This window comes from Paroedura picta, chromosome 16 (assembly GCF_049243985.1).
Source record: "Paroedura picta isolate Pp20150507F chromosome 16, Ppicta_v3.0, whole genome shotgun sequence".
NCBI lineage: Eukaryota > Metazoa > Chordata > Lepidosauria > Squamata > Gekkonidae > Paroedura > Paroedura picta.
This window is the reverse complement of record NC_135384.1, coordinates 13,771,514-13,842,899: the sequence shown is the minus strand read 5'-3', so window position 1 is coordinate 13,842,899 and position 71,386 is coordinate 13,771,514. Positions and strand designations below refer to the sequence as shown.

Below are 71,386 nucleotides of genomic sequence, written 5' to 3'. Positions count from 1 at the left end.
TCCGTTTTACAAAACCAGCACACCAGAGAGTAGTCCTAATTTACAAGTTTTAACATAAGCTGCTGAGATACAAAGGACTCCAGGGAGCATGTTTGAAATACATTAATAAGGACAAAAATGGAACAAGCTCTTCTTCATCTCCATTTCTTCTTCCTTCAAGGAATATCTCTTCAGTCCAAAGGGAAAGCAATGGGGAATCTTACATTGCATCTTCTCAGGTCACAGATGTGTTTTGTTTGCAAATGTATAGCAAGATTTCAAGATGGAGAATGATGATTGAATAACACAGGCATTGGTGAGTACAGAACAACGGTAGAATCGGTAATTGTATTAAGTATTATTAACATTTTATTGTGTATAAATAATGGTATCATCGACTTAACATAGTGGGGATGTTATCAAAAAGTCAACAAATTTACAAAGGGAACCTGAATAGTTTGAAATTAGAATTGGAGCATAAGTGTGTATAACAATACACACCCTTGAATTGTAGTACCAGGAGACTGAAAGTGTTAGACAATGGCTGTTCACCATGAAAGGAAATTACAGTATACATCTTAATACCAGAATTCTAAATAATAGGGAGAGATAATTTTGTATAATCTCTTTCTGGTAATCTATCAGGCCTTTGGTAGGAACAGTATAATTGATAACACAATAAGGTGCTCTCCAATGTTCTTTTGGTGCAGCATTTTTTCAAAGAATGGCCTAGAAGACTACTTTTTGTGAAAATAACCTGGAATCTAAGGAGAGTTGGCCCTGACTAGAATTTGAATGGCAGACCAGCAAGGTAGGCTGGGGGTGCGGTGCAGAGGCAAGCAATGGCTTTGAAAACCCCAAGGGGGTCACCATCAATTGGCTGAGATTTGGTGGCACTTTCTACCACTCTCAACAATTAATTTTAGACTGTAGTCTTAATGGTCCAGAAACTTCACATGTGAATGCTAGAGCCTGCTTCTAGAGTCCCCTTGTTTTGTATGCAATCCAAGTTTCAAGGCTCTCACCCAGAAGTCCAGCCATGATGCCACTTCTAACAGCAAGCTTTTCTTTCATCTCAACTATTTCCCAATGACACATTTTCTTTTCTTCTATACAGGTTCATTTCAGTGCAGAAATGGGAAATCAGACCACTGTGACAGAATTCTTCCTTTTGGGATTCTCTGGTCTCCCCGAACTCCAGATTTTACATTTTGTGGTATTTTTTCTCATTTACTCAGCTGCCTTGGTGGGGAACTTCCTTCTTGTCCTGACTGTAGTCCAGAATCAGTCCCTCCATAGTCCCATGTACTTCTTCCTTGTCAACCTGTCATTATCAGATGTTTGTTTAATCACAGCCACGGTCCCCAAATCCATGGCGATAGCATGGACAAACAGCAGACTGATTTCTTTCTCTGGATGTGTCATGCAGGTGTTCTTAGTGGTGACAGGTGCAGGTGCTGAGCTGACCATTCTCACTGTCATGGCTTATGACCGCTATGTCGCAATTTGTCATCCTCTACAATACACCCTCATCATGAACTGGAACACCTGTCTCCAAATGGCAGCAGCTTCTTGGATCAGCATAATAATCAATGCTGTTTTCCACACTGCAAACACTTTTAGGTTACCTTTTTGCACCAGTAGCATAAAACAATTTTTCTGTGACATCCCCCAGTTGCTAACAATGTCTTGTACTGATGCAGCAGCTAATGTGGTGGGTCTTCTTGTGGAAGCCATTGTGATTTGCTCATTTTGCTTTTTTTTAATTTTAACTTCTTATGGCTTCATCTTCTTTACCGTTTCTAAAATTCAGTCTGTCAAGGCCAGGTCCAAAGCCTTTTCCACCTGCACCCCACATTTGACAGTGTTTTGCTTATTTCTTTCTACTGCTATCTTTTCCTACATGAGACCAAAATCCATATCTTCTGTTGCAATCGACCTGCTGGCTGCTGCATTGTACAGTGTTTTGCCACCACTTCTGAATCCCATGATTTACAGCCTGAGAAACAAAGAGATTCAAATGGCCATGCAGAAGATGTGGAAGAAGCTCTTTGAATTTTGTTTGATAAAGTTTCCGATGAAGAGAATCCAATGGATACGAATATGACTAGCTGAGTTCTGTTCTGACTACTGATGTATACATATTGTTAGGTTATTTCTTCCATGTATAATTTAATGGCAACAATTTTTGTCAATGTAAATGTTGGTTACAAACTGATACACCTATATAAATGTTGATTTTCTGTGCAGCTTGGGGAAATTTAGCATGTTCAGGAATATTATTCTCACCTAAAGCTAAAATGAATGAACTGGGAGGGGTGGGTCCCATTGAAGAGACAAATATCGAATAGTACAGACACCACAAGCTAAGTTTAGGTACAGTATGACCTTATGCTCTGTCAAGAGCTTTCTTAATAAGTTGAAGTTGGTCCTTAAATATAAAAACCGTCCCTTGAAAAAGCTGTAGGCGAAACGTGTCGGGACTTGTATGAAATACGAATTAAAGAATACCTGAAACTGAAGAGAGACGACTCTGTATAAGTCCAATTTGGATATTTTTTATTGCCTTATTGGTTTCCCAGTGTGTCTGTACTAGTATAATCTAAAGCAGACATGTTGGTGCTTGATGTAAAGGCCTGTGTGAATACATAGTCCATCACCTGCTATTTAAATTGTTGCATTCTAGGTAATATGCCATCGGCAAAAATAAGAACACACGCATACAAATCAATAAAGATTAATTTACTGGCAGCAGATGCCTTGTACATTTTTTGGTAGAGGAATTGTCAAAATAAACTGAAAGTAGCCTTGTACATTTTTGGTAGAGGAATCCGTCTCCATTGTTGTTCCTCTATATATTTATGAAACAGACTAGGGGGTGGGACATGTCTGACTGTCCAAGTTAAAATAGGGTCAATCAGCGTGCAGTCAGATTTGCCCTGATTGGCCATGCCCCTGCAGCTCCTGCCCTCCGTCCCTGGACTCTAGCCTCTTTGCTCTCAGACGCCTCAATGCCCGGAGCCAGCAGCAGGTAACAGGAGAGGGCCTGGGAAAAGGGTCGTGGTTGAGGCCTTGCTAATGAGAGCCTCTTGGCCTGCTAGGCTGGCCCTGCTGATGTGGGCCTCCCGGCCTGCTGACTGCCTGCTAGTGAGCTCTGTCCTGGCCCTGCTAACGAGCTGGCCAGTCCACACCCGCCCCACTTAATCCCGCTGTGAGCTGCAGCCCAAAGCCAATTTAAGCTGCCTGGCCAGGAGCCAGGGGAGGGGGTTCTTTCAAGGCCCGTTTTTAGGAACGGGCTTTGAAGCTAGTTGTCAATATAATCCGAAATTGTAGAATACAGAAATGAAATGTATTGCTGTTACAGAGCTTAGCCACAGAGTGTGCTGCTTTTGTAATTGCTCTTTAAGGTTTTGTACTCTGCTTCACTAAGGAGACTTAAACAAGTGAATAAGATATATATATATATATATATATTCATAAATAATCTTTCCTGGTCAGATTAGTCTCTTTTAAACTGCAAAGCACTGTGGAACTGTAACTCATCCATGAAGGTAACTAATAACTGCATACTTCCAAAATGCTCTGTTACTCTGCAGCTCTAATTGTTGCTTCTGGAAGATGGCAGGCAAAAATGAGAGTGGAGCCCCTACACTGGAAGCACAGAATACAAATGGAATTTAGGGAGACTGCAAAAGTCTTAACAAAATATATGCTTGCTGGTTAAATTAGAAGTATCAAACTATTGGCAGTGGAGGCATCTTGCCTTATGAGGATTTGAGGCACCGGATTTAAAGCAAGTGTTCACAGAAGAGTCTCCAGAGCATAATGCCAGAAGCAGGCAGCAATTTTTAAAAAGAGATGTGCAAGGTATAATAACGCTGTTAAATACATTGTTGAAGAATGAATGTACAATTTTTAAAGATTGCTCCAGCTCATGAAAGATATGGTAAAAAATGGAAAGGTGTTTTGGGACCCGTTCTTATGGAAATGTAATTTGCTTTTAAAGAACCTGTTTACAATGAAGTTTTCTGAAGATGGAAGCATGAGGAAGCAAGTGAGAGAGCTGATGGACATTGTCTTTTGACTCTGAAGAGTACTGGACAAGTTTTTAGTGATGGTCATAATCTCTGCCATTCTGCTATCTTTGCCAAATACGAATCAAGCTCAGGTCACAGCCTTGGTAAACTGTGTAAGATTGCAGTTTTGAATTTGTGCTGGCTTTCTTTGAGTATCTGCATCTGTTTTAGAGGTGAAGCAGAAAGAGGGAGAGGGAGAGGGAGAGGGAGAGTGTTTTTCCTGTGGTGGAACAGACCTGTTTTGGGGGACTGTAAAAGTCAAGCCCAAGAAGTTACCAAGAGGCAATTTCAAATAATGAGCATCTGAGTATAGAGTCAATCCCATAACCAAAGGAAATAAGAAAGAAGAGTTTAGGACTTGCATATCTTTTGTTAAGATGAATGCAGAAAAGTCTGATAGACTAATCCTGGATTCAGGATCTGAACTGTATATTTTCAAGAGAGCAGAGTGGTTTGAGGAATTGTATCCATGTAATTAGCTCTGCCAAGCTAATGGGGATGCCTTGAGTATTCAAGGAAGAGGCACAGTTTACCTCAGGCTGAAGGATAGAAATTGAGAGAATTTTGGAATGTATTTAAAAGATGCCCTGCTTGTTCCTGGGTTCCAGGGTAATTTAGCTTCATGTAAGAGAATTGTAAATGTTGGGGTGACTGTAATAATAAAAAAGAATTCCTGCTCCATTTTTATTGATGACTGCAAAACTAAAATTCCTCAAGAGGCCTAGGGCAACTTTTTGGTGTTTAAGAAAATGTAGGCAAGCAGGTGTTTGCAGTAAAGGGAAGTCTGAAACATGGATATTCTCAAGCTGCCCCAAAACAAGGAAAATATTGCAGCCATGAAAAATGCCTGCATAGATGGCATACTGCTCTAGCACACAAGTCATATGATGCTGTGAAGAGGCTTCTGAAAATCTGTGATATGCCTATCATCATCATCATCATCATCACCACACTTATTGTCCACCAATCTCGACCTGGCCAGCTTGTGGCGGTTTACATAAAAATGTTGTTAGTTGTGAAGTCGTGTCCAACCCATCACGATCCCATGGGCAATGATCCTCCAGGCCTTCCTGTCCTCTACCATTCCCCAGAGTCCATTAAAACATTAAAAGTCCATTAAAACATTAAAACCACCTAAAAACTCAGTACATAGACCAATATTAGCAGCAAAACAATCTACCACAACATTGAATGCAAGGGAACAGGCGAGCCACTGAATTCGGAACTGGGTTCTGGTTCTGGTTGCTATGGACTATGGACCCTTCTCTTTGGAGCTCTGCAAGTTCTAATTACTATTATACATCAATGCTGCTTGACCATATAGCTCTTTGACTTAGCTGTCAGGTTTCTGCTTTTATAGCTTAGCTTTGTTAATCCTCCATGGCTGTTTTGCTGTTGCTGCTGTTTTGCCAATGGGGCAAAAAAAACGCTGATGTTCTCCCTCAGAGGAGACAGGGGAAAAATTAGAGAAACAGCTGGGAATGGAATCATTTTTAGAAAATAAAACTCCTAAGTTGAATTTAAGCATTCCCCCCCAGTTGCAAACAAGTATGCAGTTTTGGAACTGGAGCAAGATTGGCAAGTTTGTGAGGAAAAAATTTCATGGAGGGAGGCAGAGGAGAGAGAAACAAGATTTCAGGGCTCTCTAGAGTCACTCCCACTGCCAAGCAGAGCTTTGGATCATCAGTTTATTTCCAATTTAGGGAAAGAGATCAATAAATTGGAACTGCTAGCCAAACAACCAACCTTGATCACAGAGATAGTCATTAATTTGTATATGAAGATTGATCAAGTAAATATAAAACTAGAATCTCTAATAACAACAGTGAAAAGGTTATCAAACAATCAAAAGGTTATCTGTGTGAAAAAATGGAGACGACTAGATCAATATTGATCTCAAAGCAACAGTGAATTGAAAAACATCAGATCCCCTAAATGAAGGTATTTTGCTGAAGAATTCGATTTAAGGGCAAACGCTCTTGTGAGCACGTCTACACCCAACCAAATCACCTGCTGCCTTCAGCAGAGAAAGCTGACTATTATGATAGGAAAAGGCAAAATTAACCAGATAACAGAAGGTCAGTAGAATTTCAGGCAGATTTAAGAATGTAAATATGCTGATTTGGGGATAGAACACAATTCTGGCTCCCAAGTAACAATTTCCTTAAGAGACTGATGATCACTTTTACCTCAGTTAATTTACTTTCTTTACTCCTGAGAAGACGCGAACTCCTGAGGACCTTTCAGATTTATGAGAGTTTTTGCTGATAGTATATGTGTGCCATGAGGGGGCTGGATGGAGTCACTGAAGCAGTAGGTGCAAACTTAAATGGACTCCGGGGAATGGTAGAGGACAGGAAGGCCTGGAGGATCATTGTCCATGGGGGTCGGACACGACTTCGCACCTAACAACAACAACAACATATGTGTGCCATTGTGTAACAAAAGGAATTAGCAAATTATATCTCATATATATGGTAGGCTGCTATTATATCTTGGTGGAGGGGCGAGGTTTTTAGATTGTTATTTGCCAACATTGTTTTATGATACTGTCTGTATTTTATGTGGGTTTTAACCTTGTTGTACACCACCATGAGCCAGCTGGGTCCGGGAGAACTGCTTTCAGAAGAGATATCCCGAATTATCAACATGGAAGACATTTTAAGCTCCTCACTGTTGGGTCCCACACGGCCCGATCTAGACTGTGATACTGTACCCCCATTGTTGAGAGATGCCTTTTGACACTCATTCTCTGAAGATTTCAATGATCATCAGAGCTCTCCTCCAGGATGATTCCAGTGTTAGGGAGACCTTTTCCTTTCCTATTGTTCCAATTGCTGCAAGTAGCATCATGCCTGCCATGGCTGAGCCCTACCATGGCTTGACTAGCCCCTATAGTAATTCCCCCAAGACAGACCTGAATCCCCCATCCAGATAATCTCTTGGAACATTGCGAATTACCCATGCTGTGGCTTACCCATGCTATCTATTCCTCACTCAGACCACCTCCAAGCAATGTGATCTACACACAACAGCTGGCAAAATGTGTCAGCAGGAAGGGAATGAGGATTGTGAAGGGTTGGCCATACCAATTTGTTCTAGCTGAATCCAAGAGGAGAACAACAGAACAGTGAAGACTAACAAAATGCATCCCACAAAATGAGCCTTCATGAATCATACCCAACCGCTGACATGCAAAGAGGATGGGAAGTCTTAATGGGATTTCACAGAAGGTGGAAGAGGTGATGAGGAAGAAGAGGCATGACATGTAGGGATGGGGTAGAAGGGAGTGGAAACAAGCCTTAACCACCCAGCATCAAACCAACAGGGACATAGCTTCTGAACACCCAGATTTATTGAACAGAAACCAAGAAATGGGACCAAGGTCCAATCAGTAGGGTTGTGAATTTCCACCATCCACAGCAACACTCGTGCCTTTGCAAGCTTCTCTGGGGAGACATGGGAGAAATGGCAACCCATCTCTCTCATGGCATGCTTATGGAAATACGCCATGAGATGGCTGCGCATAATGGTGCATGAAACAGGCTTGAATCTGTGAGACAAAAGCCCAATGCAGAGTAGCATGATCCTTCATCATCCAGAGTAACCTGACCATTACAGAGTTTGGAACTAATCAGGATTGACCATGGTTAATACTTGGATGGGAGCCCAACAAGGCGGCCAAGGGTTGCTGTGCAGAGGAAAGCAATGTCAGACTACCTCTTGCTTTGGAGACTGCATCTTGATGCTTATCACTTGATGCTTGCTCTTGATGTTCATCACTGGTCTCATGTCAGTTATGGTTTTGCATCCTCAGTCATATTCCTAGTCATTCCCAACACCAATACTGCCTTTTTGTTGACTTAGGACAACAAAGTTGCTATGAAGGCCTTCGATTACTTTCTTATTTTTCTGAATAAATATATATTTGGTCTAATCAAGATAACCCTCAGCATAGTCCTTAAGAATTACAGTATTCTATAGGAACCATTCTTTTACAGTATCCTTCATAAATTATTGTAATAACTGAAAGGATTTCCTGGTTCCTTGATCCTCTTAAAGACGTTCCTTTTTTCCTGCTTCTTAATATGCTTGTTAAAAGAATTGCTTGTATTTATCATACAAGAATGTGCAGAATAACAGCCAGTACAGATGGGGAAAAATCTTATATAATTCAAGTACAAACATTACAATAAAATATACATGCATAATATCAGGATGGAAAATTAACACAATAATGAAAGCAGGATTCTTGGATCAAAATTATTATCTATAGCATACCATGAAATTATAAATACAACTACAGAAAATGAAAAAAAAAACTTTTCTTTCTTGCTTTTAACATCCCAGGAAGTATCACTGCCCATTCCTTTTATAATGAGATGAATGGGAACTTATTTGTCATGTGAATACTTTATCTCAGCAAGTGAAAGAGCTTAATTGACTCAGATATTTTCTAAAGGCCCTGTTCACTTCTTTATTTCTTAGTGTGTAGATAAGGGGATTGAATAATGGCGTCAGAAAAGTATAGAAGATTGAGACAACTTTGTTCAAGTCCTTGTCAGAAGGAACCAAGTACACAGCTAGGATACCTCCATAAAACATAGTAACAACTATGAGGTGGGAGGAACAGGTGGAAAAGGCCTTATGTTTCCCTGTATTGCTTGGAATCCTTAGGATGGTGTCAATGATACAAATGTAAGAGGTCAGAGTTAAGGCAGTGGGGAACACCGATATAATGCTGGTAACCACAGACAGTGAGTGCTATTTCTGCCAGACTCGTGTCGCTGCAAGCCAGTTTGATCAGGGGTGGAAAATCACAAAAGAAATGATCAATTTCATTGGATTTACAAAATGACAATTTGGATGTTAATGCAATGATTACACTGCAGCCTAGGAGGCCACTCCCCCAGGAATAGCTAGCTAGCTGGATAGAAATCCTGGTATTCATAAAAGCAGAATAATGAAGTGGTTTGCATATTGCGATGTATCGATCATACGACATCACAGCTAATAGATAACATTCAGTGCCTGCCAAGGTACCAAAGCTGTACAACTGAGCCAGGCATCCTAACAGCGAAATGGTTTTGTCTCCAGTCAGAAAGCTGACCAACATCCTTGGAATAATGGTAGATGTGTAACAGATCTCCAGCCATGACAAGTTTCCCAGGAAGAAGTACATGGGAGTATGGAGGTGATGATCAGCCACAAGCAGCAGAACAATGAGGATATTTCCTGTCATGGTCATGAGGTAGATGGCCAGAAAAACTAGGAAGAGGAGAAGCTGTTGTTGGGGAAGTTCCCTGAATCCCAGCAGGATGAACATATTGACAACAGTTTGGTTTCTCCACTGTCCACTTGCCAAGGGTTGCATCTGTGGAGAAACACAGACAGCATGAAAGGTTTGCTTGTTGTCCATGTCACAAATTTGAGTGCAGAACTCTGCTTATGGGCTCATTAAACTCACTCTACCAGCAACTGCTTACATTCATACTCAGAAGTACATCTAAAATTCATGTAGACTGCAAGCATAGCATAACAGAGACACACCTGAATACAGATGCACATTCATTCCACAACCATTCCATTAACTACAGTCAATGGCACATTCCTGCCCACAACTTGCTACTTTGGAGGCACCTCTCGGGGATGAAATAAATCTCTATGTCTTCAGAAGAGAGAACTATATCTTTTTAATATACAATCCACAAAGGCATACAAATATTTCTGCTCCCTTCTTTCCATGGAAACTCACCATGATTGCCAAAACCTGCACATTGTATGTATACGTCCAAAGAATACATTAGCTTTAAAGCTGTAATGCTGAATGCTTCAAGATTCTCCGTCAACCTCTTCCTCCTTGGCTGCTTAGTAAGGAAATATGACTTTAGCAAATGAACTGCAGCTGATGGTTTGAGGCAAGCATTATTTATTGTCTTACCGTGGTTGAGGGAGTGAATCCCCTTTGGATATGTGAGGATGAATGTCCTATGCTCCACACTTGATTAAAATGTCTTGTATGAGTTATACCATCTCACTGAAAACCACCAAGGGAATTGAATCTCCATTCTCCTGGCTAATTATGAAATGTAACATTTTCATTTCTTGCATGGAAGGAAAGCAAATCTTCAAAATAAGCCAGAATTTTTTTTATTGAAATTGACTTACTTCATGACATTCATTTTTTAAAAAAAGATTATGATTTGGTTTCTATTTTCAGTAACTTTCATCATAATCCCTTATAACTGATGTGTGTAAAAAATAGCTCAATCTTTTTACATTTTTTTTTTACCCTGAAACATTTTTTACCCTGAAACATTGATGCTATGGTGCAGAATATGATTGGGAAGCATAGCTTTGTACAAGCCCTACTGGGATCCCCCCCTTCCCACCCCCTCCAGGCCCATAACTGGTCATTTTGGGAGGTGGGAATGGATCAACATGTCCATATATGGGCATATCACCCAAAAATGTTTAACAGTTTTTTAAAAAAATACAATAAAATAAATGTCATTAACTCCCACCCATTTGGGAAACCCTTCCAGGGCCATCAAGAAGTCCTAGGGTTTCACAAAACCATGATTAAGAAAGCTTGGTGTAGAGCAACATTTCTGTCCAATGGAACCTTTAAGATCAAATTTTAAGCTTTCATATGCACTTCAAAGTGCACACAATGAAATGGGAATTAAAAGTCCACAGCCAGAAGGTGGGACATGAATTAATAATTACTCTCAGACCTCTTCCACACAAGTTATCTTCCTTGGCTCACCCTATCTTTGTTCATGGGGTTTATTCTGGCTTCTGGATGATGTCGCCTGCCTCCTGTGTCTTTCCTAGGGTGGATGTGACTCTGCCTGCCAGTTGCCCCACATTAAGGGGATGCGTATAAATCCACAGTTCTTTTTATTATTATTATTGTGTTAGACAATGAGCAGAAATTTGCATCAGGGAAGTCTATAGTCAGAGCCATAGCTTCTCTCTTCCTCCCTTTCCCCTCATTAAGGAAACCCCTCTGTCCCCAGTGTGGCTGCTCCTGCAGCAATTCTACTTTGCTAGAGCCCTGCAGATGCTTAAATTAGCTCTGGTGCTATGGGGTTCTCATATCCTTAAACCACCGCTTTCCTATGAACATTCAGTGGGCTGAGAAGGTAACAGCAGAGGCTCTTTCATCAGGCAGAGACCCACAGAGAGCAGTCCAAATGTGACAGAGCCACTGACATCTCTCTGAGCAATCCAAAGAGGTGCAGCCAACCAATGCCTACTAGTGTGACCACAGCTCCTCAGTTCTATGAGTTTCCCACTCACAGATCACGTAGAAATGTGTTTCAGTCATAGTTTGGTCAAGAAGGTCATGCAACATAACTCAGAGACTGGGCTTGTCTTCCATCGAATGGAAGACAAGTGCCCTAAACAATGGGCCAAGCAGACACTCGCAAAGATCTGACCGCCCCCCCCCCATGGAGAGATGAAAAAAAGTAGGATTAATTACCTGAAGAACATTCAGGTAATCCAATATGGATGGATTTAGATGTGCAGTTTGGGCTTATGATATCTCTCACATGACAGGTCACCTGTTTGCTCTGCACACTGATAGGGAAGCAGGATAGCAGGCTTATGGCAAAATTCCAGAGGTTAGCCCATGTGATAGCCTTGTGTGTCCAGTACTGCAAGGCAGGGGTAGTCAACCTGTGGTCCTCCAGATGTTCATGCACTACAATTCCCATGAGCCCCTACCAGCATTTATTAATCCAAGAAAAACCACACTTACAAGGACTAATATATAAACTTTTATTGAAATATGAAACTGAGATGGAACAGATAAAACCATGCATGATCAAATGGATGCAAAATTTTGAGACCCAAGTGACCTTAGAACAATGGGAATATATATGGACTAGAATCCCAAAGCTTACCAACAGTCAAATTCTTAGAGAAAACTGGTATAAAATGTTCTATAGGTAGTATGTAACACCAAAAGTGATTACTGCAATTGCAAAAAGTTGTGATAATAAGTGCTGGAAATGTGCAGATAAAGTAGGTTCTTTTTATCACCTGTGGTGGAAATGTGAAAAAATGTATAAGTACTGGGCTAAGGTTCATACAATAATGCAGAAAATGTGGGATCAAAACTTACCTATGAAGCCTGAATATATGCTACTAAGTTTACCACCGTAGTGCCTCCCAGCACACACAAGAAGTTTATTCTTCTATGCGACGACGGCAGCAAGATTAGTGCTGGCTAGAAAATGGAAAACACATGATCTACTGTCAATAGAAGACTGGTTGAGCAAATTGGCAGATCTCGCCAAGATGGCTAAATTGACATTAATGGTTAATGGAAAATCAGAAGAAGCCTTTCAGGAACAATGGAGTCCTTATCTGAACTACCTAAAAAGGTAAATCAGATGGGGAAAGGAGCGGGTTTTAATAAGCTTAGATTCTAAACAATTGCTTCACTAATGTTTATTATATGTATTATATGTATCTATTTCTGTCTTTTTTGGAAAAATAAAAATTATATATATAATTATATATATGTATATATCCCCCTTCAAGGATCGCTGCCTTGTTGTGGCAAGGGGGCTTGCGTAGTTCAGTGAAGCTATGAGCTATGCCGTGCAGGGCCACCCAAGACGGACAGGTCATAGCTGAGAGCTCTGACAAAAGGTGATCCACTGGAGAAGGCAATGGCAAACCACTCCAGTATCTTTGCCATGAAAACTCTATGGACAGTTCCAATAGGCATAACGATATGACGCTGGAAGATGAGCCCCTCAGGTCGGAAGGTGTCCAATATGCTACTGGGGATGAGCAGACGGCTAGTACGAGTAGCGCCAGAATGAATGAAGCGGCTGGGCCAAAGCCGAAAGGACGCTCAGTTGTGGAAGTAACTGGTGGCGAAAAGACAGTCCGATGCTGTAAAGATTTTTATTCCATAGGAACCTGGAACGTCAGATCCATGAATCAAGGCAAGCTGGACGTGGTTAAACAAGAAATGACAAGACTGAACATCGACATTTTAGGAATCAGTGAACTAAAATGGACAGGAATGGGTGAATTTAATTCAGATGACCATCAGGTATACTACTGTGGACAAGAATCTCGCAGAAGAAATGGAGTAGCCTTCATAATCAATAAGAGAGTAGGAAAAGCAGTCTTGGGATACAATCCCCAAAATGACAGAATGATCTCAGTTCGAATCCAAGGCAAACCATTCAACATCACAGTGATCCAGGTCTACGCCCCAACCACTGCTGCTGAAGAGGATGAAGTTGATCAGTTCTATGAAGCCCTACAACACCTTCTAGAAGCAACGCCCAAAAATGATGTGCTTATCATCATGGGGGATTGGAATGCTAAAGTAGGAAGCCAAAAGATAACCGGGATAACAGGCAAGTTTGGCCTTGGAGTACAAAATGAAGCAGGGCACAGGCTGGTAGAATTTTGTCAAGAGAATACAATGGTCATAGCAAACACTCTTTTCCAGCAACCCAAGAGACGACTCTACACATGGACATCACCAGACGGTCAACACAGAAATCAGATTGACTATGTGCTCTGCAGCCAAAGATGGAAAAGTTCTATCCAGTCAATAAAAACAAGACCAGGAGCTGATTGTGGTTCAGATCATGAGCTTCTTGTTGCAAAATTTAGGCTTAAATTGAAGAAAGTAGGGAAAAGCACTAGGCCACTCAGGTATGAACTAAATCATATCCCCGACGAATACACAGTGGAGGTGACAAATAGATTTAAGGAATTAGATCTGATAGACAGAGTGCCTGAAGAACTATGGATGGAGGTTTGCGACATTGTACAAGAGGTAGCAACTAAAACCATCCCAAAGAAAAAGAAATGCAAGAAATCAAAATGGCTGTCTGAGGAAGCTTTACAAATAGCTAAGGAGAGAAGGGAAGTGAAAGGCAAGGGAGAAAGAGAAAGATACACCCAACTGAATGCAGAATTCCAGAGAAAAGCTAGAAGAGATGCCTTCTTAAATGAACAGTGCAAACAAATAGAAGAAAACAATAGAATCGGGAGGACCAGAGATCTTTTCAAGAAAATTGGAGATATGAAGAGAACGTTTCATGCAAAGATGGGTATGATAAGGGACCAAAATGGTAGGGACCTCACAGAAGCAGAAGAGATTAAACAAAGGTGGCAAAATTATACAGAAGAACTATACAAGAGCGAGCTTAACATCCCTGATGACCACAATGGGGTAGTTACTGACCTGGAGCCAGACATCCTGGAATGTGAAGTCAAATGGGCCTTAGGAAGTCTGAGTAACAATAAAGCTAGTGGTGGTGACAGCATTCCAGTTGAACTATTCAAAATCTTAAAGGACGATGCAGTAAAAGTGCTACACTCAATATGCCAGCAAATTTGGAAAACTCAACAATGGCCACAGGATTGGAAAAGGTCAGTTTACATTCCAATTCCAAAGAAGGGCAATGCCAAAGAATGTTCAAACTACCGCACCATTGCACTAATTTCTCATGCTAGCAAAGTTATGCTCAAAATCCTACAAGCTAGGCTCCAGCAATATGTGGACCGAGAACTTCCAGAAGTACAGGCAGGATTTCGAAGAGGCAGAGGAACTAGAGATCAAATTGCCAACATACGCTGGATCATGGAGAAAGCTAGGGAGTACCAGAAGAACGTCTACTTCTGCTTCATTGACTATGCTAAAGCCTTTGATTGTGTGGAACACAACAAATTGTGGCAAGTTCTTAAAGAGATGGGAATACCAGAGCATCTTATTTGTCTCTTGAGAAATTTATATGCAGGTCAAGAAGCAACAGTGAGAACTGAACATGGAATCACTGACTGGTTCAAAATTGAGAAAGGAGTTCGGCAAGGCTGTATACTGTCGCCTTGCCTATTTAACTTGTATGCAGAGCACATCATGAGAAATGCGGGATTAGAGGAGTCACAAATTGGGATCAAGATTGCAGGGAGAAATATCAACAACCTCAGATATGCAGATGATACCACTCTAATGGCAGAAAGTGAAGAGGAACTAAAGAGCCTGTTGATGCGGGTAAAGGAGGAGAGTGCAAAAGTTGGCTTGAAACTCAACATCAAGAAAACAAAGATCATGGCATCCGGCCCTCTCAATTCCTGGCAAATAGATGGGGAAGAAATGGAGATAGTGACAGATTTTATTTTCCTGGGCTCCAAGATCACTGCAGATGGGGACTGCAGCAAAGAAATTAAAAGACGCTTGCTCCTGGGGAGGAAAGCTATGGCAAATCTAGACAGCATCCTAAAAAGCAGAGACATCACCCTGCCAACAAAAGTGCGTTTAGTCAAGGCTATGGTCTTCCCAGTTGCAATGTATGGCTGCGAAAGTTGGACCATAAGGAAAGCCGAGCGTCAAAGAATTGAGGCTTTTGAACTCTGGTGCTGGAGAAGACTCTTGCGAGTCCCTTGGACTGCAAGGCGAACAAACCGGTCAGTCCTAGAGGAGATCAGCCCTGACTGCTCTTTAGAAGGCCAGATCCTGAAGATGAAACTCAAATATTTTGGCCACCTCATGAGAAGGAAGGACTCCCTGGAGAAGAGCCTAATGCTGGGAGCGATCGAGGGCAAAAGAAGAAGGGGACGACAGAGAATGAGGTGGCTGGATGGAGTCACTGAAGCAGTAGGTGCAAACTTAAATGGACTCCAGGGAATGGTAGAGGACAGGAAGGCCTGGAGGATCATTGTCCATGGGGTCGCGGTTGGTCGGACACGACTTCGCACATAACAACAACAAAATGTATATATATGTATAGTACTAATATATATATAGTACGCACCTGTCCATGAAATTATCTAACTGGATACTTAGTAAGAACATTATAGGGACTGAGCAAATTGGCTTTAAAAAAGGTTGTTCAACACTAGAACACCATTGCACTGTTCTATCCTTCCTATGCGATTAGTATATAAAACCACCAAGAGGAAAATTATTTGTAGCCTTCATAGATCCGAAGATGGCATTTGACTCTATCCTTAGATCATTTCTATGGAGCAAACTTGCAAATCTCAATATTGACCCTCACCTCCTATTTCTGTTAAAGTGTTTGCACTCCAATAACTCATGTCAAATAAAATTTACCCATCAGAGTCATCTAAAAAACAAAATACCTATAAAGATCGGTGTTAAGCAGGGCTGTATTTTGGCACCTCAGTTATTTAACATATTCCTACACAATCTCCCTGTGTACCTTGAGGAGGTGAACGGTCATCTACCTATGTTAGAGTCAAGACCTACTCCCCTACATTTGTATGCCAATGACATAGTGTTATTATCCAGAACAAGAATCGGTCTCAAGAGTTATCTCAACAAATTTACTGTGTACTGTCTGGAAAATAGTCTAAAAATTAACTTTGAAAAGACCAAATTAATGTGTTTTTTTTTTCAAAAAGGCATTATAAATATTCATGGGTAATTGAACAGGTCTCTCACTTCAAATACTCGGTATCCCTTTAAATTTTAACAACAAATGGCTAATGTACAAGAGGAAAGTTAGGAGTTCTATTAAAGGTCCATTGGCTCTGTTAACAATTTTTTATTTTTAAAAGGGCAATCATGACCTCAACGCAACGCTGAAAATATATATGGACAAAATGGTCCCACAGATGCTTTATGGGATACCAATCTGGATCGAGGCATTTAATCATGATCTAGAAGCACTTCATGTGTTTTTCCTCAGGTCATTATTCCAAGTCCCTAGAAATGTGGCTAATGACATCTTAATTGCCGAACTAGGCCAATAGAGTCTCAAAACCAGAGCCTGGTCTCTGACATTTAGATACTGGATCAGTTTTCATTTTACGGCGCAGTCAAATAACCTTTTGGCTGCCCTGTTAAGTGATCCCAACAATTCCAATTGGTCTCATAGACTTTCTAACAAACTCCTCTCATTGGACTTAGATTTACACTCTTTGTTGAATCTTGAGGAGAAAAGTATATATAAGTTCATAGTAAGGAGACTGGAGGACATTGAATATCAATCCTTACTGTCATTTACATCTTCATCTTGCTCTCCCCATGTATGGAATATTATCCCATTATATAATGTTATCGCACCCTACCTTACCATTATTGAAGATTACTCCGACAAGAAAGCTTTCATGCTTGCTCGGCTGAACTCTTTCACTTCTAATGTTCTCTTAGGGAGATTTAACCATATTCATTTAGCAGAGAGATTATGTTTTAATGGTTGTATGGTTCCTGATCTTCTTCCTCATATTATTTTGTTTTGACCCAAGTTTTCTTTATACCGCTATGTCTTATCTGACATTGTATCCTCCCTTCAATTCCACTGTGATGAAACTGCCCAAACTGTCTCTACTGTAGCATTATTAGGCAAGGTTTTTTGAATTAATTTGTTGTTTTTAACAAAACTGAGTAACTCTAGCTGATTTTTAAAAGTTTTTACTACGCATCTCCCTACATGTATTATTCATTATGCCAATAAAGGCTTCTGGTTTCTTGGTCCTCTTAAAGTCATTCCTTATAAACCATATATTTTTCTGCTTCTTAATATGCTTGCTAAAATAATTGCTTGTACTTATGGATACAAGATTGTGCAGAATACCAGCCAGTACAAAGCTTACAATAAAATAAACATGCATAATATCAGGATGGAAAATTACCACAATAATGAAGGCAGGATTCTTGGATCAAAATTATTACCTAACAAATGAAATTATAAATGCAACCACAGATAATGAAAAAACAACTTTTCTGTCTTGCTTTTAACATCCTAGGAACTATCACTGCCTGTTCCTTTTATAATGAAATGAAAGGGAACTTATTTGTCATGTGAATACTTTCTCTCAGCATGTGAAAGAGGTTAATTGACTCAGATATTTTCTCAAGGCCCTGTTCACTTCTTTATTTCTTAGCGTGTAGATAAGGGGATTGAATAATGGCGTCAGAAAAGTATAAAAGATTGAGACGACTTTGTTCAAGTCCTTGTCAGAAGGAACCAAGTACACAGCTAGCATACTTCCATAAAACATAGTAACAACTATGAGGTGGGAGGAACAAGTGGAAAATGCCTTATGTTTCCCTGTATTGCTTGGAATCCCCAAGATAGTGTCAATGATACAAATGTAAGAGGTCAGAGTTAAGGCAGTGGGGAACACCGATATAATGCTACTGACCACGGACAGTGCTATTTCTGCCAGACTCGTGTCGCTGCAAGCCAGCTTAATCAGGGATGGAAAATCGCAAAAGAAATGATCAATTACATTGGATTTACAAAAAGACAATTTGGATGTTAAAGCAATGATTACAGTACAGCCCAGGATACCACTCCCCCAGGAATAGCTAGCTAGCTGGATAGAAATCCTGGCATTCATAAAAGAAGAATAACGAAGTGGTTTGCATATTGCAATGTATCGATCATAGGACATCACAGCTAATAGATAACATTCAGTGCCTGCCAAGGTACCAAAGCTGTACAACTGAGCCAGGCATCCTAACAGCGAAATGGTTTTGTCTCCAGTCAGAAAGCTGACCAACATTCGCGGGATAATTGTAGATGTGTAACAGATCTCCAGGCATGACAAGTTTCCCAAGAAGAAGTACATGGGAGTATGGAGGTGATGATCAGTCACAAGCAGCAGAACAATGAGGATATTTCCTGTCATAGTCATGAGGTAGATGGCCAGAAATACTAGGAAGAGGAGAAGCTGTTGTTGGGGGAGTTCCCTGAATGCCAGCAGGATGAACATATTGACAACAGTTTGGTTTCTCCACTGTCCACTTGCCAAGGGTTGCATCTGTGGAGAAACACAGACAGCCTGAAAGATTTGCTTTTCTTCTGTGTCACAAATTTGAGTGCAGAACTCTGCTTATGGGTTCATTAAACTCACACTACCAGCAACTGCTTACAGTCATACTCAGAAGTAGATCTAAAACTCATGTAGACTGCAAGCATAGCATAATAGAGGCATACCTGAATACAGAATGCACATTCATTCCACAACCATTCCATTAACTACAGTCAATGCCACATTCCTGACCACAACTTGCTACTTTGGAGGCACCTCTGGGTGATGAAATAAATGTGTATGTCTTCAGAAGAGAGGACTATAGCGTACTGTCATGAACCCTGGTTCATGCCCCCTCCTTTTGGTACATTCTTCTGGACTCCTCCAGGCCGGGCGTCATATATCCATAAATCCTTGTGTTGGTTCCTGTATGTCTTTGCATATCAAAGCTGCCCACAGCATTCTTATCTCTCCCACTTTTTGCTACCTTGTTTGTCACGCTGGAATCTCAACAGACTGTTAGTTTAAATTAAAGCTGGGACATCTGGCTAGGCTGGGAATCTTTGTAACATTTTGCAAATGTACCTTTCCTGCCATTTCGATTCCTCATCCCCCCTCTTTTTCATATACAATTCACACAGGCATATGAATATTTCTGCTCCCTTCTTTCCATGGAAACTCACCATGATTGCCAATACCTGCAAATTGCACGTATAAGTCCAAAGAATACATTAGCTTTAAGGCAGCAATGCTGAATGCTTCAATATGCTCCGTCAATCTCTTCCTCTTTGGCTGCTTAGTAATAAAATATGAATGTGGCAAATGAACTGCAACTGATGGTTTGAGGCAAGCATTATTTATTGTCTTACCATAGTTGAGGGAGTGAATCCCCTTTGGATATGTGAAGATCAATGCCCTATGCTCCACACTTGATTAAAATGTCTTGTATGAGTTATACCATCTCACTGAAAACCACCAAGGGAATTGAATCTCCATTCTCCTGGCTAATTATGAAATGTAACATTTTTATTTCTTGCATGGAAGGAAAGCAAATCGTCAAAATAAGCCAGAATAATTTTTACTGAAATTGACTTACATGACATTCATTTTTTAAAAAGATTATGCTTTTGCTTCTATTTTCAGTAACTTTCATCATAATCCGTTATAACTGATGTGTAAAAAAATAGCTCAAATTTTTTACCATTTTTTTTACCCCGAAACATTTTTTTATCCTGAAACATTGATGCTATGGTGCAGAATATGACTGGAAAGCATAGCTTTGTAGAAGCCGAACTGGGATCCCGCCCTTTCCACCCCCTCCAAGCCCATAACTGGTCATTTTGGGAGGCGGGAATGGATCAACATGTCCATATATGGTCATATTACCTAATAAATGTTTAACATTTTAAAAAAAATCAATGTAAATAACTCCTACCCATTTTGGAAACCCTTCCAGGGCTATCAAGAATTCCTCGGGTTTCATGAAACCCTGATTGAGAAAGCTTGGTGTAGAGCAACGTTTCTGTCCAATGGAACCTTTATTTATATTTTATTTATTTATTTATATTTCTATACCCCCCATTTCTTTGCAGCTCTGGGCGGTTTACATTGAACATTATATAATACAAATTATATGGAACAATATATAGACTGTAACATCAACTTTCAAATAAGGTACCCAAACATTGCAAAATCACATTATAATATAAATAACAGTAACAGTATAAATAACAGTAACATTGGGGGGTTTGTTCTTTCAATCATCGGTTGGTTCTTTCAGTCTGGGTGTCCAGCAGCTATTCTACGTCTGTCAACCTCAAGTGAATGCCTTGTGGAAGTGCTCCCTTTTGCAGGCTCTGCGGAACTGTGGAAGTTTGGGCAGGGCTCTGATCTCCTCAGGGAACTCATTCCACCAGGTAGGGGCCGAGAAGGCTCTGGCCTTTGTTGAGGACCTACATGCTTCTCTGGGGCCAGGGATCCGCAGCCAGTTGGAGGGAAGCATCTAGGGTCACGCCAAGGTTCCTGGTGGAGTGCGTTGGTGAGAGCTGCACACTGTCCAGGGTGGGCAGATGAGCTTCCTCCCATGGTCCCTTCCTACCCAACCACAGGACATCTGTCTTTGCAGGGTTGAGCTTCAGGTGACTCTGCTTGATCCATTTTGTCACTGCCAGACTTAGCCAGACATCTGGCTAAGGGTTCTGGGGGAGAGTCAGGGCAGTCATCCATCAGGAGATAGTGCTGGGTGTCATCTGCATATTGGTGGCAACTTTAAGATCAAATTTTAAGTTTTCATATGCACTTCAAAGTGTACACAATGAAATGGGAATTCAAAGTCCACAGCCAGAAGGTGGGACATGAATCCCACCTCAGACCTCTTCCACACTCTCAGACCTCTTCCACACAAATTATCTTCCTTGGCTCACCCTATCTTTTTTCATGGGGTTTATTCTGGCTTCCAGATGACGTTGCCTCCCTCCTGTGGCTTTCCTAGGGCTGGTGTGATTCTGCCAACCAGTTGCCCCACACTAAGGGAATATGGATAAATCCACAGTTCTTTTAAAAAAATTATTATTGTGTTAGACAATGAGCAGAAAGTTGCATCAGGGACGTCTATAGTCAGAGCCATAGCTTCTCTCTTCCTCCCTTTCCCCTCATTAGGGAAACCCCTCTGTTCCCAGAGTGGCTGCTCCTGCAGCAATTCTACTTTGCTAGAGCCCTGCAGATGCTTAAATTAGCTCTGGTGCTATGGGGTTCTCATATCCTTAAACCACCCCTGTCCTACGGACATTCAATGGGCTGAGAAGGTAACAGCAGAGGCTCTTTCATCAGGCAGCGATCCACAGAGAGCAGTCCAAATGTGACCGATCATAGGCGATCACCCCTTTTGTCTAAAGCCCACCTCAGTCTACACAACTTTTCACCACATCCTTGGCCTGGAAAAGAGTATAAAATACCTTCACCTTGGCACCCCAAATTGACTCTCTGGTGACCAGCCTCCCTGGTACGGATCCCCACAAGAAGGTCAACTCAAATGTCAGCTCATTGATGTTGCTCTGCTGTTTCCATCTATGCACCCCACATTCAGATTGGTAAATATCTCTACCCTTGCTGCTCCATTTTCCCCGAAACATTTCTTATCATATTTCTCTCTGCATACATGTGTTAGTGTAATTGCATATTGTGTGCTTTGTGTGTTATTCCTTAATAACATGATATTCTATATTTTAAAATACTTGTCTGCCTAAAAAGGGCAAAATGATTTTCTTTTGCTAGTTACCCCCTTCTCACTCCAATAACTCCCACTCTCTATCTCTCTCTATGTGTGTGTATGTGTGCATTTGGGTGGGCTATGTCAACATTCAAATTAATAACAGAAACAAATTTCTAACACAATTTCTCTTGATTTCAAAAAGAAGCTTTGGGGTTTTGCTAAATGTTGACTATAAGTCCCCCCCCCCCCAAGGAGAAAATAAAAAGGTCACACTAGTATCTAGGAGATTGAAAAAGATCATAGCCAATGGGGCTAAATCAGGTAATAATACATTTTATTATTTAATTAACATCCCAAACATTTCCTTACACATTTTGCCAACTAATTTTAATTTTATAGTATCCTATCATATCAGCACCGAGCCTATTGTGGCGCAGAGTAGTAAGGCAGCAGACATGCAGTCTGAGAACTCTACCCATGAGGCTGGGAGTTCAGTCCCAGCAGCCGGCTCAAGGTTGACTCAGCCTTCCATCCTTCCGAGGTCAGTAAAATGAGTACCCAGCTTGCTGGGGGGTAAAACGGTAATGACTGGGGAAGGCACTGGCAAACCACCCCGTATTGAGTCTGCCATGAAAACGCTAGAGGGCGTCACCCCAAGGGTCAGTCATGACTCAGTGCTTGCACAGGGGATACCTTTACCATTACCTTTATCATATCAGCACAGATCCCTATACAGATCTCAAGCTAATGCAACTTTTTTTTTTTTGCTAATTGTCAGTTTTCCAAAACCAGCATACCAGGGAGCAGTCCTAATGTATCAGTTTTAACATAAACTGCTGAGATACTCTAGGGAGTATGTTTGCAATACATTAATAAGGACAAAAATGGAACAAGCTCTTCTTCATTTCCATTTCTTCTTCCTTCAAGGAATCCCTCTGCAGCCCAAAGAGAAAGCAATGGGGAATCTTAAATTGCTTCTTCTCAGGTCTGACTTGTGGTCATAGAAGAGTTTTGTTTGCAAATGTATAGCAAGATTTCAAGAAGGACAATGATAATGCAATAACACAGGCATCGGTGAGTACAGAGCAATTGTGGAATTAGCAATTGTATTATTAAGTATTATTAAAATTCTACTGTGTATAAATAATGGTATCATCGACTTAACATGGTAGGGATGTTATCAAAACGTCACCAAATTTATAAAGGGAACCTGAATAGTTTGAAATTAGAATTGGAGCATAAGTGTGTATAAGAATAATTGCAACTAGTCTAGGGAGTATCCACCCTTGAACAGTAGAACCAGGAGACTGAATATATTAGACAATGGCTGTTCACCATGAAAGGAAATTACAGTATACATCTTAATACCAGAATTCTAAATAATAGGGAGAGATAATTTTGTATAATCTCTTTCTGGTAATCTATCAGGCCTTTGGTTGGAACAGTATAATTGATAACACAATAAGGTGCTCTCCAATGTTCTTTTGGTGTAGCATTTTTCAAAGAATGGCCTAGAAAACAACTTTTTGTGAAAATAACCTGTAATCTAAAGAGAGTTGACTCTGCCTAGAATTTGGATGGCAGACCAGCAAGGTAGGCTGGGGGTGCGGTGCAGAGGCAAGCAGAGGGGGTCACCGTCAATTGGCTGAGATTTGGTGGCACTTTCTACCACTCTCAACAATTCATTTTAGACTATGGTCTTAATGGTCCAGATCCTTCAGATGTGAATGCTAGATCCTGCTTCTAGAGTCCCCTTGTTTTGTATGCAATCCGAGTCTCAAGGTGCTCACTCTGAAGTCCAGCCATCATGCCACTTCTGACAACAGCAAGCTTTTCCTTCATCTCAACTATTTCTCCATGACACATTTCCTTTTCTTCTATACAGGTTCATTTCAGTGCAGAAATGGGCAATCAGACCACTGTGACAGAATTCTTCCTTTTGGGATTCTCTGATCTCCCCGAACTCCAGATTTTACATTTTGTGGTATTTCTCCTCATTTACTCAGCATCATTGGTGGGGAACTCCCTTCTCATTCTGACTGTCGTCCAGAATCAGTCCCTTCATAGTCCCATGTACTTCTTCCTTGTCAACCTGTCATTATCAGATGTTTGTTTAACCACAGCCACGGTCCCCAAATCCATGGCGATATCATGGACAAACAGCAAGCTGATTTCTTTCTCTGGATGTGTCATTCAGGTATTCTTTGTGGTGACAGGTGCAGGTGCTGAGCTGACATTTCTCACTGTCATGGCTTATGACCGCTATGTCGCAATTTGTCGTCCGCTACAATACACAATTATCATGAACTGGGATGCCTGTGTCCATATGATGGCAGCTTCATGGATCAGCAGCATAATGAATGGTATTATCCATACTGCAAACACTTTTAGATTACCTTTTTGCACCAGTAGCATAAAACAATTTTTCTGTGATATCCCCCAGTTGCTCACAATGTCTTGCACTGATGCTACAGCTAATGTGATACTTCTTCTTTTGGAAGCTGTTGTGCTTTGCTCCTTTTGCTTTTTTTTAATTTTAGCTTCTTATGGTTTCATCTTCTTTACCGTGTTTAAAATTCAGTCTGTCAATGCCAGGTCCAAAGCCTTTTCCACCTGCACCCCGCACTTGACTGTGCTTTGCTTATTTCTTTCTACTACTATCTTTTCCTACATGAGACCAAGATCCATGTCTTCTGTAGCAATCGACCTGCTGGCTGCTGTACTGTACAGCGTTTTGCCACCACTCCTGAATCCTGTGATTTACAGTCTGAGAAACAAAGAGATTCAAATGGCCATGCAGAAAATGCTGAAGAAGCTCTTTGGGTTTTGTTTGATAAACTTTCCAGTGAAGAGAATCCAATGGATAAGAATATGAATAGCTGAGTTCTGTTCTGGCTACTGAGGTATACTCGTTAGGTTATTTCTTCCATGTATAATTGAATTGCTACACTTTTTATCAATGTAAAAGAATATGCTGTGCTATAGGCAAGAAAATATGCATACTAATCAGAAAAAATATTTACAGACTGCAGATGCCTTTGTACATTTTGTGGTAGGGGAGTTGTCAAAATAATCAGAAAGTAATGGTAGAATTCACAAATAGAATTTATTGCTGTTACAGAGGAATTGCAGAATTCTCAAAGAAATCAGAAAAGAAGATGTTTTGATCCCAAAAGAATATTTTAAACTTCACAATATTATCTATGGTTCATTAGAACCTCAAACATACTAACATTCTCAAATATGGTGTGATAAGTTTCTTGTGGTTCAATAAAACTTCAACAAATTATCACAATTAATATGTGTATGTTTAATTTCACCATGACTCAGTCTACTGTGTCTGAGTGACTTAGATAAAGCCATTATATGATGTTGTGTTTAAAGGGAAGTACTGATACAGAGGCTACAGTATCATTATACTGTATTAAGTATTATTATTATGACCCAGTAAATAGGTGAGAAACCCAAGCCTGGATCAGTTCAACTTATTGTCTGCTCCTACTTCCTTCTTATTATACTGTTGAGCATATGATCTGACAATTAATCAATATCCACCTTATTGAATCTGGCCTTGATATAGATAAGGGTGTTAACTGCAGGAAAGCTCAAATCACAAACATGAGACTGGGCCCTCTAATAATCATCTTAATCCTGGAGGGAAATTAGGGTGCTTTGCCTCACTCAGTGCCTTTAAATTAATAGTTCTTTTAAAGCTACTTTCATTTTGGGCAGCCCAATCCTAACAGCTGGTGGCCAGTTGCCAGCACAATAGTGATGCCCATAGTTGATTCCCTATGGACATTCAGTGGAGTAAGGAGGTCACAGTTTGGATGCCACATACTTGTCAGATGTTCAGCCTTATCCTCCACTATTTTGGATGGGAAATTTAATGAAATCCCCAGGGAGGACAGATTCTATCTCAGTAAGACTAAGAACCTGAAAATCATTAATAGCGTTCCTTGAAGATGTCCTTTTTATAGGGCACCCTGTACCAAGTTTATTGGGCCTCTGATCAGAGAAAAGAATGTTGAGCATGAAGGATAGTAGATTAGAAAGCACCTTATGGGAGATAACATTCCCATCAACATCTGGATTGCAAAATAATGTGCAAATTTAAGTAAGGTCAGACAACTTAGCACAATTTCTTCTGCATAGTTTTCAGTTCTCTCTGTTTTATTATTTATTTTTATTGTATGTTTATTGTTTTAAAGTTACTTGTATGGGTAGTCATAATATAATTTGATTTGATTATATATTAACTGCAGGAAAGCTCAAATCGCAAACACCGGACAAGCTCTCTAACCTTTCAGGGAAATGTGAGTGATTTGCTTCACCTAGTAAATTGCATGTATATTTAATTAATAGTTCTTTTAATCTATTTGATATTTTGGGTAAATCATTCTTGAGAGCTGGTGACCTTTCAGTTGCCAGCATAACAGTAATGTCCATAACTTATTCCCTATGGACATTCAGGGGGGTAAGGTCCTTCCCTACAGGGGAAGACCTACAGGGAGCAATCCAAAATGTCTTGGCAACCTCCAGACTGTCATGGAGCAGGGGCCAATGGCATTTCTCTGAGCACTCCAAACAGGTGCAGCCAACCAATGCCTATTAATCGCTCCATGGTCCTTCAATGCTATGATTTTGTTGGAATTGCAATCAGCAAGTAATTTGGTGAAGTCAACTCTGAAGAGTGGTTGTAAATTTGTTAGGTTGCTAAGCTGTACCAATGTGCTCACTAGTGATACCTAATGATCATTCTGGAATTGCAGTGGAAAAAATACCAAGCCAATTGCTGGGATTCACTTTGTTTAAGCTCTCAACTACTTCTTCTTTCTTCAGGAAGAGAAGCTCCATGTAATTTGATGAAGCAAAGAGCCATTAGGCTCTCATCTCTCTCCATCTGCTGATGTGTGGGATGTAGTTCTGCCTGTAGCTTAGCCACAGAGACATGCAGTGTGCTGCTTTTATAACTACCCTTTAAGATTTTGTACTCTTTTGTACTCTTCTTCACTAAGGAGACTTAACAGCGAGAGCTGTTATTAATATTTTGCTAAGGGCTAAGAGGGCAGAGAGTGGACGTGGCTTGTCAGAGGCAGGGCATGTCCTGATTCGGCACTACCTTAGACAGGTCACACCCACTCAGGACTTTGGCCCAAGTTCTGATAGGGCCCGCCCACCCAGGGGCAATCTAGAGACATCACTGCCAGTCTGCTGACCACTGCAGGGAGAGGAGGTCAGTAGGGCTGGCACCTTTACCACCCACTCATGAGGAAGTCAGACAGGTAGTGGAGTTATTTCTGAATAAGAGAGATTCACCTTTACCACCCACTCATTTCTTACTGGATCTTTTAGATATCATTTTGGAAAACAATTTTTTTCTTTTTGAAGATGAATTGTACTTACAGGTCAGGGGTCTTGCCATGGGCTTCCCCATTGCCCCTGTAGTCGCGGACATGTTCATGCTAAGGCTGGAGCAGACTTTAATTTGTAATGAGGAATGTAATCCATACTACCAATATGTTTACTTCTATGCACGCTTCTTGGATGATATTTTCATTATTTTTACCAATGGGGAGCTTATAGACCAATTTGCAAATTGGATGAATACCATACACCCCACCATTCAATTTAGCATGCAGACCAGTACTACACAAATCCTTTTGTAGACATATTGGTGCACATTGAAAAAGATCAATTAATTATTTCTTCATTTCACAAAGACATGGATAGAAATACCTTATTACATTTTCAATCCTTTCATCCGTGGCACCTCAAAACCAATTTACCTATTGGGCAATTTTTGCGCACCAAAAGAAACAACTCAGATGCTACTAGATATCAAAGGGCATGTATTGCTTTAAGTAGTGATCTGACTGCCAGAGGCTACCCATTGTGGACTATTAATGCAGCAAAAAAACACACTGATAGAACAGACCGTGAGGCTCTGTTACAATACAAACTCAGGCCGAAATCCAACAGGTTAACCTCATCGTTTGAGTTCTCAGATTATTCTCGTGAACTGCAAAAAATTATACATAAACACTGGCATATGATTGACCATATTGAGGGCTGCAAGGAAAAACCACTTATAGTGTGGCGTCGTGGCAGAAATATTCAGGATATTATCAGACCCGTAGAACACCCTATTAATATTTTACCAATGGGTAATCATTGTTGTGGTAAATATATGGTGTGTAAATATATGTTGGAAACTAAAGAGTATCAACATTCCAATGGCTTTAAAGTACATGTTAAACAATTTATCAATTGTGAGTCCAGTAATACAGTATATATGATTATATGCAAATGCAAACTGTGCTATGTGGGAATGTCATCTAGACCTCTTAAAATTCGAATATCAGAACATAGGAGCCGACTGAGAAACAAGATTAAAGATGCTCCTCTCGTCTCACATTGGTTGGAACATAATCATAGCTTAGAAGAGTTCATATTCTTAGGACTGGAACAACTTCAACCTTCACTATACGCCAAGGACAACATTATCATCCGCCTTCAACAACGGGAAAGTTTTTTTCATTCATCATTTGAATACTGTGATGCTGGGGGGGGGGTCTTAATGCCAACATTGATTACAATTGTTTTTTTTGTAAAAATCTGTTTTGGTTATTTACTTTAATGGATCTGGCCCCTTTAAATAATTGACTACACCTGTAACTGCCAGCTTCTCTATAAATACTAACTGAAGGTAGCCCTCATGGGCACTTTATGAAATCCCCAGACGATTATGAGCATTTTGTCAATGTGATACTACAACTACTACTATGACAGTATATTGGAAGGTATGTAATGCTTTTTTGTAAAATTATGAACTATATTTTCAAATTCTACATGCATATATTGTCTACTTTATTCATTTTGCAGAGCAACCACAGACAAAGATAAAACAGAAAGCGGGTCACTTAACCTAGGATCCCGTTTTGGTTTATTCTTTATGACTTTATGTTATAACTTTATGTTTTCACCTATAAACATAGAGAAGACTACTATATCACTGTGCCTCGTGATTTCCTTTTTTCTTCTGACTTGAGGCCTACTGCACAGCATTATTCTGCAGACTAAAATGAATGCTGTTGCAGAGGTTCTTTTGTCTCCTGTTTCATCTGCCCAACAACCATGTGCAGTAGGCCTCAAGTCTTTCAATTCAAAAACAATCTGTGTGGGAAGCCTTAAATATTTCCTCTCTACCACATCCCTGTCCAAAGTAGCTCTTTCTGCCTAGGTAGCTGATCTTTATAGATGAGCTGTAGATGAGCTGCAATTCCAGGAGCAATTCAGGCCCAACCTGGAAGTTTGCTACCCCTGGGTTGGAAATATTCCTGGAGGTTTGGAGGTGGGACTTCAAAATCATACAATGCTTCAGAGTCCAGCCTTCAAAGGAGCCATTTTTTGCCTTCAGTTGGGAGGGAGTGGTACAGTGTCTCTCCTGGGCTATGGACTATGGCCAGCCCTTACTGTCTGGGGTGCAGACAGACAGACAGACCAGCATCAGTCTTGTGGAAAGTGCAGGAAGATCTAAATAAAGAATATTTACAGCCCGAAACTGTAAAAAGGGAACAAGTAAATGGCTGGAGAGACAAGGGAACTGGAGTGACTTTTTCAACCTTGTCCTGGCGAATTTATAAAAAATAAAACATTATAAAAAACCTTGCTATGGTCAAGATTACTGTGCACAGAGAGATGTCCTCTTAGGGTAACCAGCTTCCATGTGAGGCTCTCTGCCCCACCTCTCTCATGGGGAATCTGCTATGGGGAGAGGAGGGGAAGACAATTGGAAACTGCTTTGAGATACCTGAGGCCTGCTAGGTCACTGCAGCAAATTCCCAGTTCTCTCTGACCTCTCACAGCCCCACATCCCTCACAGGTTGTCTATTGTGGGAAGACAAAGGGAAAAGGTGCTTGTAAACTGCTTTGAGACTCCTTTAGATAGTAAACAACAGGGTACAAAAATCAAGTTCTTCTTCTAAGGAGCAACCATGAAAGAAGCATGTAGGCACATAACATTTTATCAACAGTGAAAAAAATGGAGACCGAAGGAGCAGGGTAGACACCTGTGTACTGTGACTACCCCATGTGTATTAGGGCAGGGGGACATTTCAGTGTCTGTGGCCTAATTCACACAAGAAGGGAAATGACGCAGAACTGGGAGGAATTGGTTGCCATGTAATCTCCCCCTAGGAAAAGTCATCAGTCTGATTTTCCCTTCACCTATCTGAAAACATGGCTCTGGAAAGCTAGGGGCTTTGCCCTTAGTAAAGTTAATAATTCCCAGTGAACAATAATTCTAAATGACCAATGACATGGTTCTGGAAAACCCATCTGTTACCACTATGCCACATTTCCCAAAGGTCAGTCCTCTTCCACACTCAACGAACATTCCAAACCACAGGTTCTTGACACCCGTATCCCCACACACACACACCCTCATTTGTCACCACACCACCACAACCTCCCACACAACATGCACATTTAACCCCATGCATTTACAGATTGGACAACTCCTCCCCTTCCTCTTCCCACTGCCAAGCTCTAGCACCTGTTGTATTCCTGTATACAACAGGCTTTGCCCTTAGTGTGTGTGTGTATGTATATGTATGTATATGTATGTGTATATGTGTATATGTATATGAATTGCAATATTCTATATGAAGCATTCTTTTAAAGTATGCTTCATAAATTTTTGCAATAACTAAAAGGAGTTCCTTGATCCTCTTAAAGACATTCCTTATAAATCATATATTTTCCTACTTCTTAATATGTTTGCTAAAAGAATAGCTTATACTTATGGATACAAGAATGTACAGAGTACTAGCCAGAACAGATGGGAAAAATCTTATATAATTCAAGTACAGAGTTTAATCTAAAATATACATGCATAATATCAGGATGGAGAAATTCCTCAATAATGAAAGCAGGATTCTTGGATCCAAATTATTACCTAAAGCATGAAATTATAAATACAACTACAGATAATGAAAAACTAACTTTTCTTTCTTGCTTTTAACATCCGAGGAACTATCACTGCAAATTCCTTTTATAATAAGATGAATACTTTGAATACTTTCTCTCAGCATGTGAAAGAGGTTAATTGACTCAGATATTTCCTCAAGGCCCTGTTCACTTCTTTATTTCTTAGCGTGTAGATAAGGGGATTGAATAATGGTGTCAGAAAAGTGTAGAAGATTGAAACGACTTTGTTCAAATTCTTGTCAGAAGGAACCAAGTACACAGCTAGGATACCTCCATAAAACATAGTAACAACTATGAGGTGGGAGGAACAGGTGGAAAAGGCCTTATGTTTCCCTGTTTTGCTTGGAATCCTTAGGATGGTGTCAATGATACAAATGTAAGAGGTCAGAGTTAAGGCAGTGGGGAACACCGATATAATGCTGGTAACCACAGACAGTGCTATTTCTGCCAGACTCGTGTCACTGCAAGCCAGCTTGATCAGGGGTGGAAAATCACAAAAGAAATGATCAATTTCATTGGATTTACAAAAAGACAATTTGGATGTTAATGCAATGACTACAGTGCAGCCGAGGATACCACTCCCCCAGGAATAGCTAGCTAGCTGGATAGAAATTCTGGCATTCATAAACGAAGAATAACGAAGTGGTTTGCATATTGCCATGTATCGATCATAGGACATCACAGCTAATAGATAACATTCAGTGGCTGCCAAGGTGCCAAAGCTGTACATCTGAGCCAGGCATCCTAACAGCGAAATGGTTTTGTCTCCAGTCAGAAAGCTGACCAACATCCGCGGGATAATGGTAGATGTGTAACAGATCTCCAGCCATGACAGGTTTCCCAGGAAGAAGTACATGGGAGTATGGAGGTGATGATCAGCCACAAGCAGTAGAACAATGAGGATATTCCCTGTCATGGTCATGAGGTAGATGGCCAGAAATACTAGGAAGAGAAGAAGCTGTTGTTGGGGGAGTTCCCTGAATCCCAGTAGGACAAACATGTTGACAACAGTTTGGTTTCTCCAGTGTCCGCTTGCCAAGGGTTGCATCTGTGGAGAAACGCAGACAGCCTGAAAGGTTTGCTTTTTTTCTGTGTCACAAATTTGAGTGCAGAACTCTGCTTATGGGTTCATTAAATTCACACCATCAGCAAATGCTTACATTCATACTCAGAAGGAAATCTAAAACTCATGTAGACTGCAAGCATAGCATAATAGAGGCATTGCTGAATACAGAATGCACATTCATTTGGGCTGATCCTGTGTTGAGCAGGGGGTTGGACTAGATGGCCTGTAAGGCCCCTTCCAACTCTATGATTCTATGATTCTATGATTTATTCCACAACCATTCCACTAACAGCTGTCAATGCCACATTCCTCCTCACAACTTGCTTCTTTGGAGACACCACTGTGTGATGAAATAAATCTCTATATCTTCAGAAGAGAGGACTATAGCATACTGTCATGAACCCTGGTTCATGCCCCCTCCTCTTGGCGCATTCTGCCGGACTCCTCCAGGCCGGGTGTCATAAATCCATAAATCCTTGTGTTGGTTCCTGTCTGCCTTTGCATACCAAAGCTGCCCTCAGTGAGGCATTTTTATCTCTACAGCTATTAGTGACCTTGTTTGTCTTGCTGGAATCTCAACAGGCTGTTAGTTTAGATCAAAGCTGAGCCATCTGGCTCAGCTGGGAATCTTTGTAACTTTTTGCAAATATACCTTTCCTGCCATTTCAATTCCTCAGCCCAACTCCCATGATTGGTCCCCCCCCTATAAGTACACCCCAGTTTCACTGTATCTTTGTCTCTGCCAAGACAATTGCTCAATGAGTCTTGGCCCACATCAGCTGTCGTAAGAGTTCAATAAAGGCTTTCTTTTGGACCCACACTCTGTCTTGATCTTAGAAGTTCCTTTATCACAGACTTTACTCACTGACTTCTGCCGGATTCCTTCCACATACTCTATCTTTTTCATTTACACTCCACACAGGCATATTAATATTTCTGCGCCCTTCTTTCCATGGAAACTCACCATGATTGCCAATACCTGCAAATTGTATATATAAGTCCAAAGAATACATTAGCTTTAAGGCAGCAGTGCTGAGTGCTTCAATATGCCCCGTCAACCTCTTCCTTCTTGGCTGCTTAGTAATGAAATATGAATGTGGCAAATGAACTGCAGCTGATGGTTTGAGGCAAGCATTATTTATTGTCTTACCATGGTTGAGGGAGTGAATCCCCTTTGGATACATGAAGATCAATGCCCTATGCTCCACACTTGATTAAAATGTCTTGTGTTAGTTATACCATCTCACTGCAAACCACCAAGGGAATTGAATCTCCATTCTCCTGGCTAATTATGAAATGTAACATTTTTATTTCTTGCATGGAAGGAAAGCAAATCTTCAAAATCAGCCAGAGGTTTTTTTTTACTGAAATTGACCTACTTCATGACATTCATTTTCTAAAAAAGATTATGCTTTCTCTTTTAACTGTCATCATAATCCCTTTATGATGTGTGAAAAACATAAACTGATGTGTGAAAAAATTGCTCAATATTTTTACCATTTTTTTTATCCTGAAACATTCTTTTACCCTGAAACATTGATAATATGGTGCAAAATATGATTGGGAAGCATAGCTTTGTACAAGCCCAACTGGGAACCCCCCCTCCCCATCCCCTCCAGGCCCATAACTGGTCATTTTGGGAGGCGGGAATGGGTCAACATGTCCATATAAGGTCATGTCACCCAATAAATGTTTAACTTATTTTTTGTAAAAAAATAAAATAAATGTAATTAACTCCCACCCATTTGGGAAACCCTTCCAGGGCCATCAAGAAGTCCTAGGGTTTCATGAAACCCTGATTGAGAAAGCTTAGTGTAGAGCAACATTTCTGTCCAATGGAACCTTTAAAATCAAATTTTAAGCTTTTATATGCAGTTCAATGTGCACACAATGAAATGGGAATTACAAGTCCATAGCCAGAAGGTGGGACATGAATTAATAATTACTCTCAGACCTCTTCCACATGAGTTATCTTCCTTGGCTTACCCTATCTTTGTTCTTCGGGTTTATTCTGGCTTCCGGATGATGTCGCCTCCCTCCTGTGGCTTTCCTACCGCTGGTGTGACTCTTCCTGCCAGTTGCCCCACATTAAGGGAATGCGGATAAATCCACAGTTTTTGTTTTTTATTATTATTGTGTTAGACAACGAGCATAAAGTTGCATCAGGGATGTCTATAGTCAGAGCCATAGCTTCTCTCTTCCTCTGCAGATGCTTAAATTAGCTCTGGTGCTATGGGGTTCTCATATCTTTAAACCACCCCTGTCCTATGGATATGCATTGAGCTGAGAAGGTAACAGCAGAGGCTCCTTAATCAGGCAGAGTCTCACAGAGAGCATCTGAACAATCCAAAGAGGTGCAGCCAACCAATGCCTACCAATGTGACCACAGTTCGTCAGTGCTATGAATTTCCCACTCACAGAACGCATAGAAATGAGTTTCAATCACAGTTTGGTCAAGAAGGTAATGCAACATAACACAGAGACTTCCATCATATGTGCCCTAAACACTGGGCCAAGCAGACGCAAAGATTTGACCCCTCCCCCCATGGAGAGATGAAGAAAAGTAGGATTCATTACCTGAAGGAATCCCAAAGTAGCTTACAAACACCTTTACCTTTTTCTCACCAGAACAGACACCCTTTGATGTAGGTAGGCCTGAGAGAGCCCTCACAGATTGGCTCTGCAAGAATAGCATTTAGAGAACTGTGACTAGCTCAAATCACCCAGCTGGCTATATGTGGAAGAGTGGGGAATCAAACTTGTTTCTCCAGAGTAGAGTCCACTGCTCTTTAACCACCATACCACATTCCTGTCCTTGCCCTGTATCCATCACTTCCCCAACTGGGATGGAGGATTTCACCCACAGTGCTCTAGTGGGAGTCTGTGGCATTGCTGATCTCTCACCCAGCAACAAGGCAGTAGCAGTGGTACTCTATGCTAGTGTATCTTCAGGATTTGCCAGTGTCATTCTAAATTACATCAAGGTAGCAGTAGGTTGGCTCCCTGACTGCTCCCCCCTTCCAAGAACTGCATTGACAAAAACTTCCTTTTTATAACTCTCCCTTCCTTGTTGGGCATAGAAGATCCACTGGCAGATAGATGTGTTGGGTAGACAGGCATGGTAGACTGCAGGGTAGGAATACTAGGGGATAGAACTTATGGCTGGGTATGCTAAGAGATGTATTAGTATGATAGACTAAGAGATGGATTAGTATGATAGGCACTTTTTTCATGAGAAAAGTATAGTGCAGCAGGAGATGCAGTCTAGGAAAAGGAGAAATAAAGATATGTGTGTTATGATTTGCTTAGGGTGAAGCAGTTTGCAAGACTTTCTCAAGTACTGGATATCGGGAAGATGGGTGACAGGCAGCATACAATTCTCAGATCTTTTATTCCCCAGCACCCAGGTGGATGGATGGGTATCAAAGCAGGGGGAGATTCACTGAAAGAAATGCCAGCTCTTCCAACATGGATGGATTTAGATGTGCAGTTTGGGCTTATGATATCTCCCACGTGAGAGATCATCTGTTTGCTCTGCACACTGGTAGGGGAGCAGGACAGCAGTCTTAGGACAAAATTCAAGAGGTTAGCCCATGTGATAGTCTTGTGTGTCCAGGACTCCAAGGGATTTGACTTGGGGTCTGGAGGCCTTGGTTAGGTATACCATCACCATGTTCTCAGCTGAGTCTTCCTCAAAAATTGGCCTGGTCTGCCCGATTTTATTGTGTTTTATGTTTTTATTATTGTAAATCGCTGTGAGCCCATGAGGGAAGGATTGTATATAAAACCAATTATAAATAAATAAAATATAAATAACACCCCGCCTGCCAGGTTACCACCGAGGACAAGTAGTGACATTTCCCCATGGTTGGACAACTGTGTTCCCCTGAATCAGACTGCTAAGGGAGACATTCCTCCTCTCCAACCCTCCCACCACCATCAACAAGACAGTAATGAAGATGACAGCCAGGTACACAATGTAGATTAACACAGTATACTTTATAAATGTACTACAAGGCAGAAGAAGAATATAAAGGTATAAGGAACTGGATTCTGAACAAAAATATTTATTTTTTATTGTGAGATATATAATAGACTTTCTTTTAGATGCAGGTATATTAGTTGCTGGGGTTAATATGTGGAAATGTGGAAATGGTGAAATACAATTGGAAAATACTTGTTATGAAGGAATTTATAGGAAAAGTATTAAAATTATAATGAAGCTTTATATACCTAGTAATGTATGAAGCTGGTTGCACCCTGATTGGGATGGCCACTGGAGGGCCCACCCCCACACAGTCACAGTAGGTGCTACATTGAGGCCAGAAATGGAACCTGGTCACCCTCCATGGGCCAATGGTAGGCTGCCATTTCACGCCCTGGGCCATATGAGACCTTTACCAGTGGAGGGAGGGAGGAGAGGGGCATGGGGAGAGAGGGCACAGTGCTCTGTGCCTCACCCTGAAGCCCCACAGTGAACTCCAAGGACATCTGCAGGGCTCTACAATGAGGCGGGGAGGGAGAGGTAAGTGCTCTGTGCCTCTCCCCAAAGTCCTGCTGTGGCCTGAAAGGCCTTCCATGGGGCTCCAGGTGAGGATGGGGAGGGAGGGCGGAGTGCTCCACACCTTGCTCTGAAGCCCCATGGTGCGCCTCACCACAAAGCCCCGTGATGGGCTCCAAGGCCCTCCGCAGGGCTCCGGAGGGAGCTGGGGTGGGAGAGTGGAATGCTCACCACCTCTCCCACAAACCCTGCAGTTGCTTGCATGCTCTTCCTTAGAGTCCACTGTATTTTGTCTACAGCGGGCTTTTATGCTACTATACTATGCTATGCTATGCTATGCTATGCTATGCTATACTATACTATACTATACTATACTATACTATACTATACTATACTATAGTGGTCCCCAACCCCCAGTCCGGGGACTGGGACCGGTCCGTAGATCAGTCAGTACCGGGCCACGGCTCCTCCTCCTCAAGTACCTCCTCCCCGGCTGCTGCCTCGGGGGCTGACCTGCCACTCTGCCACTGGCTCACCTTTGGTGCTCTCCAGCAGCCGCCATGGCTGGGGCTCTCCCTCAGTGTGGCACTGTGCAGTTGCTGCTGGTAGCACCCCCCAGCAGGCAGCGGGAAGTCAGGGGCACCGACGGTAAAGCAAGTGGAGCAGGGGCTCAGGCGTCAGTGGCGACGTTCTTCGGCAAAAGACTACCCCCCCACGCCTCAGTAAAATTGTCAAGCGTTGACCGGTCCCCGGTAATAAAAAGTTTGGGGACCACTGCTATACTGTACTGTACTGTACTGTACTGTACTGTACTGTACTGTACTGTACTGTACTGTACTGTACTGTACTGTACTGTACTGTACTGTACTGAAGAAGAAGAAGAGTTGGTTCTTATATGCCACTTTTCCCTACCCGAAGGAGGCTCAAAGCGGCTTACAGTCGCCTTCCCATTCCTCTCCTCACAAGAGACACCCTGTGGGGTAGGTGAGGCTGAGAGAGCCCTGATATCACTGCTCGGTCAGAACAGTTTTATCAGTGCCGTGGCAAGCCCAATGTCACCCAGCTGGTTGCATGTGGGGGAGCGCAGAATCGAACCCGGCATGCCAGATTAGAAGTCCACACTCCTAACCACTACACCAAACTATAGCCTGTTATTTCATCCCCCTTTTCCCTTTGTATCCCTTTTATATTATCTTATGTTTTTTTATTAAAAATTGAAATAATGTAATAATGGAATTAGTTTGCTGTACTTCTTGTACGCTCTGATTCTGCTACCATTGACTGGTCCATTTATTTTGTTGACTAAAGGATGCTTTGCTTTCCCAGTCAAAAAGCTGGTTGGATCTAACTCCCAGAATGTAAGAGTTCTTCACTAGGCAACAGTGAAGGCCTTCTTAATTACTTCTTTCATAGTTTCATTAAACTTTCTGAGTGAAGGAAAACTTTTCTCATCAGGTTTCTTTTCTACTGCTATGACACCAACAGACTCTAGGGAGGGAGATTTTGAGCTATGAAGAAGAACAAAAGTGGATGAATCTCCTCCGTGTCTCCCAGTTCTTCTTCCTGCTCCAGTACAGAGGGACTGGTGTGTGTAAGTATACATCATCTTTTCTCTGCAGATAGATTCATGTATGTAGCTTGTTGGGCTGGAGCAGAAAAACAAAGTTTGCATCCACTGGCACCTTTAAGACCAATGAAGGTTGATTCAAGGGCTTTCACATGCAAACTTATACCTTGTATAAAAGTTTCATGGTCTTCAAGGTGCCTCTAGATACAAATTTTGTTTTACTCTGCAGTGTGACTCATGGTCAGTTGAGGGTTTCATTTGGAATGGTATAACAAAGCTTTAGGAATGGAGAAGGTGATGGGCAGTGTATGGAACAAAATCCCCATGGGCACAGCAGATAGCCAAGGCAGTTTAAATATAATGGCAGTGAAAAACTGGAGGGCAGTTTTCTGTTATTATTTCTTAATGACCATTTCTCAATTTGTGAAGACTAGTTTTCTTGGTCACTTATTATCGATGTTAGTTATGCGTGCAGTATAAATTGGAAGACGAGTAAACCAAATAAGGTGAGAGAACCTTTCATGCTCTGTTTATAGACCAATTCCTGGCCTGGAATGGACCAGTGAGGACTCCGCTAGACTAGACCAGTTGGTACCCAGAGTAAAATGTTGCCAATGGTGTTAAGTTTTGTTTTCAGTAGTACTTTTTTTTTGGGGGGGGGGCTGCGATATATGATTTGTCATTCTTTGGGAACCCTTTCTCAGTTCGCTTTTGCATAGTAGTACAATTGACTCCAGTTTTCTTTGGAAAGAAATCTTCTGCCAGGATGCGTGGGAATCATGGCCACAGAGGAGCTCACTATATAACTGACTTGCAGGGTAGGAGTTCCGGGCTAACATAGGATTGGTGTTAAATGAGGCCACAACTTTTCCCAATAACAAAGGGTATGTTGGCATGGCAGGGGGATAGAAGCTATTTTGCAGTCAGCTGACTGCCCCTCTTTTTCCCATCTACACCAGCTCACCCAGATCCTGCACTGGTTCCCATTGAGGAACTTGGGTATCATAAGCCGCTGTAGTTCCTACCCAGGGAAGTGTCCACCCAGGAGGCAAGAGGGGGCGAAAATCTTCTCTTGACTCCTCCCAGGCTACCCAGCCCTGTAAAACCTGTGCCTCTCCCAACCAGGTTCAGAACCTGCTCATAGGTATTGCTGCCTCTTAAAAGAGGCCCCTTACCTGGGAGGGCCTGGGAGTTTGGTGTATTAGTTAGGAGTACGGACTTCTAATCTGGCAAGCTGGGTTTGATTCGACACATGCAGCCAGCTGGGTAACCTTGGGCTTGCCATGGCACTGGTAAAACTGTTCTGGCCAAGTGGTGATATCAGGGCTCTCTTAGCCTCACCCACCTTACAGAGTATCTGCTGTGGGGAGAGGAAAGGAAAGGTGACTGTAAGCCGCTTTGAGCCTCCTTCAGGAGAGAAAAGTGGCATATAAGAACCAACTCTTCTTCTTCTTCTTCTTCTTCTTCTTCTTCTTCTTCTTCTTCTTCTTCTTCTTCTTCTTCTTCTTCTTCTTCTTCTTCTTCTTCTTCTTCTTCTTCTTCTTCTTCTTCTTCTTCTTCTTCTTCTTCTTCTTCAATTGGGCTCCATCCCCAGCTAAACCACAAGCTGTGACAATTAATGAGCATTAACACAGAACACAACTACCCAAACCCTGAACAAACCTGTCCCTATAACCCAGCTGTCCCCAACCCCTAGTCCGGAGACCGTGACCAGTCCATGGATCAGTCAATACCGGACCGTGGCTTCTCCTCATCCTCCTCCCCCGCTGCTGCCTTGGGGGCTGCCCTGCCACTCTGCTGCCAGCTCACCTTTGGTGCTCTCTGGCAGCTGCCATGGTTGGGGCTCCCCCTCGGCATGGCACTACACAGATGCTGCTGGTAGTGCCCCTAGTGGGTGGCAGGAAGTCAGGGGCGCCGGTGGGAAAGCAAGCGGAGCAGGGGCTCAGGCAGTGGCGGTGATGTCCCTCAGCAAAAGACTACCCCACTGGACCTTAGTAAAACTGTCAAGCATTGACGGGTCCCCAGTGATAAAAAGGTCTCATATGTGACAGCCCCATTTCCCCTAGAAATAATATGTTAGAAGGATTTCATAATCTTTGCTTTTTGCTCAGTCTTATCAATTCTCTTTATTAGAGCTACAATGTCACATCCCCCCCATGCACATATCAAAACAGGTCCCATGATCACTTGCATACCCTTTTGAGGTAGTCTAATGATACCCATCTCTCCCATTTTTCCACCAGAAAGGTTTAATGTTCTGTTTTGGACACTGTTTACAATAGTATTAGAAAAAGAGGCATGTTGAACTGATAACTTTACATAGACTTCACATGTAGACACCCATATACTGGAAAGAATGCTTGCTATATCTCTGCCATTGTCCCTAAGTCCATGGTAATTTCTATGAAAAACCGTTTTTCCATGTCATTCATAAATTATACATTAGTCATCGAAGTGGTCCTTGCTGGTAGGGTTATTATAGAGTTAATTTGAATTTTATTTATTTATTAATTTTTTTTGCCTGCCACTCTCCGGAGACTCGAATATATTTTAAAATATATATCTTAGCTTCCTATATGTACATCATCCCTACTGTGTTAAAGATTTGGTCAGAAGTCTTGTGCTTTGCTTGTTCTTTAATGGACTTGAGTGCTGCTCTTTTACCACCACCACTCTTTTACTACTCCTTATGTGAGAAAAAGAGATCCAATGACCATGAAAAAAAAGCTGTATTTCACTAGGTGAAGAAGTAAATCCAGTTGATACTACTATGAATTTCTTCGGTCTACCATTATGAATATAAAACTGATGTTAAATATTTCACTGTGACTTCCCCAGCTATTAATGATTTTGTGTTCTAATACCATAGAGTTAGGGCTGATTCTTTTTGCAAAATTATTTTATCTTATGTTTATCTTTCCCACTATATTCAAGGTTTGGTCAGCACTGGCCAGATTCAAAACTTGACTATATTCTTCTATATTTTGATTATGTTTCCTTTACTCTACACCAGTAGTTCGCGACCTTCCAGTTGCCGCGGACCGCTGCTCCGGAGTGGCGGGAGAGGTCGGCCTGGGGCCCCGCGCATGCGTGGCAGCCCCAGCGCAAACACGCATGCACGGACTGCCGCGCATGTGCGTTTGTGCCCAGCAGGGGCACAAACGCGCGTGCGCAGCAGTCCACGCATGCGTGTTTGCGCCGCCGCCAAGCCGGGACCGCGGCTCCCTCTCCGCAGCTCCCGGGCCGCCAGCAAATCGGCCACCAAAGCATCCGATTAGCTTGCGGCTCGGCAAGCTTCTCTTCCCCCCCTCCCGAAACATGAAGCTTGCTGGGCCGCGAGCTAATCGGCCGCTTTGGCAGCCGATTTGCTTGCGGCCTGGCGAGTTTCTCGCTTCGGGGGGGCGGGAAGAGGGAGCTGCGGCCTGGCGCCAAGGCTTTCACGGCCCGGCACCGGGCCACGGCCCACGGGTTGGGGACCACTGCTCTACACCATATTCCGGTCCTTACTGTCAGAGGACCAGCTCACTAGTTATGTATAGAGTTTTGCCATCAACACTTAGAGTTTTTTTTTTTTAAAGATCTCCTCCATCTCTCCTTCCTACCAGAAATAACTCACTAGCACAAATGGAAAGTAGTGAGTAATCTTACTGTGTTGTTTTCTGAACTCTGACTTGTGGTCACTTGAATTATTTGCTTTGAATTTTGTAGCAAAGATTCAAGGACAACGATGAAAACAGATATAAATTCCAAGAAAGAAGTATACCAGTTTCAATGAATACAGAGCAATGGTGGAATAAGAAAGCAGAAAAATAATAGGTATTCCAAAAAAACATTGTGCAAATAGAGGTTTTAACATTTCAAAATTGCGGAAGATGTATCAAAAAGTTACCTAACTTAATCAATTCACACATCTGGCAAGTAAACCTTAATAACTTGATATTATAATTGGAGCAGGGTTGTATGTAGAAATAATGGCTATAGCATCTCATAGAAGCATAGAATAACAGAGTTGGAGCCTGTTGACAGGGAGTCCAGTGTGCAATCGGACTCACTGGGATTCGGGACCTACATATAAGGGTGCGTGTAAATGAGTGCGGCTTACCCGGATGGGAGTCCAGAGGCTCCAGTTGCCAGGTGGCCTGGAAACAGCCAAATGAGGTGGATGCCCATTGGCTCCCCCAGATTGATGGCTTCCCTTAGGGTGGAAGTCAGTAGGCAAGGGGATCTGCTGTCCTGGATGGGAATCACGTGGGTCCACAGAGCGCCTCTGGACTCCGCGAATTGTGGTGCAGTCTGCTGACTGCTAGGTCAGGCTCCCTCTCCCATGCTGCACCAACCCTCCTATGGGGAAGTAATAAACTCTGTGGCCTTGTGTATCCCAACATTGGTGTGTTGTGTCTTATTCCAGCCCAAAATGCCCTCCTGCGAGTCAATAGCATGCTTTCTCTTTATTTCTCTAAGACATATTTCCTTTTCTTTTGGCAAAGGTTCATTTCACAGAAGAAATGGAAAATCAAACAACCATCACGGAATTTTTCCTTTTGGGATATTCTAAAGTCCGAGAACTACAGATTTTACACTTTTCTGTCTTTCTTTCCATTTATTTAGCAGCCTTGACGGGAAACTTCCTTCTCATCCTGACTGTAGCTAAGAACCAGTCCCTTCATTGTCCCATGTATTTCTTCCTTGCCAACCTCTCCTTATCAGATGCTTGCTATATCTCTGCCACTGTCCCCAAATCCATGGTGATTTCTATGACAAACAGCAAGCTGATTTCTTTCTCTGGGTGTATCATCCAATTTCTTTTAGTTGTTACATGTGCAGGTGCCGAGTTGACTTTTCTCACTGTCATGGCTTACGACCGCTATGTCGCAATTTGTCATCCTTTACAATATGCAACAATCATGAACTGGAATGCCTGCCTCCAAATGGCAGCAGCTTCTTGGATTAGCAGCCTACTCAATGCTGCTATACACACTGCAAACACATTCAGGTTACGTTTCTGCACCTCTCAGATTAAGCAATTTTTCTGTGATATCCCCCAGTTACTCACAATGTCTTGCACCGATGCCACAGCTAGTGTGGTGGCTCTTCTAGTGGAAACCATTGTGATTTGTTCATTTTGCTTTTTAAATATCTTAGCTTCTTATGGGTTCATCTTCTCTACAGTGTTTAAAACTCATTCTGTCCAGGCCAGGTCCAAAGCCTTTTCCACCTGCATTCCACACCTGGCTGTGTTTTGCTTGTTTCTTTCGACTGGAGTATTTTCTTACTGTAGACCAAAATCTTTATCTTCACCATTGGTGGACACACTGGCTGCTGTGCTCTATACTATCTTGCCTCCACTCCTGAATCCCATCATTTATAGTCTGAGAAACAAGGAGATCCAAACAGCCATGCGGAAAATGTCAAAGAATATATTCGGATTTCACTTGATGATGTGATAAACTTCCCAATAAAGAGAACCCACTGGATACTAATGTGAATAGCTTAGGTGTACCGTTACGATGACAGCTGTGCCGTGGGATTGCCAAGAGTTGGACATGACTGAAGGGATGACAACAACCACCACCATTATGACTACTGATATATTCAGACTGTTACATTATTTCTGCCATATGCAACTGCAACACTTTTTTTATTTATCTATGTAAAGGATGGCTATGAATTATATAGATATAATTGATGATTTTCTCTATGTGGAAAATTTAGCATGTCAGGTAATATTGTTCTGAACTAAAGCAGATGTTTTGATATTCGATATATAGGGCTTTAGAGCCTCTTGTGGTGCAGAGTGGTAAGGCAGCCGTCTGAAAGCTTTGCCCATAAGGCTGGGAGTTCAATCCCAGCAGCCGGCTCAAGGTTGACTCAGCCTTCCATCCTTCCGAGGTCGGTAAAATGAGTACCCAGCTTGCTGGGGGGTAAACGGTCATGACTGGGGAAGGCACTGGCAAACCACCCCGTATTGAGTCTGCCATGAAAACGCTGGAGGGCGTCACCCCAAGGGTCAGACATGACTCGGTGCTTGCACAGGGGATACCTTTACCTTTACCTTTTTATATAGGGCTTTACTCTTCCCATTTTAATACACAGTCTGCCACCTGCAGTTTAAATGTTACAATCTAAAAAGAGACATGGTAGGACTGTAGCATAAAACAATGGGCTCATACAGAGGTCACAGTATTAAGGTCACTCAGTCAGTATATTTAGATTGTGCATATTTACTACTTCAATCAGTGGGGTGGTAAGGAAACAACACAGAAGCCTCTATCAGGCCCAGACCTATAAGGAACACACCAGAGTCCCTAGAAACCCTGCAACACCTTCCAGGCAACACCTTGCACTTATGAGAGTTGTGGCCCATGATATCCCTCTGATGTATTCGAGTCACTTACTGAGGATCATCTAAAAAGGGGGTGGGAACTGAAAGGGCAAGAACACTATGCATCTTGGCCCTTTAAACCTCTACCTGCTCACAGCTGGTCATTTTATGGTGGCAGGATGCACATTCTGCCTGTAGGTATCTCCTACAAATATTGCTGCTTCTGTACATCCTGAGAACAGGCTGAAGATCTACAGTATAAGTTTGATTAATGAGCATTTAGTGACAAATGGAAACCTCATAAAACAAAACTGCTGTCATAATTTTTTTACTTAGAGTAGAAATATTTCTTCTTCATGGTATTTCTTCATGGTATTTCTTCTTCTTCATTGGGAGCCCTGATGGGAAACTTCCTTCTCATCTTGACTGTAATACAGAATTACCACCTATATAGCTCCATATATTTCTTCCTAGTTTATTTATAACATTTAGATGCCTACTGCATATCTTATCAGTTCCCTGGTTCATGGCTCTTTCAATGACAAATAACAAACAGCTTTCCTTCTCTGGATGCAGCAATTGAATATTTTATTACACTAGAGGCAAAGCCCATTGTACCCAGGATTACAATGAGTGCTAGGATGCAAACCTGCACTGTAGCCTTCTGTGGGGTTAGCTATGTGGCAAAAGCTCCAACCCACCCTTGGAGGCCTCGCCTCCAAACCTTAAGGAACATTTATCACCCAGGAGTCACCAACCTCCAGCTGTGGCCTCAAAATCTCCTAGAATTTGGACTATAGAGATCAGCTCACTAGGGAAAATTGGCTGTTTTGGAGAGGGGTCTCTACAATTACACCTAATATCCAGGCTTCTGATTAGGGGGAGGGGGAAACTCTGTGGGAGGGGGGGACTCTGTGGTAGGTTGCAGGATGGGAGAAGTTGGGACCTGGAGATTTGCTGGAATTGCAGGTCATTTCCAGGCAACAGAGATCAGTCCTCCTGGAGAAAATCCCTGGCTTTGGATCCCATGGAGGTGCAGGGATGCCAGGCTCCAGGTGGGAAACCAAGAGTGGCAGTAATTGTTAATAACAATAAACATCGAATAATTCATAAACTTGTCACAGTTTCTTCCTTCAATGGAAATATTTAATTGATAGCAAAATTTGCTTAAAGAACCAAAAACCTTTGTCAGTACATTATTCCGTTCAGTTCAGTTCAGTTCAGTTCAAATATCAAATCAAAAACAGTTGTATGTTACCATCAAATGTGAAAACTTTGGTTGGCAAGGAAATTACAGAAGGCTTCTCAATTACTGCTTCTATGACAGCTTTTCTCAACATTTCATTTATTTCTTTATTATTAAATTTCTATATCACCAACTCCTGAATCGGCTGGCTTGTGGCTCTTCACAACAGAAAAAAAAACTTAAGATTACATTCTCACTGATAAATAAAATACAATAACCACAGTTTAAAAATTGATAAGATGACAGGCATAATAGTTCCTACTAGACCCATGTTCCTTATTCACCCATTCCCAGCAGTGCCAAACAGATGTAAAGCTGGGGCAGTGGATGGCCCAAGGGGGATCAAGATGCCACAAGGACAGGGAAGGACTTGATCTTATACCCTGATGTTCAGCCCGGCCTCAACCCACAGCCTGGTGGTAGAGCTCCCTCTTGCAGACCCTACAGAATGCAAAGAGCTCCAACAGGGCCCTCAGCTCTTCCAGGTGCTCATTCCACCAGATAGGGACCAGGACTGAAAATGCCTAGTCACAAACTACTCCATCACCCTTCAAGGAGTAGGCTGTGACAATGATCCCCTCCAAAGTAATTAATAGTTAAAGAACTTTAAGGCGAAGTGATAATCATCATCATCATTGTTATGTCACCAGTAGAAGTGTAAGAATTACTCAAAAGTATAAGCCATTGAAAAAGACGTATCCAAAAACAAGGCATACCAGGTCTTATTCTGGCATGTTTAAATTGAATAAACTGTTCCTATAGCAGCCAGTGTGATATATTATTGTCTATCTGCAGAGAAAGAGAGACCATTAATAGAAGAAATCCTATTAATGTATTATCAGGCCCAAAAAATAATAAGCTCAGTATGTTTATACAGAGCCTCTTGTGGTGCAGAGTGGTAAGGCAACAGAAATGCAGTCTGAAGCTGGGAGTTCAAGGCTGGGAGTTCGATCCCAGCAGCCGGCTCAAGGTCGACTCAGCCTTCCATCCTTCCGAGGTCGGTAAAATGAGTACCCAGCTTGCTGGGGGGTAAACGGTAATGACTGGGGAAGGCACTGGCAAACCACCCCGTATTGAGTCTGCCATGAAAACGCTAGAGGGCTTCACCCCAAGGGTCAGACATGGCTCAGTGCTTGCACAGGGGATACCTTTACCTTTACCTTATGTTTATAAAACTTTTAAAAATCATATCACTTTCATGAATACAATACTAAACACCTGTCCCATGTTTGTTGTTCTGAATGTCCCCTTTTTGTATCAAGGAAAAAAATATAAATTTGGCTAGTCCGAGAAGGAATAGGTTATGACTGTGATCCCCTCCAATGTAATTAATAAGGTAAAGAACTTTGAGGTGAAGTAAAAATAATTATTAATGTATATTCAGGCCCCAAAATAATAGGCTCAGTGTGCTTATAAGGATTTCTTTAATCATCAAACTTTCATGAATACAGCATATTTAATACCTGTCCCGTGATTGCCATTCTGAATGTCGCCTTTTTGTGTCAAGAAAATAAGGTCAGCCTATATTCAGATGACTGATAAGATGCCAATGGTACAATTATCTTGAGAAGAAAGGTAGTTAGGACTTGAATCATTACCTTTTTTAAAACAAACAAAGGGAAAATGTACAGTACATTCCTAAGCATATGTATTCAAAATGTACATTTTGAATGGAAATTCAAAACTCAGTGCTACTTAATCATTTAAAAATGTGTTAAGAATCGCAGCCTTGGTAATCTATCATTTCAAGATTTCTTTGGGCTTCTTTCGTGGGCACAGCAGAGTCTTATTTTTACGGTCCATTGCCTGAGTTCCATTGAGAACTCTCATTGCAAACCTCCGAAGAGACTCCTTCACATCTTTGTTTCTCAGACTATATACAAGAGGGTTGATCAGAGGTGTCAGGATAGTGTAGAAGACAGAGAAAGCTTTATTCAAGTCTTTGAGGGAGGTGGAGTCTGGTAAGACATACACAGCTGCTATTGTTCCATAGTAAATGGTTACCACAATGAGGTGGGAAGAGCAGGTAGAAAAAGCTTTCTGCCTTCCAGTGGTGGATGGGATTCTGAGGATGGTAATAATGATGTATACGTATGACATCAAGGTTAGTGAAAATGGTGGAAAGGTGAACACAGAGACCAATAATAAAATCAGTGTCCTTAAAACAATGGTGTTGCTACAAGACAACTGGATAATTGGGAAAGTGTCACAAAAAAAATGGTTGATCTTATTAGGACCGCAGAAAATGAGCCTTGACATCAATATCATTGTTATAGTACTAGCGAATAAACCAGCTATCCAAGACCCAGCTGCCAACTGGAGGCACAGTTTACTATTCATTAAGGACACGTAATGAAGAGGCTTACATATAGCCAAATACCGATCATAGGACATTGCAAAAAGCAGGTAGCATTCAACAGCAGCTAAAGTCTGAAAGAAATAATGTTGCACAAAGCATTGTCCGACTGAAATAGTTCTGTCTCCAGTTAGCAAACTAGTCAGCATTCTGGGTGAAATAGCTGAACTATACAAAGTCTCCAGACAGGATAAATTTCCAAGAAAGAAATACATGGGGGTGTGGAGATGTTGATCAGTCAAAACAAGAAAAATAAGGAGGAGGTTTGCAATCATGGTCATTATGTAGACAACTAAGAAGACCACTAGCAGAAAGATCCTCATGTCCTCGACATTTCTAAATCCCAACAGGATGAATTCTTTGATGGCTGTTTGATTTTTAAATTCCAGGGTTTCAACACTCTCTGCATCTGTGGAAAGCAGCATTACGGGATATTTTAGTTACTGTCAATAATTCAGACATAGGTGGATGATCTGAAAGGATTCCAAATGTTAGCTTAAGTGTTCAGGGACCCTACTTAATAAACCAGACCAATAATGCTTCTTAATAGATGAATTTTTAACTGCTCAAGATGTTCTATTATTGTCAGCTTTCTGAAATGTAAATAAAGATCAAACTGCGTAAGATGCTATGGTTCATAACAACAATTTGTGATTGCTTTCACTATGAATTACATGTAAATGTTGGGGTAGTGCAAATGAGGTAAAAAACAGCAGCAAAATACATAATTTTCCGAAACAGTCTCAATCTCAGCTACCTCACAGGGGAGGTGGGGAGAGGAAGTGAGGTGAGGTTGTCTAAGCCAGTGATCCCCAACCCCCGGTCCGGGGACTGGGACCGGTCCGTGGATCAGTCGGTATCGGGCCACGGCTCTTCCTCATCCTCCTCCCCGGCTGCTGCCTCAGGGGCTGCCCTGTCACTCTGCCACCAGCTCACCTATGGTGTTCTCCAGCAGCCGCCATGGCTGGGGGTCCCCCTCAGCATGGCACTGCGCAGCTGCTGCTTGCAGTGGCCCCCAACAGGCGAAGGGAAATCAGGGGTGCCGGCAGGAAAGCAAGTGGAGCAGGGGCTCAGGCTGCGGTGATGTCCCTCAGATAAAGACTATCCTCCCCCGGACCTCAGTAAAATTGTCAAGCATTGACCAGTCCTGGTGATAAAAAGGTTGCGGACTGCTGGCCTAAGCCATATGATAAACTTTTTCACACAGGAATGGGAACTTCAAAATCATCATGGATATGGAGACGTTAGATGTTAAAAGGAAGAGATTTTTTTTTTAATCCACAAAGCTAACAGAAAATCTTTGCAAGACCTCAAGATGTCCTCTCCTGTATGGTTGTTTATGAGTTTTCTGTATTTAAATTGTATGGCTATGAGATGTACATGATGGATGTAAAAAGGTTCAAAAAACTTTCACCAGATATTAGAAAGAAAAAGTCACATTTACTTACTGTGCATGTCTTTCTTCTATATGGAGAACATCAACAAGGCGTTGCTTCTTAATGTATTCATCAACCCAACACAATTTTACTGCACAACACTGCCCTGACTCATTTCCTCGCGTGACACTTGCTCAAAACATAAGACTTGACATTTTGACTCAGATGGCAATCTGTTTTTATACTTACATGCAACACAAATGTCTGAATAAAGACAGTATTTGACTGTATCTCTGACTCCTTGGGAATTTAAACCAGGGAGACTGTGAGAAAAACAACATGAAACCCATAGGGAAATCAGTAAGGAAAGTACAATTTTAAGTCCTAAAATGAGTGAAGAACGGAGAACCATTTAGGGTGAAAACCACTGTTAAGCAATCTCTGTTGATGTAGAAAAGTAACCATGAAGTCCATTCACCTCCCTAACTCAGAAGAATACTGAATGTGTCAGTTGTCGTCAATGAGAGTATTGTCATGTCAGGTTAGCAATATCCAAGTGGGGAATGGAATTGTCCCATAATTGCATTCAGTCTCCAAACCAGATTATTGAAACTTTTGATCGTGAAATATTCTTCAGGCTTTGAGGTCCCCTGGAAGTGATGTTAGCTGGCCACACCAATAGAAAATAGATGTCACTAGAACTGACACCACCCAGACAATCCCACCAGATGTGACATCACCAGACCACTCCCATATCACAGGAAGTAGTGTTGCCATTCCTCTTCATGTGTCAAAATTATTGATATATCTATTAGATTCAACCCTCTCCTACATTTGACTTTCACACATTGGTAGAGATGTCAATTTCCGGGGGTATGGGGGACCTGGAGATCTCAAAGAAATACAAATTGATGTCCTTTGCTTCATGAACAAAACAATACGTGCACACTGGGATGGCTGGCTGTTTGCTCTTCTTCAGATAAAAGGTGCATGAGGTGGATTTCAGAGACTGTGGCTGAAACCTGTGCAAAGGACCTGGAATTCCACCTCCATTTCCAACCCCAGAAGCCTCCAGATCGTTCTTCTTCTTCCTGACCTCCCTACAGTATGGACTTGCAGAAGCCAGTATGGCTCCTGAATGGGAATATTCACCCAATAGGTTCCCAGCTGACCATATGAACACAAGACAGGCCAGCCCTCTGAGTCACATAGTCACCAAATCCCAGGATTCATCAAGAGGTCTACCAGTAAAGCCACAGCTTCAGAAGCCCTCCCTTGTCATGAATCCCCCTGTTCGAACCCGTTAATATAAGCTGAATGAATGAATATCATACAACATTCTGGCTCTCTGTTATCGACCAATAATAACAGGGAACAAATCAATGATTTTCTTCAATGGACTGAAAATGAAATTGTGGGACAGTAGACATGCCTGTGTTTAAGGCCAAAAGTAACATCTAGAATACTGACCTCTGTGTCCAATCCTACTAAGCTCAAATCTGTACTATAGAGCTGAATGATTCCCCCCTCCCATGTCAATGAGATAACACATCAGATCCAAATTTAATATTTAAGTTTTTAATGTTTAATGATTTTAATGTAAGACAGAAACTTGATATTTAATTATTATTCTTAAGTTTTATATAGGAATCCTATGTTCTATGCAATTTTGTAATCAGCCCTGAGTTTTTGAAGACAGGGAGAAATATAAATGCCAAAATGAAAATAAAAAAAATAAAATCGTGCTGGATTGGGGTTCATCAGAGATTTTGCTGATAAATGAAGGAAAGGCAAGGGCAATGCCAAAAAAGGGCAATGCCAAGGTTAAAGGGACTGGTGTAGAAAGAAGCCACATGGCATGGGAATGGTAAAGAGGGGGAACTATTCTAAATATCCATTTAGCATATTTCCCACACCTCCAAGAAAACTCATCTAAATTGGCCACATTAAAAACAATTCTTCTGGCCTGCAGAGAGACAGCTGATGAGAAGACCAGCCAGCCGAAAATCCAGATAGATGAAAAATATCAGTCTGGCTTGTCTGAGGAGTAGGCTGTGACCACAATCCCCTCAAATGTAATTAATAAAGTAAAGATGTTTGAGGTGAAGTAATAATAATAATTAATGCTCTTCAGGCCCAATAATAATACACAGAGTGTGTTTATTAAGCTTTTAAAAATCATCTAACTTTCATGAATACAGAATATTTAACACCTGTCCTATTTTTGCCATTCTGAATGACCCCGTTTTGTATCAAGGAAATATGGTCAGCTTATATTAAAATGACTGATAAGATTTCAGTGCTACAATTATCTTGAGAAGAAATATAGTTAGGAATTGAATTGTTACTATTTTTAAAAAATATATTAAAGGGAAAATGTACAGGTCTCTCCTAAGCATATTTATTCAAAATTTTGTTTAAAAAAAACCCAGTGCTACTTAATCCTTTAAAAATGTATAAAGAATCAAAGCCCTTTATTCTATCATTTCAAGATTTTTTGGCTTCTTTCGTGGGCACAGTAAAGTTCTATTTTTCTGGTCCATTGCCCGAGTTCTGTTGAATACTATGGTTGCAAACCTCCAAAGAGACTCCTTCACATCTTTGTTTCTCAGACTATATACCAGAGGGTTGATCAGAGGTGTCAGGATAGTGTAGAAAACAGAAAAAGCTTTATTCAAGTCTTTTAAAGAGGTGGAGTCTGGTAAGACGTACACAGCTACTATTGAGCCATAGTAAATTGTTACCACAATGAGGTGGGAAGAGCAGGTAGAAAAAGCTTTCTGCCTTCCAGTGGAGGATGGGATTCTGAGGATGGTAATAATGATGAATACATATGACATTACGGTTAGCGTGAATGGAGGAAAGGTGCATACAGAGACCAATAATAAAATCAGTGTACTTAAAACAATGGTGTTGCTACAAGACAAATGGATAATTGGGAAAGTGTCACAAAAAAAATGATTGATCGTATTAGGACCGCAGAAAATGAGCCTTGACATCAATATAATTGTTGAAGTACTAGCGAATAAACCAACCATCCAAGCTCCAGCTGCCAACTGGAGACATACTTTACCATTCATTAAGGTCACGTAATGAAGAGGCTTACATATAGCCAAATAGCGATCATAGGACATTGCAAAAAGCAGATAGCATTCAGCAGCAGCTAAAGTCTCAAAGAAATAATGTTGCACAAAGCATTGTCCGACTGAAATAGTTCTGTCTCCAGTTAGCAAACTAGTCAGCATTCTGGGTGAAATTGCTGTACTATAAATAGTCTCCAGACAGGATAGATTTCCAAGAAAGAAATACATGGGGGTGTGGAGACGTTGGTCAGTCAACACAAGAACAAGAAGCAGGAGGTTTGCAATAATGGTCATTATGTAGACCACCAAGAAGACCACTAGCAGAAAGATCCTCATGTCCTCGACATTTCTAAAACCCAACAGGATGAATTCTTTGATGACTGTTTGATTTTTAAATTCCAGGGTTTCGACACTCTGCATCTGTGGAAAGCAGCATTATGGGATATTTTAGTTACTGCCAATTATTCAGACATACGTGGATGATCTGAAAGCATTCCAAAAGTTAGCTTAAGTGTTCAGGGACCCTACTTAATAAACCATGCTACTATGAATTTTTAACTGCTCAAGATGTTCTATTATTGTCAGCTTTCTGAAATGTAAATAAAAATCTTTCTTATGAGCTTCAAAGAGTCAAACTAAGATGCTATGGTTCTCAACATCAGTTTGTGATTACTTTCACTATGAATTTAATGTAATTGTTTGGGTAGTGCAAATGGGGTACAAAAACAACAGAAAAATATATAAATTTTTCTTACTCATTTTTCTTCCTTAAGGGATCAAACTGGTGTTTTTAATTGGTCACTCTCTTTTAAGCTAATTAAAGTGTCCTGACTGCTATTTTGGTGAACCATGCAGCCAACTGGGTGACCTGGGGCTAGTTCTGACTGACCAGACATGTGAGAGCTCTCTCAGACCTTTTCCATTCCAAGGACTCCTCCAGGCATCATTTTGTGATGACTGTCCCCCTATTGCGTCCTTTTGCCCCTGAATTGATCCCCAAGATTTGTGTCTGCACTGAAGCCAAAGGAAGGAATTGAATACTTCCTGGCAGCCTTTTTGTGAAACCTGTCCATCTTTGTCAAGTGATGAAAACATCCAAACATCAACCAGCAACAATTTGTTGCCTTTGAATGCCCCTCTTGGCTATTTGGGGGTTGGACTGAATGACCCACGTGGTCCTTTCCAACTCTGTGATTCTATGATTCTATGATTCTTCCAAGTCAAAAAACTTTTTTTTTAACACAAAACACTCCAATTGTATTTTAACACAAACACATAATGACACAAACTAATAGGCGGAGTACAAAAAGGTGAGATGTCGTTTCATGCCATTTCCCACCAACACACAAAGCACAAAAAACATTTTTGGAAAATTATGCACATTATTTACTTCACATTTCTACAGCACCTTCAGAGCTATGTTTAAGTCAGTTCACCAACTGGCAAGCAAATGCCCATGGAATGACCAATTATGGCAAATTTTTCTGCTCCGTCCTTTTTCAGGAAGTGGTTGATTTCACTGGCCAATTCACAGATTCATAGGTGGAGTGCAGTGGGACAAGGAACAATGCCTTCATTTTCAGGAACTCTAACTTGTGCTCCACCATTGATGCAGGGGTGTTCGTCCTGGGAAACCCCACTATTGAGGGCATCTACAGATAACCTCCCCCCCAATTTCCCTGAACCTGGTGATGAAAACTTTAAAAAACACATCAAGTATGATTAGACAACAGAGTATTTCCGAAAGGAGTGGTTGTTGAAGCACACAAACTGTCACCCATCTCACTACCAAGGTTAAAATTGAAACTTACGGAAAAGAGAGAGGATGTGCTGACCAAACATGGGAGCGGATGGGAGAAATCTATTTTGTTAGATGGGAATAGTGTGGTAACACAACAAGCCTTTTTGTTATAGGTCGTGGGAGGTAGGGGAAATAGACGATGGAAGTGATGCTAAATGGTGGTTGGGAAAAATGTTGGACACAGACTGGAAAAGTCCAAATGTCTACATTGCCACATTGGTGAATTTAGACTCCATCAGTTCAAAAAAGGAAAAAAAGATTTCTGAGGAATCCCCTGTTGTGAAACAAGGGAGAGGAGAATTTGGATCTGCAGCCAAAAAAAGCTAAGTGTAGTGTGGAAATGGACAAAAAACTCGACACTATATAAATGAAAATCCAAGATAAACCCTGCTGAAACAGTCTCAATCTCAGCTACCTCACAGGGTCTCCCTTGTGGGAAGAGGAAGTGAAGGTGAGGTTGTTTAAGCCATATCATAAACTTTTCCACACAGGAATGGGAACTTCAAAATCATGGATATGGAGAAAGATGTTAAAAGACCCCAGTATGTCCTCTCTTGCATGGTTGTTTATGAGTTTTCTATATTTAAACTGTATGGGTATGAGATGTACTTGATGGATGTAAAAAGCTTCAACAAACCTTCACCAGATGTTAGAAAGAAAATGTCGCATTTACTTACTGTGCATATTTTTCTTCTATATGGAGAGCATCAACAACCCATTGCTTCTTAATGTATTCATCAACTCAACAGAATTTTACTGTACAACACTACCCTACCACATTCTGTCACTGGACACTTGCTCAAAACATAAGACTTGAAATTTTGACTCCGATGGCAATTTCTTTTTATAGTTACATGCAACACAAATGTCTGAATAAAGACAGTATTTGACTGTATCTCTGACTCCTTGGGAATTTAAACCGGGGAGACTGTGAGAAAAACAACATGAAACCCATAGGGAAATCAGTAAGGAAAGTACAATTTTAAGTCCTAAAATGAGTGAAGAAAGGAGAACCATTTAGGGTGAAAACCACTGTTAAGCAATCTTTGTTGATGTAGAAAAGGAGCCATGAAGTCCATTCACCTCCCTAACTCAGAAGAATACTGAAGGTGTCAGTTGTCTTCAATGAGAATATTGTCATGTCAGGTTAGCAATATCCATGTGCAGAGTGGAATTCTCCCATAATTGCACCCAGTCTCCAGACCAGTTTATTGAAACTGTGAAATATTCTTCAGGCTTTGATGACTCTTGAAAGTGATGTGAGCTGGCTACACCCATAGAAGTCATATGTCAATAGAAGTGACACCACCCAGCCTATCCCACCAGATGAGACATGACCACTCCCATATCACAGGAAGAAGCGTTATCATTCCTCTTCCTCTTTTCATATGTAAAAAGAATTTATATATCTATTAGATCCACTCCTCCCCTACATTTGACTTTCATAAATTGCTAGAGATGTCAATGTCTCAGCGGGTGGGGAGCTGGAGATCTCAATGAAATTCAAACTGATCTCCTTTGCTTCATGAGCAAAACAATATCTGCACTCTGGGCTAGCTGGCTGATTGCTCTTCTTCAGATTATAGGTGCCTAACGTGGGTCTGAGAAGCTGTGTCTGTAGCCTGAGCAAAGGAGCTTCACCGGTGCCGCCGTCTCCTTCCGCTGGTAACCTCAAGTCCAGATGTAGTTTCTTGTTATTTGCCTCCCTACAGTATGTCCTTCCTGAAGCCAGCCCTGCTCCTTACTGGGAATATTGACCACATGGGTTGCCAGCTATCGGTTGCCAGGGTAGCAATATCCAAGTGGAGATTTCAGAGGCTGTGGCTGAACTCATAAGAATACTGAAGGTGTCAGTTGTCTTCACTGAGAATATAGTCATGTCAGGTTAGCAATATCCAAGTGGGGAATGGAGTAGACATGCCTGTGTTGTAGGCCAAAAGTAACATCTAGAACAGTGACCTCTCTGTCCAATCCCACCAAGCTCAAAATTGTAGAGCTGAATGATTCCACCCTCCCATGTCAATGAGATAACACATCAGATCAAAATTTAATATTTAATATTTTAATGTTTAATGATTTTAATGTAAGCCAGAAACTTGATATTTAATTATTATTCTTAAGTTTTATAAAGGAATCCTATGTTTTATACATTGTTGTAATCCGCCCTGAGTTTTGGAAGACAGGGAGTAATCTAAATGCCAAAATGAATATAAAGAAATAAATGCATACTGGATTGGGGTTCATCAGAGCTTTTGCTGATAAATGATGGAAAGGCAAGGCTCCTTTTAATGCAAAAAGGGCAATGACAAGGTTAAAGGGACTGGTGTGGAAAGAAGCCACATGACATGGGGATGGTAAAGAGGAGGAAATATTCTAAATATCCATTTAGCATATTTCCCACACCTCCAAGAAAACTCATCTAAATTGGCCACATAAAAGCAATTCTTCCGGCCTGCAGAGAGAAAGCTGATAAGAAAAACAGCCAGCCGAAAACCTCATTTCCTCACTGGACGCTTGCTCAAAACATAAGACTTGAAATTTTGACTCAGATGGAAATTTGTTTTTATATTTACTCGCAACACAAATGTCTATCTGAAGACAGTATTTGCCTGTATCTCTGTATCCTTGGGAATTTAAACTGGGGAGACTATGTGAGGAAGAACAACATGAATCCCTTCAGGGAAATCAGTAAGGAAAGTACAATTTTAAGTCCTAAAATAACCAGTGAATGGTGGAAAATCATTTAGGGTGAAAACCACTGTTAAGCAATCTCTGTTGATGTAGAAAAGTAAAAATGAAGTCCGTTCACCTCCCTAACTCAGAAGAATACCGAAGGTGTCAGTTGTCTTCACTGAGAGTATTGTCATGTCAGGTTAGCAATATCCAAGTGGGGAATGGAATTCTCCCATAATTGCATTCAGTTTTCAATTTATTGGAACTTTTCATCATGAAATATTCTTCAGGCTTTGAGGACTCCTGAAAGTGATGTCAGCTGGCCACACCTATAGAAGTCATATGTCACTAGAAGTAACACCACCCAGACAATCCCTCCAGATGTGACATCGCCAGACCACTCCCATATTGCAGGAAGTAGTGTTGCCATTCCTCTTCTCTTCATAGGTCAAAATAATTGATATATCTATTAGATTCACCCTTCTCTTGCATTTGACTTTTATAAATTGGTAGAAATGTCAATTTCTAGGGGTAGGGGGGAGCGAGTGATCTCAAAGAAATACAAACTGATCTCTTTTGCTTCATGAACAAAACAATATCTGCACTCTGGGCTGGCTGGCTCTTTGCTCTTCTTTAGAGGGAAGGTCCCTGAGGTGGATTTCAGAGGCTGTGGCTGAAACCTGTGCAAAGGACCTGGAATTCCACCTCCATTTCCATTCCCCAGAAGCCTCAAGTCCAGATGCATCTTCTTCTTCCTGACCTCCCTACAGTATGGACTTGCAGAAGCCAGTATAGCTCCTGAATGGGAATATTCACCCAATAGGTTCCCAGCTGACCATATGAACACAAGACAGGCCAGCCCTTTGAGTCACATAGACCCATTATGCACGGGGGTTTTAGCGCACATTCGGGGTGGAATGGCGGCGACTAAAATCACGGATAACGCACGGAGCCGGCTGCAACCGCCTGCAGCTTCGGTGCATGCCGCCGAAAAAGCCGCGTCAGTGAAACGCGGAAGAAAGCGCAGCTTCCGGGTGAGCGGGGCGCAACCAGAAGCGGCGCCCGGATCGGCGCGTGCATAATCGGTTACTCTGGGTTTTGCCGCCGTCGCGCCCCGCCCCGTGTATAACCGGTATGCGTCGCGTCTTCCCCCTCCGCGTTTTCCATGTGACCCGAAATCGCCGTTTCGGCGGCCGTGCATAATGGGCCATAGTCACCAAATCCCAGGATTCATCAAGAGGTCTACCAGTAAAGCCACAGCCTCAGAAGCCCTCCCTTGTCATGAATCTCTCTGTTCCTCGAGTCTCCTGGCCAGGCCTCAAAGTCCATTAATCATTTCTGGTTTAGGTTTCCTATTTCTGCGTACCAAAGTGTCTTGTTTATAGAGCGCTATCTCTTCCTGCCCTCTCCCTACCCATCAATGGCCTTGTAGTGTCTACCTTGTAGCAACATCCCTCTGCCACCCGACTTCGAAGGGGCCATCTGGCCCTCCCCTATTGGGTCCCTGGTATAAAACACCCTTTGGGGTCTTTGTCCTTTGTCTCTGCCAACATGTTTGCTTCAATGAACTGTGCCCGTAGTGTCTTTGTGTTAGACTTCTGGAAATAAAGCTTTCTTAACACTTCCATTTTGTGTGATGTCCAAGCGTAGCTATTCACCAGCAACATGGCAGTAACTTCTGCCTGGTTCCTGACATTTGCCACCAAAGCAACAATAAGACTATCACTGCCCTAGTCATCATAAGGACATACAAAAGGGCCTGTGATGGCCCTGACTCACTGCTAATGTCAAGCAGAACTAGGGATTTTCCCAGGCACCAGACCACCAGTAATGTGGAGCAAATTCCCAGTGTGGAAAAGGTGCTGGCAGAACGAACTGCCTAGTGAGATCAAGGCCCTATCCGAACTCAGAGAGTTTCATAGGAACTGCAGAATGAAGCTCTTTTGCCAAGCTTCAGGATAACACCAGGAAAAGGTGACCCCATGATCACCCAGTTTCCAGGAAACTGGCATTTATGCTTGGTGCATCCCTGTTCATCTGCCATATGCAATTCAATGTTGTATGCTATTCATGGGTTATCTATGACTGTTATATTTCTCTGTTTCAAATGGCTGCAAGTGTTTGATGCGTTTTCTTGTTTGCTTTGATCTATGTACATTGCCCCAAAAGGTAACAGTGAGGGGTGGAATATAAGCTGAATGAATGAATATCATACAACATTCTGGCTCTCTGTTATTGACCAATAATTATAGGGAACTAATCAATGATTTTCTTCAATGGACTGAAAATGAAATTGTGGGACAGTAGACATGGCTGTGTTGTAGGCCAAAAGTAACATCTAGAACAGTGACCTCTCTGCCCAATCCCACCAAGCTCAAAATCTGTACTGTATAGCTGAATGATTCCACCCTCCCATGTCAATGAGATAACACATCAGATCCAAATTTAATATTTCATATTTTAATGTTTAAAGGTTTTAATATAAGACAAAAACTTGATATTTAATTATTATTCTTACGTTTTATAAAGGAATCCTATGTTCTATGCAATTTTGAAATCAGCCCTGAGTTTTTGAAGACAGGGAGAAATATAAATGCCAAAATGAAAATAAAAAAAAAAAATCATGCTGGATTGGGGTTCATCAGAGATTTTGCTGATAAATGAAGGAAAGGCAAGGGCAATGCCAAAAAAGGGTAATGCCAAGGTTAAAGGGACTCGTGTAGAAAGAAGGCACATGGCATGGGGATGGTAAAGAGGGGGAAATATTCTAAATATCCATTTAGCATATTTCCCACACCTCCAAGAAAACTCATCTAAATGGGCCACATAAAAACAATTCTTCTGGCCTGCAGAGAGACAGTTGAGGAGAAGACCAGCCAGCCAAAAATCCAGATAGATTAAAAAATATCAGTCTGGCTAGTCTGAGAAGCAGCAGGCTGTGACCGCAACCCCCTCCAATGTAATTAATAAGGTAAAAATGTTTGAGGTGAAGTAGTAATAATAATAATTAATGATCTTCAGGCCCAAAAATAATATGCTCAGTGTGCTTATAAATCTTTTAAAAATCATCTGAATTTCATGAATACAGAATATTTAACACCTGTCCCGTTTTTGCCACTCTGAATGATCCCTTTTTGTATCAAGGAAATATGGTCAGCTTATATTAAAAAGACGGAAAATGTACAGGTCACTCCTAAGCAAATTTACTCAAATTTTAGTTCCACAAAACCCAGTGCTACTTAATCCTTTAAAAATGTATAAAGAATCAAAGCCCTGTTATTCTATCATGTTATGATTTTTTGGCTTTTTTCGTGGGCACAGTAAAGTTCTATTTTTCTGGTCCATTGCCCGGGTTCTGTTGAATACTATGACTGCAAACCTCCGAAGAGACTCCTTCACATCTTTGTTTCTCAGACTATATACGAGAGGGTTGATCAGAGGTGTCAGGATAGTGTACAAGACAGAAAAGGCTTTATTCAAGTCTTTGAGAGACGTGGATTCTGGTAAAACGTACACAGCTACTATTGAGCCATAGTAAATGGTTACCACAATGAGGTGGGAAGAGCAGGTAGAAAAAGCTTTTCGCCTTCCAGTGGTGGATGGGATTCTGAGGATGGCAATAATGATGAATACATATGACATTACGGTTAGCGTGAATGGTGGAAAGGTGCACACAGAGACCAATAATAAAATCAGTGTACTTAAAACAATGGTGTTGCTACAAGACAAATGGATAATTGGAAAAGTGTCACAAAAAAAATGATTGATCGTATTAGGACCGCAGAAAATGAGCCTTGACATCAATATAATTGTTGAAGTACTAGCGAATAAACCAACCATCCAAGCTCCAGCTGCCAACTGGAGACATACTTTACCATTCATTAAGGTCACGTAATGAAGAGGCTTACATATAGCCAAATAGCGATCATAGGACATTGCAAAAAGCAGGTAGCATTCAGCAGCAGCTAAAGTCTCAAAGAAATAATGTTGCACAAAGCATTGTCCGACTGAAATAGTTCTGTCTCCAGTTAGCAAACTAGTCAGCATTCTGGGTGAAATTGCGGAACTATAAATCGTCTCCAGACAGGATAGATTTCCAAGAAAGAAATACATGGGAGTATGGAGACGCTGGTCAGTCAACACAAGAATAAGAAGCAGGAGATTTGCAACCATGGTCATTAGGTAAACCACCAAGAAGACCACTAGTAGAAAGATCCTTATGTCCTGGACATTTCTAAACCCCAAAAGGATGAATTCTTTGATGACTGTTTGATTTTTAAATTCCAGGTTTTCGACACTCTGCATCTGTGGAAAGCAGCATTATGGAATATTTTAGTTACTGTCAATAATTCAGCCATAGGTGTAGGATCTGAAAGCCTTTAAAATAATAGCTTAATATTTAATATAAAGTCAAGGACCCTAATTAGTGAACCGGACAACAGATGGTACTTGTGCCGAACTAGGGACTAAGGATGCTACTTTTTGACTGCTCGGGAGGTTCTATTATTAATTATAAGATAGATACAAAAAGGTGAGTTGTTGTTTTATGCCATTTCACACACACACACACACACACACAGAGACAGAGAGAGAGAGAGAGAGAGAGAGAGAGAGAGAGAGAGAGAGAGAGAGAGAGATTTTTTGAAAATTATGCACATGATTGACTTCTCACGTCAACAGTACCTTCATAGTTATGTTCAAATCGGTTCTCCAATTGGCAAACAAATTCTCATGGAAGGACCAGGTATGGCAAATCTTTCTGCTCTGTGGTTGATCTCACTGGCCAATTCACTGATGCAGGGAAGTGGTAGAGTAGGAGACGGAACAATGCCTACATTTTCAGGAACTGTAACCTGCTCCAACATGAATGCAGGGGTGTTCGTCCTGGGAAACTCCACTATTGAGAGCATCCACACATGAACCCCCCAATGTTCCTGAACCTGTAGATGGAAACTTTTTAAAAGGCATAAAGTATGATTAATCAACACTGTATTTCTGAAAGGAGCGGTTGATGAAGCACACAGATTGTCACACATCTCACTACCAAGGATAAAGTTGAAATTTAAGGAAACAAGAGAGGGGATGTGCTGACTAAAGATGGAAGCAGATGGGAGAAAACTGTTTTGTTAGATTGGAATAGTGTGGTAACACAGCTTTTTTTTTTTTAGGGCATGGGAGGTTGGGGGAATTCACGATGGAAATGTGATGCTAAAAGGTGGTTGGGAACAATGCTGGACAAATAATGTAAAAGCCTGAACCTCTACATTTCCAGCCTGGCCAGCCCAAATTTAGTCTCTGTCACCCCCCATGTCAAAAAGTGAAAACCAGATTTCAGAGGATACCCCTGTTGTGGAGCAAGGGTGGGGAGAATTTGGATCTGCACCCGAAAGAAGGTGAATTTCAGTGTGGCAATGGACAAAAATCTCAACCCTATACAAAAGCAAATCCAAGCCAAAACTCATATGGAAACAGTCTCAATCTCAGCTACTAAAGGAGGTCCATTGTGGGGAAAGGAAGTGAAGCTATTCGAGTCTCCTTTGGACAGTGGAAATTGGGGGTATAAAAACTCTCTGGGAATTCTTCTAGTCCACCCTCCCTGCCCCCAAAAAACCATGGAGCATTCTTCCAAAGAAAGCAGACTTATTCTGTGGGGAGTGAATCGTTGATAGGAAGAAGGGTGTGTTCCAGTAGAAGACTCATTGGAACAGAGGAATACTCCAGCCGTATTTGGACAATATGTAAGAACCAGAATCTTCCATCAGAGGATGCTACAAATAGCTAAACTGAGTTTTATTTTGTTTAACACTATAGTATGATATTATAAATCAAACCCTTTCAATAAATTTACTTGAAAACCTGTAGGAACACTGAACTCACAGGCCTGCTCATTCTGTGCTAAGAATTCATCTAACAGACTGAATTTTCCTATGGAAAAACAAATCTTCCCATGGATGAACAAACTGGGGGGGGGGGTCCACTGTACAAATACTGTGGGTAAGGTGGAATTATTAGCCATGTGTTTAATTTACATTCCTTTGACCAGGGTCTAGTTAGCTGCAAGATTAATTTAGGGGTTGTCTAAACCATATGATAAACTTTTTCACAGATTGATGGAGTTCTAAAATCAACATGGATATGGAGAAGTTTGGATATGGAGAAGTCAAATGGTGAAACAGAAATATTTTTTTTAATCCACAAAGCTTACAGAAAATCTTTGCAGGACCCTAAGTAGTCCTCTCCTGCATGGTTGTTAAAAACGTCAACACACTTTCACCAGATGTTAGAAAGAAAATATTGCATTTACTTACTGTGCATGTCTTTCTTCTAAATGGAGAGCATCAACAACCCGTTGCTTCTTAATGTATTCATCAATCCAACACCATTGTACTGCACAAGACTGCCCTACCTAATTTCTTCACTGGACACTTGCTCAAAACATAAGACTTGAAATTTTGACTAAGATGGAAATTAGTTTTTATATTTACTCACAACACAAATGACTATCTGAAGACAGTATTTGCCTGTATCTCTGTCTCCTTGGGAATTTAAACTGGGGAGACTATGTGAGGAAGAACAACCCTTAAGGGAAATCAGTAAGGAAAGTACAACTTTAAGTCCTAAAATGAGCAGTGAATGGTGGAGAACCATAATTGCACCCAGTCTCCAGACCAATTTATTAAAACTTTTGACCATGAATGGAACCATGAAGTCCATTCACCTCCCTAACTCAGAAGAATACTGAAGGCGTCAGTTGTCTTCACTGAGAATATTGTTGTGTGTGGTTAACAATATGCAAGTGGAGAATGGAATTCTCCCATAATTGAACCCAGTCTCCACACCAGTTTATTGAAACTTTTGATTGTGAAATATTCTTCAGGCTTTGAGGACCCCTGAAAGTGATGTCAGCTGGCCACACCCATAGAAGTCATATGTCACTAGAAGTGACACAACCTAGACAATCCCACCAGATGTGACCAGACCATTCCCATATCACAGGAAGTTGTGTTGCCATTCCTCTCCCTCTCTTCCTGTGTCAAAAGAATTCATATATCTATTAGATCCACCCCTCCCCTACATTTGACTTTTATAAATTGCTAGATATGTCAATTTCCAGGGGTAGGGGGAAGCTGGAGATCTCAATGAAATTCAAACTGATCTTCTTTGCTTCATGAGCAAAACAATATCTGCACTCTGGGCTGGCTGGCTGATTGTTCTTCTTCAGATTAAATGTTCCTAAGGTGGGTCTGAGAAGCTGTGGCTGTAGCCTGAGCAAAGGAGCTTCACCGGTGCCTCCGTCTCCCTCCGCTGGAAACCTCAAGTCCAGACGCAGTTTCTTCTTATTTGTCTCCCTACACCAGGGGTAGTCAAACTGCGGCCCTCCAGATGTCCATGGAATGCTGGCAGGGGCTCATGGGAATTGTAGTCCATGGACATCTGGAGAGCCGCGGTTTGACTACCCCTGCCCTACACTGTGGCCTTGCTGAAGCCAGCCCTGATCCTTCCTGGGAATATTCACCACATGGGTTGCCAGCTAACCACAGGAACTCAAAATTGTTCAGCTCTCTGAGTCACATGGTCACAGAATCCCAGGATTCATCAAGAGGTCTACTAGGAAGGCGAGAACCTCAGAAGCCCTCCCTATGTTGCCATCATATTAACAGTATAATAGCATCACCACCCCAGTCATTAGAACATAAAAGATGCCATGCTGAATCAGGCTAGTAGCCCATTGTGTCTACCACTCTGTGTCATACAGTGGCCAAAGACCAAGGGCCCTTGCATTACACAAGGAAGGGTGTGTCCACTACAATTCCCCAGAGCCCCTGTGCTAGAAACCAATAAATACGAAAAGGCTTCTGGAGCTCTCGCCATGTTGGTGGGCTTCCTGATGACCTCCTGATGGCAATAGAACTTTCATGGACCTCTGGATGTCTAAGGACCCGCAGTTGGGAATGATTGCTCCAGACTATTAATTCCCATGGATTCTATGATTCTATGATTCTATGATTCTTAAAGGCAGCTTTGTAGGGCAGACTGTATATCAGCACATCATCACTGAGCTTCCTCCACTCCCCAAACTCTGCCTTCATTGGACATCTCCCCTAAATCTCCAGGAATTTCCCATGCTTGAGTTGATAACTCTGTTGTGATGTCCTCTCATGTTTGGAGAGTTTCATTTATGGCACTTGACTTGTCTTATCTTTTAAAATTGTGTGTTCATGATATTAAGTCCTAAAATCTTCAGGTAACTGTGGAAGATGTACCCAAGTATCATTATTTATGATTTATGCTTTATGCTCTTTGCATTTGATTGTAGATAGGCCTTTGGCTATCTACCATAAATGCTATTTGTACCTTTTTGTACCAGAGTGACTAACTTGATAAGAGAGGGGCCATGACTCAGCAATTTCTATGCAGAAGGTCTTGATTGGAGAAAGGATATTCTTTCTATAATATAGGGAAGAACCAAGTACATAGCTGCATTTTCTAGCTTGTTATGTCAAATGTTCACAGGTCTTCTGATAGAGAAAAATCTATCTCAAAAAATGGGATATTTAGCATCATTTAAAGGTAAAGGTATCCCCTGTGCAAGCACCGAGTCATGTCTGACCCTTGGGGTGACGCCCTCTAGCGTTTTCATGGCAGACTCAATATGGGGTGGTTTGCCAGTGCCTTCCCCAGTCATTACCGTTTACCCCCCAGCAGCAAGTTGGGTACTCATTTGACCGACCTTGGAAGGATGGAAGGCTGAGTCAACCTTGAGCCGGCTGCTGGGATCGAACTCCCAGCCTCATGGGCAGACAGCTTCAGACAGCATTTCTGCTGCCTTACCACTCTGCGCCACAAGAGGCTCTTTGTTGTTGTTATGTGCGAAGTCGTGTCCGACCCATCGCGACCCCATGGACAATGATCCTCCAGGCCTTCCTGTCCTCTACCATTCCCTGCTGCTTCAGTGACTCCATCCATCCACCTCATTCTCTGTCGTCCCCTTCTTCTTTTGCCCTCGATCACTCCCAGCATTAGGCTCTTCTCCAGGGAGTCCTTCCTTCTCATGAGGTGGCCAAAGTATTTGAGTTTCATCTTCAGGATCTGTCCTTCTAAAGAGCAGTCAGGGCTGATCTCCTCTAGGACTGACCGGTTTGTTCGCCTTGCAGTCCAAGGGACTCGCAAGAGTCTTCTCCAGCACCAGAGTTCAAAAGCCTCAATTCTTTGACGCTCGGCCTTCCTTATGGTCCAACTTTCGCAGCCATACATTGCAACTGGGAATACCATAGCCTTGACTAAACGCACTTTTGTTGGTAGGGTGATGTCTCTGCTTTTTAGGATGCTGTCTAGATTTGCCATAGCTTTCCTCCCTAGGAGCAAGCGTCTTTTAATTTCTTTGCTGCAGTCCCCATCTGCAGTGATCTTGGAGCCGAGGAAAATAAAATCTGTCACTAAAGAGGCTCTTAGCATCATTAAAAAAGGTAAAGGTAAAGGTATCCCCTGTGCAAGCACCGAGTCATGTCTGACCCTTGGGGTGACGCCCTCTAGCGTTTTCATGGCAGACTCAATACGGGGTGGTTTGCCAGTGCCTTCCCCAGTCATGACCATTTACCCCCCAGCAAGCTGGGTACTCATTTTACCGACCTCGGAAGGATGGAAGGCTGAGTCAACCTTGAGCCGGCTGCTGGGATTGAACTCCCAGCCTTATGGGCAAAGCTTTCAGACGGCTGCCTTACCACTGCGCCACAAGAGGCTCTTTTCTTAGCATCATTACACACTGTAATTTCTTTAGAAGAAATATATTTTTTAAAATAATAGCATAGAGAGAATACAAAAAATGGCTACTTTGTATCCCAAGTACCTTCAGTGACTGCTGAAGCTAGATTATCTAATGTCTTAGCTGGCCTTTGACAGGAATAAATGTTGATGAATGTTGGATTATCTGATGCATGAAGTTTTGTCTTCAACTTTAGGCTGTTTAGACAGTATATGTCCCTTTCCTACTGGTGTATGCTGCTTCTTCAGACAAGAAGAAAAAAAGTAGTACTTTCTACCTGCACATCCCCCTTCTGCTGCTCCCATATTTGCTTCAGGATCATTTCAGTTCCAGATAGCAGCATGAATTTAATCACATCTGTCTGCTTGCTTATTATTAGGTGGTGGAAAGAGGCCATATCTCCGCACCTTCTATGCAGAAGTAAGTATGTGCATTTTGGACCGTTTTGGCTGAAAATGGGCACACAACCATCTGAAACACTTACCAGTATTTTAAATGGCCCAAAGACAGCCCCCCCAAATGCCCAAAATTTATTTTGGAGCATTCTGGCTGTTTTGGGTGGGCAGCCATTGAAAATTTAAGGACCAACAGAGAGCCAGAAACTGCCTGTAGCTTTCCTGCTCCCTGTTTCCCACCTTTGCCTGGGCAAAGGGTAGGGGGGAGGTAGGCAGACCAATTGCTAGGCTCCCTAGAGGAGCCTAGCGAATCATTGCAATGCATTTTGTACATGCATTGCAATGCATTTTGTAGATGCATTTTGTAGATGCATTGCAATGAGGACTTGCATCATGCTAAGTTTGATGCAATACAAGGCAAAGTAAGCGGGTGGGATGTTTTAGACTATAGGTTTGTAGGTTTGGGGGCAAAAACAGCTCTTGACCAATCAAAGAAGTTTTTTACTTTTTGAAAATATTCTGTGTATGGCCCAGAGAGGTATAAACATTGCTGCAATGAGTCTCAGAGCGTGTGCTGGCTGGCTGGCTGGCTGCATTGTCCTATGCTGAGAATTTAAGAACAGAGCAGAGGATCTATTTCCCCATAATTGGATAAAATGGGGCTGGATGAGGACACCCACTTTTGGGTTTTCCTAGAATTGGAGTCCCTAGTCCAATCATCTTGAATCTTGTGGGATCTTTAAAGAAGAGGGTCCTTGAGCTCTCCTGAAAGATTGGAGTCTCTAATTCAAACCCCCATTCCCCAGGCCACAGGGAAATTGGAAATTTAAAAATTGCCAGTGACTTTAATGGCACCCATTGATTTCAATGGTTGAAATATTTCGGAGAGTTCTGAAATGTTTCGGTTGTCCCCGAATCTAAAACAGCTATTTCAGATGGGCTTTAAATGGTCTAAATTAGGTCCTTCCAAACCCAAAATGGTCTGGATTTTTTTTGGGGGGTGCCCATGCCTAGCAGAAGGTTTTGACTGGGGAAAGGATATTCTCTGTCTCATACAGTGGTGAACCAAATACAGGATTTGATATAAGACAGATTCACATGTTCATAGATCTTCTGATACAGAAATCTGTCCCAAAACTATGGGAAACATTACATAATGTAATTTCTGTCTTTTAAAAAATATATTTTTATTTTAGAAAACAAAGTACCGTAATAGTATATAGAGGATACAAAAAGAAGATAAAACAATGTTATATTAGGATAATGATATATTACAGAGTACATAAAACAGAAAATATTTTCACCCAACTTCATTATAATTTTAAAGACATTATCTATAAAATTCAGCAATCCTTACTTCTGCCTGGGTACTTCTATAGGAAACATTTTAAATTTCAAATTTCAATTTTTCATAATTGATCTATTTTGCAACTACATGATTATTTCATCATTACTACATATTCAATATCACACCATTTCTACATTTCAAGTGTTGTGGTGCCTTTTAGATATGTTCAGTTCTGCTTATGACTATACTCATTTATTAATAGCTTTTGATAGGCCTGTACGGCATGCTTTGTCTTCCAAACATGATTTTAAACACATCTAATCAGGTAGCCTATTACAATATACATTGGAATCAATTCTGCAATTTTCTGTATAAGAAAAAGATCTCCCTTAGTCCATATGGAATTTACTTGTGGCCAGTTTACACTTCAATCTAATACTATGAAAGTATTAGAGACCTCTATATTCATTTGGCTACCAGTTTTCCCATTCAATTTTACCAGATTTCTGTCCTCACTACTACAGCTGTCCCATGTAGCTTTTTTCTTCACAAGTTCTGTGAACATCATCAAAAGGGGATCCTCCATACCTCTGTGTAAAAAAGCTATTATGATCCAACCTGCTACTCCATACTATTTTTTAAACTTTTAAAAATGTACAAACGTCTATCGTATTACATTACTTCATTCATTGTTTATTTTTCCAAAATCATGGAGCTATCCATTGTGACCTCTTGATCTTTTTCTGAGCTGTAACATAATAAAGAGACCATCATTTTGTATGTATAGATTTATTGTCTTTTCTTCCACTGTCCACCTAGTTGCCCTTAGTAATTTCATTTCAGTGTGTATTTGATCAGTCACAAATGTTTTGTTTGTACTGTTAACTGTTCCATGAAATCCACTGTAATATTGTTTTCACAAGAGAAGGTTTTCTACAGATATTTGGTCTATCCCTTATGTTCTTGCTATGGCCTGCAATACATCTTCATTTGTCAGTACCTTGAGCAGTCTTTGCAGAGTAAAAATATTTCATAAATAAATGAACTATAGCTAGGATGTGAAGAATTGCAAATTTAATTATGCACACTAAAGGGGCATTTGGATTGGTGACCTCACACTGAAAATCACAAAACATTAAAGCAAACTGGTATTTTGTTTTAAACAGAAGAGCCTTTTGCAAATATTATGTGATCCATCAAAAAAAGATGATGCCACTGAGCATGTGGAACTTTGTGGACTATATTTTTGCAATCATCTGATCAATCTGTCTCCTCAGTGCCTTCTTGACTTCTTTGTTTCTCAGGCTGTAGACAAGAGGATTTATCATTGGAGTTAAGACCGCATAAAAAACTGATAAGAATTTATTGAAGTCTCTCAATGTGTCAGTATTGGGCAAGATGTAGACTACTGTTATTGTACCATAAAAAATGGTAACCACAATGAGGTGAGAGGAGCAGGTTGAAAAGGCCTTTTGCCTTCCACAGGTGGATGGGATTCTCATGATGGTGGTTATGATACAAATATAGGAGGTTAAGGTCAACAAAAATGGAGGAAGGGTAAAAAGAGAGGCAACAAAGTAAATAAGGATTCTCAACAGATGGGTATCGCTGCAGGACAAATCCAAGAGAGGAAAAACATCACAGAAGAAATGATTGATTTCATTGGGGCCGCAATAAGATAACCTGGACACTAATATTATCGTTATTGAAATCCCCATAAACCCACTGAGGAAAGAGCTGCCAACTAACTGCACACAGAATTTCCCATTCATGCGGTTTGTGTAATGCAAGGGCCAGCATATTGCTAAGTACCGGTCGTAGGACATCACAGATAAAAGGTAACACTCAGCTGCCCCTAGAGATGCAAAAAAGTAATGCTGCACAAAACAGAGGTTGAAAGAAATGGTTTTGTCTCCAGTCAGAAGGCTGACCAGAGTCTTTGGCATGATGGTTGAACTGTAGAAGGTTTCCAGGCAGGAAAAATTCCCAAGGAAGAAGTACATTGGAATATGGAGATGCTTATCAACTACAACAAGTACAACCATGAGGATGTTCCCAGCCAAGGTCACAATGTAGATAAAGAGGAAGCATAGGAAGATAAGAGCTTGAAGTTCTGGGAGATTCCTGAATCCTATGAGGATGAACTCTGTAATATTTGTTTGCTTTTTTGTATCTGAGGTGTTTTGGAGAGGCATCTGTAAAGACAATATATTTAAACCAGCGTAATTGTTGAGAATCCCACACATGCAGTTACAAACAAAATGGTTTTTGTCTTCAAGAGAAGTCAACCCCACTTCAGTACTTTGATAGATTAGACCAGTTTAGGACATTTCGTAGTCCCTTAGTTCATTTTACACCAGCAGGCAGTAGATACCATACAGTAGATACCATTCAGAGAAGTTCAAACTAGCAGCACTGCAGTCAACAGGATTCGATAAATAAAGGCCCACGGAATTCAGTAATACTTAAATAGACATTACATGTTCTGGATTAGGGCCTACATTTGCAAATCCAACTTTGGTTTACCGTCCTATGAATAAATGATCTCCTTAAACCTTGCCTCCATTCAGTCAGCATTCTTATTAAATTTTCATCCTTCTTTTTCTCCAAGGAATTTAGGCTGCAATAAGAAGCACACTTATGAGGAAGCAAGTCCCATTGAGTTCAATGCTTCTGATGGGACTATTGCCTTCCTCTTTCATTTTACCCTTCCAACAGTCCTACAAGTTAGACTGAGATAAAGAATTACCCCTTTTTAAGTCTATGAATTTCATTGAACTAGGAAAGGTGTAACTCCACATAGTCTGCACTGCCTGTGAGCATCACAGGATCCTCAAAGATTTACTTGCTATCATTATTCCAATCTGATTTTTGCAAGAAGGATTCTATATAACAATATACTAGCTACAAAAATAAATAG

General features: G+C 41.4%; 10 protein-coding genes across 10 annotated transcripts; 3 read left to right on the top strand and 7 right to left on the bottom strand.

The window, feature by feature from the left end:
- The first annotated feature begins 1,114 nt into the window (after window positions 1–1,114).
- LOC143825382 (olfactory receptor 14A16-like) lies at window positions 1,115–2,086 on the top strand. Its single transcript, XM_077313409.1, has one exon. The coding sequence runs from the start codon at window positions 1,115–1,117 to the stop codon at window positions 2,084–2,086; it is 972 nt and encodes a 323-aa protein (XP_077169524.1).
- Window positions 2,087–8,474: 6,388 nt separating this feature from the next.
- LOC143825381 (olfactory receptor 2AP1-like) lies at window positions 8,475–9,474 on the bottom strand. The gene is given in 2 exon segments (XM_077313408.1): window positions 8,475–8,813; window positions 8,815–9,474. Coding segments are annotated over 2 exon segments (999 nt in total).
- Window positions 9,475–17,885: 8,411 nt separating this feature from the next.
- Window positions 17,886–19,424, bottom strand: LOC143825380 (olfactory receptor 2G3-like). The gene is made up of 2 exons (XM_077313407.1): window positions 19,413–19,424; window positions 17,886–18,836 (listed from the first exon to the last, which is right to left on the bottom strand). The coding sequence occupies exons 1-2, from the start codon at window positions 19,422–19,424 to the stop codon at window positions 17,886–17,888; spliced, it is 963 nt and encodes a 320-aa protein (XP_077169522.1).
- A 4,517-nt stretch (window positions 19,425–23,941) lies between these two features.
- On the top strand, window positions 23,942–24,913 carry LOC143825379 (olfactory receptor 14A16-like). Its single transcript, XM_077313405.1, has one exon. The coding sequence runs from the start codon at window positions 23,942–23,944 to the stop codon at window positions 24,911–24,913; it is 972 nt and encodes a 323-aa protein (XP_077169520.1).
- Window positions 24,914–31,126: 6,213 nt separating this feature from the next.
- On the bottom strand, window positions 31,127–32,029 carry LOC143825378 (olfactory receptor 5V1-like). Its single transcript, XM_077313404.1, has one exon. The coding sequence runs from the start codon at window positions 32,027–32,029 to the stop codon at window positions 31,127–31,129; it is 903 nt and encodes a 300-aa protein (XP_077169519.1).
- A 10,639-nt stretch (window positions 32,030–42,668) lies between these two features.
- LOC143825377 (olfactory receptor 14C36-like) lies at window positions 42,669–43,607 on the top strand. Its single transcript, XM_077313403.1, has one exon. It carries the CDS (start codon window positions 42,669–42,671, stop codon window positions 43,605–43,607), a length of 939 nt encoding a protein of 312 aa, XP_077169518.1.
- A 3,691-nt stretch (window positions 43,608–47,298) lies between these two features.
- On the bottom strand, window positions 47,299–48,468 carry LOC143826409 (olfactory receptor 6N1-like). The gene has a single exon (XM_077315195.1). The coding sequence runs from the start codon at window positions 48,408–48,410 to the stop codon at window positions 47,472–47,474; it is 939 nt and encodes a 312-aa protein (XP_077171310.1). The 5' UTR covers window positions 48,411–48,468; the 3' UTR covers window positions 47,299–47,471.
- A 3,469-nt stretch (window positions 48,469–51,937) lies between these two features.
- Window positions 51,938–52,882, bottom strand: LOC143825376 (olfactory receptor 5AR1-like). Its single transcript, XM_077313402.1, has one exon. The coding sequence runs from the start codon at window positions 52,880–52,882 to the stop codon at window positions 51,938–51,940; it is 945 nt and encodes a 314-aa protein (XP_077169517.1).
- A 6,812-nt stretch (window positions 52,883–59,694) lies between these two features.
- Window positions 59,695–63,456, bottom strand: LOC143826193 (olfactory receptor 6N1-like). Its single transcript, XM_077314856.1, has 3 exons — window positions 63,329–63,456; window positions 61,704–61,973; window positions 59,695–61,325 (listed from the first exon to the last, which is right to left on the bottom strand). Exons 2-3 carry the CDS (start codon window positions 61,707–61,709, stop codon window positions 60,297–60,299), a joined length of 1,035 nt encoding a protein of 344 aa, XP_077170971.1. The 5' UTR covers window positions 61,710–61,973; window positions 63,329–63,456; the 3' UTR covers window positions 59,695–60,296.
- Window positions 63,457–69,704: 6,248 nt separating this feature from the next.
- On the bottom strand, window positions 69,705–70,661 carry LOC143825375 (olfactory receptor 5AP2-like). Its single transcript, XM_077313401.1, has one exon. The coding sequence runs from the start codon at window positions 70,659–70,661 to the stop codon at window positions 69,705–69,707; it is 957 nt and encodes a 318-aa protein (XP_077169516.1).
- Window positions 70,662–71,386: the final 725 nt, after the last annotated feature.

Bases quoted from the DNA above. Each gene is read 5' to 3' on its own strand.
- LOC143825382 (XM_077313409.1), top strand. From the start codon at position 1,115: ATGGGAAATCAGACCACTGTGACAGAATTCTTCCTTTTGGGATTCTCT.
- LOC143825379 (XM_077313405.1), top strand. From the start codon at position 23,942: ATGGGCAATCAGACCACTGTGACAGAATTCTTCCTTTTGGGATTCTCT.
- LOC143825378 (XM_077313404.1), bottom strand. From the start codon at position 32,029: ATGTTTGTCCTACTGGGATTCAGGGAACTCCCCCAACAACAGCTTCTT.
- LOC143825377 (XM_077313403.1), top strand. From the start codon at position 42,669: ATGGAAAATCAAACAACCATCACGGAATTTTTCCTTTTGGGATATTCT.
- LOC143826409 (XM_077315195.1), bottom strand. From the start codon at position 48,410: ATGAGGATCTTTCTGCTAGTGGTCTTCTTAGTTGTCTACATAATGACC.
- LOC143825376 (XM_077313402.1), bottom strand. From the start codon at position 52,882: ATGAGGATCTTTCTGCTAGTGGTCTTCTTGGTGGTCTACATAATGACC.
- LOC143825375 (XM_077313401.1), bottom strand. From the start codon at position 70,661: ATGCCTCTCCAAAACACCTCAGATACAAAAAAGCAAACAAATATTACA.